General features: G+C 63.8%; 2 protein-coding genes across 4 annotated transcripts in view; both read left to right on the top strand.

Annotated features, from left to right (window-relative positions):
- Nucleotides 1-5,196, top strand: part of NUDT14 (nudix hydrolase 14) — a 7,460-nt gene extending 2,264 nt beyond the window's left edge. The window contains exons 2-5 of the mRNA XM_032624684.1: nt 917-960; nt 1,543-1,607; nt 1,809-2,046; nt 4,881-5,196. Of these exons, the coding sequence (XP_032480575.1) occupies nt 917-960; nt 1,543-1,607; nt 1,809-2,046; nt 4,881-5,121 (588 nt within the window). The 3' untranslated portion in view covers nt 5,122-5,196. The remainder of the gene's footprint in view (nt 1-916; nt 961-1,542; nt 1,608-1,808; nt 2,047-4,880) is intronic.
- A 5,402-nt stretch (nt 5,197-10,598) lies between these two features.
- Nucleotides 10,599-33,787, top strand: JAG2 (jagged canonical Notch ligand 2). 3 transcript variants are annotated; one of them, XM_032624464.1, is made up of 26 exons: nt 10,599-10,681; nt 10,854-11,204; nt 18,557-18,614; nt 20,380-20,631; nt 20,777-20,837; nt 24,188-24,318; nt 24,429-24,548; nt 24,698-24,811; nt 24,988-25,101; nt 25,218-25,331; nt 25,413-25,459; nt 25,566-25,736; nt 26,487-26,637; nt 26,745-26,897; nt 26,972-27,085; nt 27,386-27,499; nt 27,593-27,706; nt 27,859-27,975; nt 28,428-28,455; nt 28,537-28,622; nt 28,952-29,065; nt 29,158-29,273; nt 29,623-29,871; nt 30,445-30,576; nt 31,984-32,143; nt 32,418-33,787. In XM_032624464.1, exons 1-26 carry the CDS (start codon nt 10,616-10,618, stop codon nt 32,873-32,875), a joined length of 3,705 nt encoding a protein of 1,234 aa, XP_032480355.1. In that variant the 5' UTR covers nt 10,599-10,615; the 3' UTR covers nt 32,876-33,787. The 3 variants fall into 3 exon arrangements, with proteins under 3 accessions (XP_032480355.1, XP_032480356.1, XP_032480357.1); XM_032624465.1 differs by lacking the exon at nt 25,218-25,331; XM_032624466.1 differs by lacking the exons at nt 10,599-10,681; nt 18,557-18,614 and having other exon boundaries at nt 11,117-11,204.
- Nucleotides 33,788-67,000: the final 33,213 nt, after the last annotated feature.

Raw genomic sequence — 67,000 nt, 5'->3', positions numbered from 1 at the left:
AGGGCGAGGCGGAACAGCCCGGAGGACGGGAGCCTACCTCACTTAGCGGTGTCCCGCTGGCAGGGTTCTGGCCCCTCATGCCCCCTGCCGGCTGGAGCCCCGTAAGCATCGGTTCTGGCCGCCCCCGGTGGTGCTGGCCCAGGCCCCGGCCCCCCGCACTGCCTTTTGTTCACTGAATGCTGCTCAGAGTCCTGGGAGCTGCTGGGACGGGGCGTCCAGGGTCGGGGAGCAGGGGGGTGGAAGGAAGTGACAGAACAGCAGGACCACAGGACACAGGACAGACAGCCCGAGACAGAAACCGGGCTGGGGAGAGGGTCATCCACTGCCCAGTCATCATCATTGAATCGTCACGTCCTGCGGGCTGAGCTCCTGCCCGGCGCGGGCACACCCTTCCCCAGCTGCTCCCGGGGCTGCTGCGCTCTCCGGAGGCCCGCCTGCCCCTCCTGCCCTCCTGTCGCCCTTTGTCCAGTGGCCCAGGGGAGCTTCAGCAACGAAAACCTGATCTCTGCTCTACCCGCGTGGGACCCCTCCTGCCCCTCGCCTGACTGTGAGGACATGTCGCGCCCGCCTCTCCCCACAGCCCCGTGGCCCTTCCCGCACGTGGCGGCAGTGTCGTCCCTCTGCAGCTTCAGCTCACCTTGTGCTGCGTGCTGGCTCATTCTGTGCCTGGGACGCCTTCCCGCCCTTTGGCTCGGCTTTCTGCCTCACCCCTTGAGAGCACCAGGCTGTCCTGGACTTCCCTGCCCACCCTGGCGGCTACGCCCTGCCCCACCCGCTGCAGCTCGTCGCTCCCGATGGGCCCGGGCCATGACTGGCCGGGTACGGTGGGTCTGTGTGGCCCTCTCGCTCCCTGGAGCACCTCCACCCGCGCTGCCGGCCCTTCAGCCCTCCCTGACCGCTGCCCTGCCTCTTGCAGAATGGTACCCAGAAGTCGTGGGACTTCATGAAGACCCATGACAGGTGAGGGCCCAGGCTGGCTGGCCGCCGGGGAAGCCCCAGGCTGATGTCTGCAGGGGCACAGAGCCCCACCCGCCTCTGCGTGTCTGAAGTCCCCACTTTCCCTGTCGTCTCACTGAGGGGTCAGCCTGAGGCCTGGAGCCCGAGCTGGGTCCCAGCTCAGGCCACCTGGACCACCTCTTGGACTTGAGAGAAGCTGCCCAGGTGCCCTTGCCCCCGAGCGTCAGAAGTATGGGCTGGATGGCAGCGTGGCTTCAGGAGTGTGGCTGGCGGCAGCTGGCCAGCAGGGGCCACGTGTCCCGTCAGTCACCCGTCCTCAGCTGCTGCCACCCCCGGCCTGCCCAGCTGCCCAGCATGTCCTTCCCACCCCCCGGCCCCCGTCCTGCCAGCTGGGATACAGGAGGCCTGGGTCCTGGCCTGACTGTGTGACCCTGGCAAGCTGTGGCCCGTCCTGGGCCTCAGTCTGCCCATCTGAGCAAGGGACACCACCTTCCTGGGTTGTGGAGGAGAGGAGGTGGGCTGGGCCCCCAGGGGGGTGAGGTGAGGGGGCTGTTTCTGTGCTGAGCTGGGCCCCTCCCCCTGCAGTGTGACCATTCTCGTGTTCAACTCTTCTCGAAGGAGCCTGGTGTTGGTGAAGCAGTTCCGGCCAGGTGAGGCGGCCCGAGTGGGGTATGGGGGGAGGGGAGGCCTGCAGGCTCACGTTCAGGCCCCTGGTGTCCTAGGGTCAGAGTGCAGACGTGGGGAGAGGGCTCTAGAGGAAACTGAGGCCCGGCAAGGGGGTCTGGCCAGAGCGGGTCACGTGGAGCTGGCCACCACAGGGCGGTGACTGCGGTCTGCCTTCCCCCAACCAGCTGTGTACGCTGGCGAGGTGGAGCGCCTCTTCCCGGGGTCCCTGGCCGCCGTGGACCAGGACAGGCCCCAGGAGCTGCAGCCGGCACTGCCTGGCTCGGCAGGGGTGACATACGAGCTGTGCGCCGGCCTCGTGGACCAGCCCGGGCTCTCGCTGGAGGAGGTGGCCTGCAAGGAAGTGTGGGAGGAGTGCGGCTACCACCTGGCCCCCTCCGGCCTGCGCCGGGTCGCCACGTACAAGTGAGTGGGGCTGGGCCCGTGGGCCTGCGGGGCTGGGGAAGGGCCGTCTGTTGCCAGCACAGCCCAGGGGATGGGACGAGCTGCCTGGGGGAAGGTTGGACGGAACGCACCTCAGGGCGTGATCTGGGCCGGAACCCGGGGCCCTCGGGGCTAGTCCTGCAGCCTGCTTGGCCCCGTGCCCTCCACCGCGGCGGGGCCGGCCAGGCTCTGGCTCCGGGTGGCAGCTGATGCTGACAGATGCCTCTACTTCCTGTGGGATTAAGCGCCGGGCGCTGGGGGTGGGGTGAGTCACAGGTCTGCTCTGACAGCGGCTCAGGGGCGAGGGAAAGGCCAAGTCCTGGGCCGGGGTTGGGGGGCGAAGTGCGGCCCGCCCCCACCAAAGCCCGCCCCTCATTCCCCCGTCCCAGGACAGGATGTTGGGGTGCAGCCCACCCTCGGCCTGAGGATGTCACAGTGGGTCCCTGACCTTGGTGAAATCCGGGGGCAGCAGGAGAGTCTCACGGTGTGGCCCTGATGCCGAGCACCTGGCGGCCTTCCCCAGAGGCGGAGCCGCCCTCCTCAGCCCAGCAAGGGGCCGCTCAGTGTTGGGCCTGGGCCCCCCTCGGCGACACCCAGGGCCTCGTCCAGGCGCCCCTGGCCTGGGGGTGGGGGTGGAGTTTTAGTCCCGGGAACTCAGGCGTGGGATTTCTACACCAAAGAGCCAGACATCTTGGTGTGCGGGGCCTCAGTTACCTGCAGCGTCCTCCGCGTGGCTGGCCAGTGGCCACGTAGCCTCTGAGCCTTTGGGCTGGCGGTCCGGGGGGTCAGGAGGATCCAAGGGGCCTGACCTCGGTTAGGGGTGAGCCAGCGGGCAGGCCAGGAGGAAGGCAGGTGGAGGTGCCTTGGAGGATTGGGGTCCCCCGAGCTGGTGAGTCTGGGGGAAGTCCTGGCAGAGGTGCTGCACGGCAAAGGCTCAGGGGCAAGGGGACAAGTGGCCCAGGCCTCTGGGCTACGGCCTGATCCTGAGGGTGCTGGGTGCCAAGGAGGGCTCTGGACAGCGAGTGGCCAGCTCAGGCTGCACTTTCGAGGTGAGGGTGGCTGGCTGTGCGGAGGCAGGGCCGGACGGGGCTGGCGTGGAGGCCAGGGCAGCTCTCCCTGGGAGCCCGACGGCGGGCTGCGTGAGCGGGAACTTGCGCTGCCCTGGGGTGGGGCCCACGGCTTCCTTCCGTGGCCCCGGGGCGGGGGGAGCCAGGCCACTCATCTGCCCGGCCCAGGTGACAAGGCCCAGTGCTTGTCTGAGATCCCCCAGCTGAGGACGTGATTGAGTGAGCAGGGAGAGGCAGTGCCCGGCCTGGCCGGGTACATTCTTCTCGGCGCCGGTGTCCGTCACACGCCGGCGGAAGCTGGGACTGGAAACCCCACAGGCCGCTGCTTCCATCAAAGGCGCAGGCTGTAGCTGCCGCCGGAAATGGGCTGTCAGGAAGGGTCCGAGGGAGATGAGGGGCGGGAGGGTGGAGGAAGCAGCTGGGTGAGGTCAGTCTGGGTGGGGCCCCCGCCTGGGGGTGGGGAGCTTGGGGAGTGGGAGGGAAGGTCCTCCGGCTCTGCTCCCTGCCCCATGTGCGGGGCGCGCCTCGGCGCTGCGTCCACCCTGCAGGCCCCGGCTGGCCTCAGCTAACCTCCTGGGGTGGCCTGGGGTCTCCCTGATCCCCTGGACGTCTCCCCAGACACCCTCTGCCTCCCCTCTCCCCCAGCAGACCATGCTCAGCCCTCCCCTCCTGTCTGTCACCCCATCCTCACGGCCAGCCGTCACCATGGCTGCCCACGCGTTACCTTCCCCGGCACTGGTCTGGGCCCCTGCCCTCTGCCTGGGTGCCTGTCCCCCTCCTGGTGGCCAGAAGCCCCCTCCTGGCCACCACCTAGGGAGGGGGGGGACTCCTTGACAGTCCTCTCCAGCCTGTGAACCCTGGTCCCGGCCCTGGGGACCGCGCCCCAACCCGCCATGAGCCCCAGCTCCCCACCCAGCCCAGAACAGGCGTCCTGCGGGTGCCCACATGGGAGTGCTCGCAGACCCAGGCTGCGCCGGCCAGAGCCCCGGCTGCGAACCGGGGCCCGCCGTGCGGGGAGAGGCCTGGCTGAGGCCGAGCGTGTGCAGAGTGTCAGTGCGCAGAACCACCCGCCAGACTCAACGGCTTTCAGCGACGCCCATTTACAACCTCGCGGTTGCTGGGGGTCGGCAGTCTGCTTGCTGCGGACTTGGCCCACCGCTCAGGGTCTCGCAGCCTGACCGCCAAGCTGCGGTCAGGCGTTGGCCAGGCCGAGGTCTAATCTGGGGCTGAGGTCGTCTTCCCAGCTCCTCGTGGCTGTGACTGAGGGCGCTGTCTCCCGCTGGCTGTCAGCCGGGGGCCCGTGGTCGGCTCCTAGCCCATAGGCCCTGGCACGCGGCCCTCTTACAGCATGGTGGCTTGCCTCGTCTTCAGGTGTCTCTCTGACTCTTTCCACCTCTGACCCCTAAAACCGGCAATGAAGAGCTTGCCTGACTACGTCAGGCCCACCCAGGATCACCTCCCTTTTTGATGAACTTAAAGTCACCTGACGAGGGCCCTTAATTACATCTGCAGAATTTCTCCTTCATCACCTGACCCAACCTCAACACATGGGAGCCTAATCACGGTGGGAGGTCACATCCAACATGTTCCTAGGTTTCCCCCACACTTGAAGGGGGAGATTACATGGAGTGTGTACACCACAGGGGGGAATCTGGGGGGCCAGGGGGCATCCTGGAGCACTGCCTACCAGGGGCTGGAAGGGCTGTGGAAGGGGCAGGGGTGGCCAGCAGATGCCGTCTCCACCCGTAGGTCCGGTGTGGGACTGACCGGCTCCAGCCAGACCATGTTCTACGCAGAGGTGACAGATGCCCAGCAGGGAGGCCCAGGCGGGGGCCTGGCGGAGGAGGGCGAGCTCATTGAGGTTGTACACCTGCCCCTGGATGGCGCCCAGGCCTTCGCAGATGACCCGGATGTTCCCAAGACCCTCGGCGTCATCTTTGGTATCTCATGGTTCCTTAGCCACGTGGCCCCTGGCCTGGGTCCCCAGTGAAACTCCAGGCGGTCTGGACGAGCCCAGTTCTGGACACCTGCTCCGCAAACCTAATAAAGGCTGGTGTAGCTCTAGCCTGTGTCTACCGACTCCGAGCTGTGACCGTGGTGGGCTGGGGGGCGGGGGGGGGGGGGCGGTCTCCATGAAAGCCCCTCAGCTCCACCGGGGCAGAAGCCTGCAGGTTGTGCAGGGGGCAACTGGGAGTTGGCGGCTGGCAGAGGGCTAGGCCAGGCCCCGGGTAGTGCCCCAGGTTGAGTGGGGGGCAGGGAGGATGGTGCCGTGCAGTGCCACTTCTGGGGGTAGGAGAGGTTGGGGACAGGGGCTCAGCCATGTCAAGTGCTCAGGGTCCACTGAGCACTGGGCAGTGGATGGAGCTGTGGCCTTCGGAGTGGCGGCCGCGCCAGCCGCGTCAGGAGGGTGTGGACTAACCCACAAGGCATGTGCTCCCTGCTTCTGGGGCCAGTGACGGGTCCCCTCCGTGACTGGGGCTCTCAGTAGCCCTGTGTCCCCTGTGTTGGTGATGAGGTCTCACTCCACCTGCCAACCTGTGTGTGGTGTAGCCTGAAAGCCCCGTAGGACCCCTGCCTTGCACACTGGCTCGCACTTGGGGCCGCAGGAGGGCTGGATGTCTGCTCAGCCAGGCACCGAGTAAGACCTCTGTACATAACGGGTGGGCTGGAGCCCACCATGAAGAACGTGTGCTGGTCACCATGGTCATGGGCGTGTGTGGGCGTGGCTGGGCCATCAGTTGGGGATGAGGGCCCAGCCTGAGGGCCAGGCAGGCTTCTTGGAGGGAAGGCTGGCCTGACCTCTTCTGAGGGTGGCGACCTGGCCCGGCCTTTTCCCAGAGGCCCCCAAATCCTCTGGTCAGCCCCTTGGGCAGTGCCCTAGGGGATGGGATGGGGGCAGCCTGGGTCATGGTCCACTGACCCTGGAGAGGGCAAGGTGTCCAGGGGATGCTGCCCGGCAGGCAGGTGGGGACTGGGGAGCTGGAGTGACCGGGAGCTTTGCCGTGAACCTGACTTCGTGCCCTGTGCCCAGCGTCCCCTGGGACTGGACCCTGGGCTGGAATGGTAGAGGATGCCAAGGCAGGACATGCTGCCCTGGCTTCCGCTGAGACCCTGCTGTCAGGTGGGGGCACTTCCCCGGGGCTGAGGTCACCCTGCCCTCCTGTGCCCCCTGCCCCGCCCCAGGCCCAGCCCAGGCAGGCGGGCACTTTCCTTCCTGCTGGCCTTCGGAGTGTGTGTGGCTGAGCCCCGCCGGGAGTGGCTCAGTGCCAACAGCCCCCGAGCCTGGCATTCGAGGCTGCCTTGGGACAGCTGCGCCCAAGGGGCCCACTCAAGCAGCATCACCTGTATGCAAATGCCGGCTGTGACCCAGGTGGGGCCACCCAGGTGGGGCCTCCTGGGAGCCCAGCCAGGCAGTGACACGCTGCTGGGGAGGGGCACTCAGGCATGGGTGTGCGTCCAGGGGGCCGGCAGGGTCGCGCTGCACTGGGGTCTCGAGCAGCCCAGCTCCGCCCCGTCCAGAGGAGGCCTAGTGGGCCGCCCCGGGCCCCAGGACACCTGGAGAATTCCCAGGGCAGCACGCCCCACCCTGCCTGTGTCTTGCGGACTGCCTGATACTCACCTGAGCTCCGCTGGCCTTCTGAGCTGGGCTGCAGGCGCTGCCCACCATCTCAGAGGGGCCCCTAGTGGGTACTGGCTGGGGCTGGGGGCTCTCTGTGCCCTGGGGAGCATGCCAGGCTCCAGCCTGGCGGGGCGGGGGCTGGGGGCAGGGCCGCGGACTTGGGTGCAGTCCAGCCCCGCACTCTGCTTGGCAGCCCGATGGGGCGGGTCAGCAGGCACCAGTGCCGGACCTAATGGAGCTGGCATTGATTTCCCGGCACAGGGGTGGGGGGGCTGTAACCGGAAACTCCCCTCCCTGGCCGCTATATTTAGCACCGTAGAACACGGGCGGAAGCGCAGCTCGCTCCCGAGCCCAGCCGGCTCTGTCCAGACGCCCAGCAGCTTGTACCCCGGCCTGGTCCTGAAGCCCCCTGGCCAGGCGGAGAGGCCTCCACCTCGTCTCTGCCTTGTCCGGCACAAGTTGAGACCCATCCCAGAACTTGCCTGGTGTGAGGCGCTTGGAGAGGGAGCCCTTGGGTTAGGGGGCAGGTGGGGCGGGGAGACTGAGGGGTGTTGTGGCCCAGTGGGCCCCAGAACGATGCTGGGGGTCCTCCTGGAAGAGGCAGGGCAGCCTGGCCCAGCAAGGGAAGAGGCAGGAGCCTGGCTGCCTCTGGATCTCCAGCCCTCTGGCCCAAGGGGTGCAGAAATCCCTGTAGGAGGGGACCCCAGGAGGGAGGATCCCCTCTGCCAGCAGCCCCAATGCCTTCCCTCAAGAGGCCAGCTTCCTGTCTTGAACCTCTCCTGGGTCCCTTAGGTCTGGGCTGTGGCTTCTAGGGGGCAGGAGGGGGAAGGGGACCATGAGCGCGCGGGGGTTTCTGTTCCCTGGGCCGGGAGGCAGGGAGCCCATCCCATTCCCAGAGGGCCTGGCTGGAGGCAGATGGGGCCGGACCACTGTCTCCCCAGGGTTGCAGGGCGGGCGGGGGCTCCCTGTATCCCTGAGGCAGGGTTGGCCAGTGGGAAGGGCTCCAGGGTGGCCACGTCCCCTGGCAGGTGGAGCTGGAACCTTGAGACGGGTGAGCATCCCTCACTGGTGCCTTCATGCCGAAGACGGCCCTGAGCGGGGGAAGAGCCTCCGCTGAAATGCCAGCTTCTGGAACCGGCCGCACAGCAAGCCCAGCGTCAGCCCCGCCACCCGCCCTGTGAGCTAGTCCAGGCCATCGTCTCCTCCCACAGCTGGCCAGGAGCAGGAAGCGTCGGACAAGGGAGGGGCGCACGGCGGGGGGCTCTTCTCCAGATTCCGCCTCTCACTTGCGCTGGAAGTCCCCCCTCCTCCACCTCTCCACGGAAAGGCCGGCCACCGGCCCCTCTCGTTTGCACTATGGCCGTGGCCGCCTATGGCCTCCCTGTCTGACCTCGCCCTGTGCTGCCCCTCCCCCCCCACCCAGGGATATTTGTGACAACGTAAATCACAAACGTGCAGCCCAACCCAGCTCAGCTGCTTTCTGTGACTTCCCGTCAGCCTTAGCAGGAAGACTCTAGCCAGGCAGGCCCAGCACAGCCGGCACTCACCACCACCTCCAGCCTCCCCCTCTGCCCCTCACCTGCTCTGCCCTGGCCATGTGTTCTCCTCAGCCCCAGGGCCTTTGCATGTGCTCTTCCCAGCCCCTCACCTGGCTGACCCTGGCCTGCCCTCTGGGTCTCAGCAGGCTTCTTCCCCATGTGCTGCTGCATGCCTCACCCTTACAGTTTGCTGTTCTGCATTGTTTGTCTATGTTCTCTGCCCACCCCACCCCCCAGCCCCCACTGGCTGTGTCAGCCTTGCTCACTGCTTGATGAGTGCAGGAGAGCGGTGGGTGTAGGACAGTGGGCATGGGCAGGGTTGGAGCCCTGGACCCCTGGGACAGAGCCTCCAGTACTCAGTACTGTCTCTGGGCCAGAGCAAAGAGGAGGAAGCCTCTCCCCGGGGAACCCCCGTCCCCACAGCAGTAACCGCTACCCACCCTCAGGAAGAAAGCAACTGGAAGGCTCTGAACACAGCTCACATTCCCTTATTTGGTGGGGGTCACTGTGCATGGCGGTGCCTGGCTTGTGTCCTGCCCCCTCCCAGCCTACAGAGGGGCTCAGGTAGGGATGGGCGCTTGGAGTGAGCAAAGCCAGGCCCATTTCTTTAGGCCCCTGAGGCCTGGACCCGCAGGCTGGGCGGTGAAACCAGGGCATTAGGCCCCTTAGGCTGCTGCCGCGCCGACATATCCTAGTGTGGGAGAGGGCAGTGTCTGTGCTCCTGAGTTCCTTCTGCCATTGCCCTTGCCCCTGAACCTGGCCTCCTGCAAAGCTCTCTTCCTCCAGGAAGGCTTCCAGCCCCGCCCCACCCCCCACATTGTAGCAGTGACTAGCTCCAGGCAGGGGTTGCACCCCCAGCATCCAGCCCAGGGCCGCAGGAGCCAGGGGAATGAAGAAAGCCCAGTTACTACGGAGGTTGAGCGGGAAGACCCCTTTGGACCGAAGCGGTATCCCTAACGGCAAAGGCGAGCTCCAGCCCTGAAAGGGACGCTGACTGGGGGAGAGGCTGGGATGTTTGGAGACAAGGAGCCTCGGCGGAGGCGAGGCGAGGTTACTCCGGTAGAGGGCAACAAGGTGATGACAGAGGGTGGGATATGGGGGCCTGGCGACCGGGACAGCAGCAGGAGCCTCTTTGGGCGGTCCTCACCTTGTCCTTTTGCGGGTGCACTACCGTCCTTTATTCGCCCCGCTCCGCCCCGCCCGGCCCAAGCCCCGACACCCATCCTGGGCGTTCCTCGAAAGTATGGCCTGGCGAGCCCCGCACCAGCACCGAACTGGGCACACAGTCTGCGCGGAGGAACATTCGTTCCCTGGCTTCCTGACCCCCCCCCGGCAGTGAGGCGGCGAGGGCCGGGGCGTGGGAGGGGAGCGCCGGGGGGTGGGAGGGGAGCAGCGCCCCCTGCGGCCGGAGTGGAGGTGGTAGGAGCGGCACGGATGGGGGCACTCACAGGGGAAGGGGGTCGCGCAGTAGGGCCGGGCAGGCTCGGGTCCCAGGCCGCGCCTGCCCCGCGTGGGGCCGAGCCCTGATTTGTGCAGGAGGCGGCATCTCCTTTGGGACCGCGAGCAGCGCGGCGGCGGCGGCGCACCGATAGGAGGGGACCACGGCGGTGACCTCAGGGGGCGCCCCACCTCCTGGCTCCTGACACCCGGCGGGGCTCGGGCGAGGGGAAGCCGCTTTGCGGCGCCCAGCACCGCTCTCTCGGCTCGGCGGAGGCTTTAGTAGATCCACCGCCGCCGCCCCGCCGCCCGAGGGCGCCGGGAAGCGTGCGCCGGCTCCAGGCGCTGGCAGAAGGAGTCCTCCGCCGCCTTTAAATCCTGGGCGCCCCCGGCACCCCCCCCCCGCAGCCCCACCCCGTGGCGCGGCCCCGCCCCCTCATGCATATGCAGGTACGCGGGTGACGAATGGGCGAGCGAGCTGTCAGTCTTGTCCCGAACTTGTTGGCTGCGGGCGCGGGGAGCGCGGGCGCGCAGAGCCGAGACCGGGACCCGCCGCCGCTGCCGCTGCCGCTGCCGCCGCCGCCGCCGCCGCCGCCGCCGCCCGCCGCCGCCGCCGCCGCCGCCGCCGCCGCCGCCGCCGCGAGGGAGCTGGGTCGGCGCGGCACCCTGCGAGTCCGAGCGCCGCCGCCCCCGCGCGCCCGCAGCCCCAGCGCGCCCGCCGCCCGGGCCCGCGCGGCGCCGCCTCGACCCCGCCCGCCGCCGCCTCCTCTGCCGCTGCCGCTGCCGTTGCTGCCGGCGCTTGGAGGGCGGGCGGGGGGGCACTGGGAGGCCGGAGCCGGGCGCGCAGGGGCGGCGGCGGCGGCGGGCCGGCGGGCGGGGTCGAGGAGGCGATGCGGGCGCGGAGCCGGGGGCGCCTGCCCCGGCAGCTGCTGCTGCTGTTGGCGCTCTGCGTGCAGGTGAGCGGGGGCGCGGACGGGGCGCACCGGGCCGTCCCTCGGGGTCGGCGGCACCGCTTGCGGGCGCCGCGGTTCGGAAGCCCTCGAGGCTGCGCGGCGGGTGGGGGCGGGGCGCCCCGGCTCGCGACCCCGGCCCGCGCTTCCCTGCGCTCTCCCTCTGCCTTATTTTTAGGCGGCGCGGCCCATGGGCTATTTCGAGCTGCAGCTGAGCGCGCTGCGGAACGTGAACGGGGAGCTGCTGAGCGGCGCCTGCTGTGACGGCGACGGCCGGACGACGCGCGCGGGGGGCTGCGGCCACGACGAGTGCGACACGTACGTGCGAGTGTGCCTCAAGGAGTACCAGGCCAAGGTGACGCCCACGGGGCCCTGCAGCTACGGCCACGGCGCCACGCCCGTGCTGGGCGGCAACTCCTTCTACCTGCCGCCGGTGGGCGCCGCGGGGGACCGGGCGCGGGCCCGGGCCCGGGCCGGAGGCGACCAGGAACCGGGTCTCGTCGTCATCCCCTTCCAGTTCGCCTGGCCGGTACGTGCGCCCCCCATCCCCCTCCCCCAGTCCTCCCCTCCCTCGGCGCCCGGCTCCCGGCCCCGCCCTGCCCGCCGCCCCTCGGCCCCTCGGCCTCCCGGCACCTGCGGCCCCGGCCGTAAGTGCGAGCCTCGCGCGCCCGGACCCTGCGGGTGGGGCCGGCAGGGGGCGCCGCGCGGCGGGCGGACCCTGGGCGCCTGCTCCGTGGGGCCGGGTCCGCGCCCGGCCACGTGGGCGCGCGGGGGTCGCGGCCGGGCGGGGTGGCCTCGGCCCGCGTGCACGGCCGCCCGCGGCGTGTGCCTGCGTCGCCCTGCGCGTGTCTGTCTGGGTGGGGAGGCGCGGCCAGGCGCCTCGGGCCTGGGCAGGCCGGGGAGGCATGTGCGCCGCGCGTGCTGGGGCTGGTCTGGGGCAGGCCCCGGCGGAGCCGCCTGGGCCCTTGGCCAGCCTGCGCCTGCCCTGCAGTTTCCTGGATGCCCGGGGGCGGGGGTGGGGGGTGGCAGCTCCGGCGGGCACCGGGGGACCTGGGCCCGGGCAGACCTCGGGCACGTGTGCTGGTGGCAGCCTTTGCTCCTGGCCCAGATCCAGGGGGAAGGTTCAGTGGGCCCTGGTGCAGTGATTCTTTGTCAGGCTCCTTACACCTTGCAGTCTTGGGTTTTTGGTTTTATTCTTTTGTGGGAGGGGGCTTGGAGCTGGCCCGTCAGGCGGGAGCCTTGGGCCTGAGAATGCTGGTAGGGATATGGCTCATCACCGTGGGCTGCAGGGAGCTGTGGTTGGGCAGGCGAAGGCTTCCTGCTGCCTGATGTGGCCCTCCCAGGTCTTTGTGGTGCATGCAGGGACCTGGGTGGGGGCAGGGATGAGAGAGGACCCTGTGAAGCAGGGCCTCTGTGTGCAGGAGCAGGTGCCCGCAGCTGGGGTGGGTCTGGCTGTAGCAGGACGCCAGGCTCCGACTGAGAGGCTGTCCTTCCGACTAAGGACCTTTGGCTGGACCAGCCAGTGGGAGCCGACAGGAGTATGTCCACCTGATGTCTCGGTTCTGGAAGAGACGAGAGGTTGAGGCCGGGCTGGTTGAAGTTGGGCCCGACGCCCTCCTCCCCGACCCGGCTCTGAGCCCTGTGCTGGCACCTTCTCCTCAGCCTGGGCCGGGGGCCTCCCCTGTCCTATTTACCACCTTCCTGACCCCTGGCTACACCCCTCTGGGGCCACAGCTCTACCCCCACATACCTGGCTGGTCTCTGGGGTCTCCCTTGATCCTGGGGCCTCAGACGGGGAATGTGTCCCTGGGGTGGAAACGGCAGGGGCGGCCTGGGAGGCCCCGGGCGCCGGGATGAGCCCAGCCCCCTCGCCCCCGCAGCGGCGCAGCAGGCAGGTCTGAGCAGGGCCCGCAGCCTGTCATCTGCGCTTGGGCCGGAGCCAGCGCGGTTCGAAATCGCTACCTGAGGATGTGTTTTCGGCTCGAGTTGGCAGCAGTGGCCGTGGGGGCAGGGAGGCCTGGAGGAATGTGGCGGGCCAACGCGTGTCCCTCGGGTGCTCGGCCCCGCTGGCCGGCCAGGGGTGGAACGGGACGGGGCAGGCCCTGGTCTCCCCAGGCAGGAGCCTGCAGACTGGGCGCCGGGTCCTGGGCCAGCTCCCCTCCCTTCCTCCTGCCCCAAGCTGGGTCCTCTCGGAAGGAGCAGGTGGCCCGCCCTCCGGTCGGGGGTGAGGCTGGGGGGCAGCCGTGTGCCTGGGGGGCTGCGCTTGTCCTCTTCTCCCTGCTGCAGCCGGTGCGGCGATGCCAGCGCACTGGTATTTCCGCTCGGCCGGCAGCAGCCCTGGGGCCACACTGCCTCTGCCTGCTGCAAGTCCAGCTCCATCCCGTGAGCTGGGGTGAGTTGAGCTGGGGCGAGTTTGGAACCCAGTGTGCCCACTAGGGCCCTTGACCCTGACCGGAGAAAGTGAGGACTGCGTTTGGTGCCCTGGGGACCGAGGAGGGGGCCGGGCCTTGCCTCGGGGCTTCAGGTGGGAGGGCTCCCGTTCAGGACCCTGGAGTAGGGGTGTGAGCAGGGCCTTGAAGGTGGCTGCAGGTGCACGGGTGTGGGGAGCCGCCCTCCTGCACCCGACCCAGGCCCCTGGACGGGGAGGGCCGGCAGCTGGTCTGCGCCTGCCCCAGTGACCCTCAGCCAGTCCCGAACGCCCCCCTCCGCCGCTGCCCCAGGCCTGGTTGGGGCACCCTGACCTGGCCGCATGGGCCGGGGTCCCTGTGCTGTCTACCGCCTGTGGTTTCAGGTTGGTGTCGGGCTTAGCTTTCTGGAGAGGGGCGTGTCCAGGGTCTTGGAGGTGAGGAAGGTGGGGTCAGCCTGGGTGTGAGGCCTGCCTCTTCTCTCCTCATCCGGCCCCATGGATGTCTGTATGCGTCCCGCTGGTCCCCTGCAGGAGGTAGGTGATGCCGTGTCGGCCCCAGCGCCTGGCCTGTAGCTAGCAGGGCGGAGGCCACTTTTGGTCACGTGTGTGTGCAGGTGTGCACGCGTGAGTTCTCTCTGGGTGTGGTAGGTGGCCACTGGGGGTGTTGGAAGGGCCAGGTGGGGCTGGCCGATGGAGGTGCAGTGTGGCATTGGGGGCCCTGAGTGAGGGGTCCTGCTGCCTAGTTAGAGGCCACACCTGCCTACTTGGTTTACGTTCTGGTAGCTGGGACCCCAGGAGCTGGCCCACAGGTCGAGGGTCCCTCTCCTGGAGCGAGCCCTGTGGGTTCGAGGGGGTGGCTGTGTATGGTGGCACAGATGGGGTGTGGCTGCTCGTGAAGGCCAAGCTGGAGTCGTGAGGAAGACCGAGGTGGGCCTGGGCCTGATCCCGTTTCTGACGGTGTAGCCAACCTGAGCTCGTGGGCCAGAGCAGGTCCTGGGACCTGGCCGCGTGGTGCAACTGTGTGGGCTTGTGGACGGGGGACAGGGCTGCAGGGCTCAGTGCCCAGCCTGGCCTTCCGGCTGGCCTAGTCTCCCCGCTTCCTCGCTGGCTGCCCAGCAGGAGGCCGGAGTCCCTTGCGGGGTCTGTGACGTGCTCAGGGGTGGGCAGGGGACTTGGGCCAGTCGGGGGCATGCACACCCAAGGGGGAGGTCTGCCGGGATGTGGACACAGGGCCCAGCCCCCCCACGTCCAACTGCCAAGGGGGCTTGTCAGCGGCACGAGCCCCCATCCCAAGGTGGGCCAGGCCAAGGTCTGCGCCTGGGAGCACCTAAGCTGCCCTGGGTGGTGTGTGGCACCACCCTCCGTGTGCTCCCGACCCCCAAGGAGCTGGGGACTGGGGTGGGAGCTAACGTGGACCCTGGCCCCTTCCCCACACTGCTCCCGGGGCCTCCTCTGCCCCCTTCCTCTCCATACCTTCCCACTGGGACCCTGGGGTCCTGCCCAGGTGGGGCTTGGCAGGCTGCACCTGCTCCGTGCCGTCACCTGCCCTGTACTTCAGGGGTCTTGGTCAAGGCTTTGATGCTGGGGCAGCAGGGCGGGGCTCTCGGGCAAAGTGGGGACACCGGGAGGGCTGCACCGGCCAGTGGAGCGCTTGGATATGGGCGGGGGTTTTGTCCCTGGGCATGAGAGGTGGGTTGGGGAGCAAGGCTGCAGTGTGGCAAGGAGGAGCTTGCTGGGGGGTGTAGGCAGCGGCTCCTTGGAGGGATTGTGGCTTTCAGGGAGCCTCTCAGGGGTAGTGTCTGGCTGAGGGCAGGCTGGGCCAGCGAGGGGTTTCTTGGTGGAGACAGGCATCTCTAATCCTCAGGCCTGAGCCAGGTACACTGGCGTCCTCATCCCCCAGGCTACCATGAGCCTGGTGTGACCAGGGTCGACCTGACTGTGGGCTTTGCAGCCCTGCAACGTGCGTGTGATGAGGTGTCGTGAGACCGTGGGCTGCTGCCGGCCCGCAGGGGGGTGGGAGGGGCACGCCCAGGCAAGGCCCTGTCTGGTCCCTGGTGCGGAGTGTGGGTGTCTGGCTTTCCTTGTGGGGAGGCCTGCGGTCCGCTCCTCCTGCGGGGGTGCCGGGGCCCAGCGCCTTGAGGGGAGGCGGCCCCCTCTCCTCCCTGTCGGGTGACAATGGAGGCAGAGGCTTGGGCCTTTCTGAAGCTCGGGTTTCAGGAAACGTATCTGTGCTTAGAGCTCCTGGCGCCGGCGTGAAGCTCTGCTCCGTGGGGGGCCGGGCGCTGATGCAGGGTGCTGTGGGAGAGGAGCCAGGGCAGCAGGTCCAGGGTCTGTGCTAGGCCTTCTTGGCCTGGGGTGTCCTGGGCCGTGGGGTGTGGCACATCCGGCCCCACGTCTGCCCTGTGCCATTTCTATGTCTGTGGGCGGCTGCCCCATCATCCTTTCTGGGGGGTCAGACAAAGGGTTTGGACCTAGCCTTGGGGGTGGGCCAGGAAGAAGGCCGTGGTCGGGCTGGGATTCTGGTGTGGGTAGGTCAGGGCGGGCTTCCTGGAAGAGGTGTGGCTGGGTCTTCAGGGACTAATGCCAGCCGGCTGGGTGGGCCTCTCGAGGTTGGGCAGGCTGGTGGCCCAACTGTGCCTGGCCAGGGGTGTTCTCCTGCCTGCTTCCTAAGGAACCCGCCCCCGGCCCCTAGCTGTCATCAACCCTGCCCAGGCACCCACCCCCCAGCCCGGTCCCTGGGATGCAGTGTGCCCTCCGAGGCCTCCCGTCCAGGCCTGTTGCCTTTTTCCTGTTCTGTAGAGACCTGGGGTTGACAAAGCCCTGCCGGGCCCATGACCCACAAGGCAGCAGCAGTGGAACGAAAGGTTGCCATTTGCAGGAGGGAAACTGAGTCCTAGAGGCCAGTCGGGAGGAGGAGAGGAGGTGCCGCCCCACCCAGTGGCTCAGGTTCTCTCTGGATGACTTCCTGCCGTCCAGGTGTAGGGAACCCAGCTGGCGGGCGGTGGGGCCCTTGCGGGTGGGCGGGCAGCACATGTCCCCGCGGGAGCAGGTAACCGGAGCCCTGGGCTCTGGCGAAGGTGGCGGTAATCCTACCTGAGTGGCTGGCGTGGGGTTTCCTGGGAGCCAGGAGGCGCTCCCTACTCCCCGAAGCCCAGGTGTGGGGAGGTGGACTCCGGCTGCCCCAAGGGGTGAGCGCCCTGTGGGATGGGCAGCCCGGCCTGGGGCGTTCCTCCCCCTGCCCTACTGGGGGCCTTGACCGCCATGGTCCCGCCCTCTTGGGCGCAGCCCGTGTCAACTCCTTGCTTCCTCCTGTGTCCTTTATAGCCCGTTCTGCCAGGTGGCCAGCACGACTGCTGAAGCCCCGTTGGTCTCTGGCCTCATTCAGACCCACCTGGCAGCCACCCACTTTGCTCCAAAGCGTTAGCACCAAGACTGGCACAGGGGCTGGCAGCCCCACCGTCTGACTCTGAGACCCCTGTTCCCACATCCCTGCTCTTCCAGCCTGAGGCCCTGCCACAGGGCTCCTTCCCGTACTCTGCAGCCTCAAGCCCAGAGGCACCCTCTCCGCGGCCTGCCCTGACCCCCTTTTAGAACAGCAGCTCCGTGCCCCGCTGACTCACCCGTCTGCCGGGAGCATTCCAGGCAGTGGGATGGAGCCGTGTGTGGAAAGGCCCAGGGGCAGGGTGGGCATGCTGGGTACCTGTGAGGAGGGTGCACGCCACAGGGAGCCCCAAGAGGGATGAGCAGTGGGGGACATGTGGACAGAGCCCTGGGGGTCACTGGGGCTCCTGTGAACGGGGGTGTGGAGGCCCCAGTGTCTGCCGGGAGCCCTTCTGGTAGAGATGGGCATCCTGGGCACGGATCCTGATGGCCTGGCAGAGGGCAGTGGCAGGAGTGAGGGAATGGGTTTCAGGGAGACTGAAGAGGTGGGATTGAGAGCCTGGGGACAGCTCCACGGGGGCGGGGGGCGGGCTTCTAGAAGGATGGAGGGTGGTTTCCTGCTTCCCGCCCATGCTTCCTGGGTGGGTGTGGGTCCTAGGGTGGCGGCTGTGAGCATGAACTCCTGCGGGTCGTCCAGGGGTGTCTGGGAGACAGCTGCTGGGGGGCTGGGCTCAGGGCAGGGGCAGCGGCGTAGGTGAGCTGAGCGAAGTTGAGGGTGGGCACGTGTGTCCTGGGCCCTGAGGCCGTGTCGTGGGAGGGGCGGGAAGAGGAAGGGCAGCTGGAGGCACGGGGTAGGGGACAAGAGGAGGGTCTCTGAGGGAGGACCGCGCTTGGGTGTCCAGGGGCTGTGCGTGCGATTGGATGTGGCAGGCAGCCCGCGGGGAGCTGCCTGGGGCCGGGATGTGGGGGACGGCAGAGCCAGGGCTGAGTGGAGTGGGGTGCCGGCAGGCAGCTGCAGGGGCGAAGAAGCCAGCCTGCAGGGGCTGGGAGATGGGGGTGCCGAGGGTGGGGAGGCGTCTGGCCTCCCCAGGGCAGTAGCCCTCGGGCAGGAAGCCGGCCAGCCCGTGTCCCAGACATGGCCCTGTCCTGTGAGCCCCCAGCCCGGGTAGGGCTAGGGCAGGGTGGGTGGTAGTCGGCACCTTTGTGGCTGGCCCGAGAGGGGGCCGAGCAGCATGGAGTGGGGAGCCACGGAGGGTCCCGGCCGGGGAAGAGCTGGGCAGGGAGGGGTGAGGCGAGGCGCGAGTTTGTGCCGGGAGCGTCTGGCTGTCTTCACGGCAGGCGGGGCGGTGGTGTCCTGGGGCTGCTCAGTGATGTCAGCCCATCATTCACCCCATCACTTGCCTGGTGCCCGAGGGCCGGATGGTCTTGGGGGCAGGGAGGGGGAGAGAGCATAGGCTGAGGCTGCCTTGGACAGTCCCTGGGCCTCAGTTTCCCTATCTGTGCAGCAGGGGCTGCTTTCTGGGTCTTGGGTGAGGCAGGCTAGTGGGGCAGACGTTTACTGTGTCCCGGGGTGGGGGGTGGGGGGGCGGCACCAGCGTTTGGGCCTGCCCCTGCCGTCCCGTGGCCTGGTGACGGGGCATCGTCCCTCCCGGGCAGGCTGGGGGTGGGACCTGCTGTTCCCCACGGTGGGTTGGGCCCCTGTGAGCTGCCGAGGGGCCTCCCGCTCAACCCCCTCTGGTCCCCGGCCACCTGGCACCCCTGTCTGCAGCTGCTCCAGCTGTGCCCACCTTCTGCCCGCTGCTCTGTCTGGGTCACTCTCCCTTCTCTCCGTCCTGACCCAAGCCGGTCAGGCTCGCTGGTGGGCCACGAAGCTGCGGGAGCCGCGAGCTCACACCCCCTGAGCCTTCATGACCCGGAGGGGCAGTCCTCCTCCAGGGGGTCATCTCGGGGTCTGCTGAGGAGACCCCTCCTCAGAGCCGAGGGATAAAGTGGGGGTGTGGCCGAGGCATGGTGGTGGTGGTGGTGGTGGTGGTGGGAGGATTGGGCTGGGGCAGGGCCTCGGGTACCTGACGGGCCCCTCCCTGTGTCCGCAGCGCTCCTTCACCCTCATCGTGGAGGCCTGGGACTGGGACAATGACACCACCCCAGATGGTGAGTTAGCCCCGGCTGGGTGGACCGCTGCCTGCAGGGCCTCCCTCAGGGCACTGGGAGGCTGACCCCCTCGTTCACGGAGATGCACCTAGCCAGGTTCCTGGTCCTTTGCCTGCTGGGGACAAAGGCCCACGTGGCAGGAAAGACCCTGAGGATCTTTGTGCTGTTTCCCTTTTTGCCCTGGCTGCGAGGAAGCTCTGCCACCCTTGTGATTTGCTGAGCTGCGCGTGCACTGCCCTCCTCCCCAGCCTCAGCTTCCTCTGTGTTGTTCTGATGGGCGTGTGTCCTCACTGAGGGCCGAGGGCCGCACCTGGGCCTCCCCAGCGCTCCCGTAGCCTCCTGCTGAAGACCCAAGCCTGTTCTTTTGAGGCCGGGTCAGTGGCGCAGCGGAGTGGTTCGCTGCCGAGAGCTCTCTCTGGCTTTCTGAGCCCCCCTCTGCCCACCTGCCCTGGAACTTGGGGCTTGGTGACCCTCCCCCGCAGGCTCACCTGGTGGCTGGCCGACCTTGCAGGGCGTCTGCGGGGCCCTGTGGTGGTGGGGCAGAGAGGTTTTCCTTGGACAAACAAGGAAGAGCATTTGCGTGCACGGCCCTGAGGCAGGAGTGAGCCCGATGCATCTGGAGAAGAGCATGGGGCCCTCGTGGCAGGGGTGGAGGCAGCGATTAGGCCAGCAAGGCCGGGGTCAGGTCGCGGAGGCTTCGTGGGCTGGCTTTCTCCCGGAGCGGGGTCGCTCAGGCTGCTGCTGGAGGGCGGGTTGCAGGACCGGCGTGGAGATGGCTGAGGAGGCGGTTGTGTGAACGCAGGTGGCGGTTGGGGGTGCTGGGACCAGGAGCAGCCTGCGGGGTGAGAGGGGCTCCGGTCGCTCTGAAGGCCAAGGCATGGGGCTTGCTGGTGGGTTGGACGTGGTGAGAGCGGGCGGGGGTGGCCTGAGCAGCCGCAGGGCCGAGAAGCCGTCTTGCGGACGGGCCGGAGCGCAGTTTGGACATGCTGCGTTTGGGGGCAGTGTCACGCGGGCAGTTGAATGCCGAGGCAGACCGAGCCCCTGGGTCCCACAGGTGACGACGCTGTGGGGACGCAGAGGGGCCGCTGGAAGCGGCGGTCAGCGGGGCTGGGCGGGCGTGGGGACAGGCTGCCCAAGGCAGGAGTGTTCCCCGGAGGAGGGCGGGGATGGGTCGGCCCAGGGAGAGACGCTTCAGGGAGGGGCCTGGCCTCTCCTGTAGCTCGGGGGTGGGGGGGTGCACGGGATCCTTAGCCTCTTATTGCAGACTTCCCCGAACTGGTACGAGCGTATAGGGAGACGTACCACGAGCCCGGCGCCTGTGGTTGCCAGCTCAGGGCGCTTCCGCCCACGCGGCAGCTTGGTTTGAAGGGAGGCCCAGCCATCGGGTCGCTGGATCCGTGCGTGCTCGGGGCCGAGAGAGGCTTGTTTTCAGATGAGCGGTAGTGAGCGGTGCGGTTGCTGCAGGGAAGGCCCTCAGAGAGAAGGGGTCCCGGCAGGGGCGGGAGGGTGGCCAGCGACGTCCACTGGTGAGGGGTGGGCGTGGTGCCCGGTGGGGGTGCCGGTGGGAGCAGGGCCGCGGGCTGCGGGGCACAGGCGGGGTCGCCTGCGTTAGCGGGGCAGGAGGCCCCTCTAGCCCCGCGCTTCCTGCGGTGGCCCTGCTGTCCCGGCTCTGTGGCCTGAGGCCGCTGGCCGCGTGGTTTGGCAGGCTGTGCGCCTCCGAGGGGGGTGTGGTGGCTGAGCCGGCTGACTCTGCCGCCCCCCCAAGAGGAACTGCTGATCGAGCGGGTGTCACACGCGGGCATGATCAACCCGGAGGACCGCTGGAAGAGCCTGCATTTCAGCGGCCACGTGGCACACCTGGAGCTGAAGATCCGCGTACGCTGCGACGAGAACTACTACAGCGCCACCTGCAACAAGTTCTGCCGGCCTCGCAACGACTTCTTCGGCCACTACACCTGCGACCAGTACGGCAACAAGGCCTGCATGGACGGCTGGATGGGCAAGGAGTGCAAGGAGGGTGAGCGGGCTGTGCAGGGCCGCGTGGAGGGCTGTGCGGGGAGCCACCCGGAGGCCCCCCACCCCCACCCTGTGCCTGCCTCAGGGCTGTGGGGGCCCGTGCATGGCTGGCAGCAGCGGCGCCTTTCTGATCTCTCTCTTTGCAGCCGTGTGTAAGCAAGGATGTAACCTGCTCCACGGGGGATGCTCCGTGCCTGGGGAGTGCAGGTGAGTGGGTGCCGGGCGCTGCCCCTTCTTTGTTCTCCAGGCACACTTGCTCCCTCAGCAGGGTTTGGCTGAGCGCCTGCTGTGGACGCGGTGCTGGGGAGCTGGGTGTTGGGGCCGCAGTGAGTGGGGACACGGGCCCTGCTCCCACGCAGCTTATAATCGGCACAGGGACGCACGTGGCCTCAGAGCCTGGGCGTGCCCAACAGTGATAGCCCCACGAGGACAGGGGTGCGGGGGCCTGGGGAGGGGGCGGCCAGGGCCGTTTCACGTAACTTGGTTGGGACGGTCTTACACGGGAGGCAGAGAGCCACCCGAGGGCAGGTGGCTGCAGCACAGGAGGTGCAGAGGGCACAGCGGCTTGTGCTTGTGGGTGGAGGACAGGGAGGGTGGTGAGTGTGGGGGGGACCTAGAAAAGAAGGGGGTGCTGCTGCAGGGTTTGGAGCTGAGCGAGGTGGGATGGAAGGACCAGAGCAGCTGCTGTGTGGGAGGGGCCAGGCTGGGGAGGGGGTGTGTGATGGTGACGGTCCAGTGGGAGGTGGAAGGGTGGGCAGTCCTGCAGACGTCCTGGAGTGGAAGCGGGGAGGATCGGGGAGGACCCCAAGCCTTCTATACCCTGTGCCACTGGACACAGGGATGGGCTCAGGTGCAGCAGGCAGGGGTGAGAGCAGCAGGTGCCCCGCCCTGCCCTGCCCCGGGTTTGTGGGGAGAGGCCTGGCCCGAGACACAGGTGGGCCCCTGAGGCACACGGGCGGTGCTGACAGCCGCCGGGGGGCAGTTGGAGAGGAGAAGAGGTCCAGGAGCCGGTCCCAGCCTCCTGCTGGTGACAGTGTACGATGAGCTGGCAGAGGCCACCGGGCAGTGACACAGGGTTGGCCGGGGGTCAGAGGGAACCAGAGAGCGAGGGTTCCCCGCAGCCTCATGCAGACAGGGGAGGCCATCGGAGACCTTGATTGGGGGGAAGGTAGAGTTGCCGGCTTGGGCAGGGTCTGGTGGCTGTGGGAAGGGAGGAGTAGTCCTGCCAGGTAGTGGGCAGAGAAGCGGGGGTTGGGACAGCTGGAGGGGCGGGGCCAGGCTTCGGAGCCGGGAGGGCTTAGAGCAGGGCTCTCTAGGGTGTGTGAGCAAGGGTGGGCTCCGCGGGTGCGTGAGGATGGCCCGGGAGCTGGGCCTGGGGGACCAGGTGGGTGCTCAGGGGCGAGCCCCTGGGAGGGGCCTGCACGTTGGCAGAGATGCGCAGGTGCGGGGAGTGACGCCTGTGCCCCAGCCTGGGGTCTCACTCATCCCCGGAACCCCTGGAGGGCGGCTTTGCTCCCAGGTGTGTTTTTCAGGTAAGGGCGCTAAGCAGAGAAATGTAGTAACTCCCCTGTTGAGCGTGGACGGGGAGGGCAGTGTTTGGGATCCGGGGCCGGGACGGGAGGGTGACCCTCCGCTCGTCCCGTGGTGGCTTTGGCCTGGGAAGTGGCATGTGGAGCAGACCCGCCAGTCCCAGGGCAGGGAGGCGGGCAGGCTGCCCAGGGATAGGCAGGGGGCTAGGGCTGTACCCACCCGGCCACTCACTAGGCCAGGTTTCAGACAAGTTGAGTGGATCTCCAAGTGGCGTGGGGAGCACAGTGCCGGTGAGAGGGCACCTGGGGCCTGGCCCAGGGTGGGTTCATGTCTTGAGGGACAGGTACCTCCAGGAACCAGATCCTGGGTGGGAGACGGAGTGCAGCACTGCTCCCTGCCCTGGGCAGGGCCCTCCCCTGAAGCCCTGCCCTGTGACCTGTGTGGTGGGCATGAGCCCTGGGACTCCGGGCAGACGGGTCCCCACCTGGGTCGTGAGCACAATGGAGCAGGGCCGTGCTAGCGGCTCTGGGTTGCCGGTAACGGAGCAGCCGGGTGGGAGGAGGGTGGGAGAGGTCCGCCCTCCACTGCAGTGTGGGCTGTGCAGGAAGGCGCGGAGGGGGCGGGGGGTGTGGCGTGGGACGCTTGGGACAGAGGCTCTAGGTGAGCCCTAGCCGCCTCTCTCCTTGGCCTGCGGGTGAGGCCCAGCTGCCGCCCGTGGCTCAGGGCTCAGGTTTCAGCGCAGGACAAACCCCCACCGGATGCTGCGGAGATGGCCGTGCCTTCCTGCCGTCTCCTCCCTGGGCTTCTGGGGCCAGGAAACCTGGGGTAGGGGGGGCGTGGAGAGGGCTGCCCCACCCAGGGCCGAGAGCGCGCCCGAGGGACCCTCGTGCTCCCTGGCAGGGGTCACCCGGAGGGAGGGTGGTGGATGGGGGCGTGTGGCCCAGGCCGGCACACACACCGCGCACGCCGCCCCCGGGTACGGGGGGCCGGAGGAGCCCCTTCTCACCGGCCTTGGTTTCCCTGTCCTGCATTGGCTGAGCTGGCCAGCGTCCCTGCTGGGTGCCGTGGGCCACGGGGGCAGCCCGGGAAGGGCCGTGGCTCTTTCCTTTTCCAAAAATAAATCCACGTGGTGGGTGATGGCACGGACGTCACTCCATCCTGCAGGACGAAGTTCTAGGGAGGGTCCCCTGGGGGTCACATCCAGGGCCTGAAGGGCAGCCCGCCGGGCCCCGGGGCGTCTAGCACAGGGTGCTGGTCTCTCTCCCCCGAGAGCAGTGCCCCCGGCTGGCTGAGCTCCGGCCCTCGCTGATGGCCTGGGCGTCTTTCTGCCCCTCCTCCTGAAGGACTTCCCACAGAGGACGTTGGCCCACAGCTCAGGCAGGGCCAGGCCTCAGGGTCGTGGCCTTGCAGCCAACAGGCCTTTTGAGGCCATTTGCCGGGGAGCGGGTGACTCTAGCCCAAGGGCTGCCCTGAACCTGGCTTCTCTCAGGGCTGGACTGGGGCGGCCTGTGGGCCTCAGTGTCCCCATCTGTGAGATGCGCCCGTGATTGGGCCTCGTGGAGAGAGAAGTTACTGCCCTTGAGTCCCAGGTGAGGTCACGTGCTGCGCCCACGGTTACCGGCTGGGGCCAGGCCAGGAGTCCTTTCCTGACGCCCCGCTGGCCCGCGCGGGCCTGGCAGCACCTGGCCCTCTCATTCCTGGGGTCCCGACAGTGCCTTCCTTTCCTGGCGCTTGCTCTCGGGGCCCTGCTTGGGGTGAGTCCCAAAATAGCTCCGGGAGGAGTGACTGGACAGCTGCGGCCAACTGTGCGAGGCCAGCGGCCGGGAGTGCCGTGACGGTGCGGGCTGGCCGGCGGGACCGTAACCCCCGCCTGGCCCGGGGCCCTTTTCAGTTCAAAGGCTGAGGCTGCCGGCCCTGGGCGGCCCATGTGACTCTGCGCCCGTGTCCCCAAGCCACCCTGGGAGCGGCCAAAGCTCCTGGGGTCCACTGTTAACACACGTGGCCTCACGGCCCTCGGCTTTCCCCAGGTGCAGCTATGGCTGGCAGGGGAGATTCTGTGACGAGTGCGTCCCGTACCCGGGCTGCGTGCACGGCAGCTGTGTGGAGCCCTGGCAGTGCAGCTGCGAGACCAACTGGGGCGGCCTGCTCTGCAACAAAGGTGTGCCTGGTGGGCGAGGGGCGGGGGTGGTGAGGCCCCAGGTAGGCGCCTCGGGGAGGTAGGGAGCGAGGCGCTCGGTCTACTCCCTGAGCGCCCACCCCTGGCCCTAGACCTGAACTACTGCGGCAGCCACCACCCCTGTACCAACGGGGGCACGTGCATCAACGCGGAGCCTGACCAGTACCGCTGTGCCTGCCCCGACGGCTACTCGGGCAAGAACTGCGAGCGGGGTACGTCGGGGCCGGGAGCTGGCTGGGCCCACCACTCTGGCCTTTTGTGTGGCAGGCACCCCCCCGCTCCCACCTCGGGGCCTTGGGGGCTTGGGGAGGAAGGAGGGGCCCTGGGCCGCCACACCCACTTCCCGTGGTTCTCAACACAGCCGAGCACGCCTGTGCCTCGAACCCGTGTGCCAACGGGGGCTCCTGCCACGAGGTGCCCTCAGGCTTCGAGTGCCACTGCCCATCCGGCTGGAGCGGGCCCACCTGTGCGCTTGGTGAGTGCCCACTCCAGTGCCTCTGGGGCACTCAGCCTGGCATCTGAGGGGTCTGGAGGGTAGGGGTGGAGTGGCCGCGTCCATGTGGGCGGCAGTGGTCAGGGGAGGGGTGACAGGAAGAGCCAGGCCCGTGTCCCTCCTTCCCGCCCCACACCTCTTCTTCTGATCCTCTGCAGACATTGACGAGTGCACCTCCAACCCGTGTGCGGCAGGGGGCACCTGCGTGGACCAGGTGGACGGCTTCGAGTGCATCTGTCCTGAGCAGTGGGCGGGAGCCACCTGCCAGCTGGGTGAGGGGCCCGCGGGGCGCGTGTGTGCGTGGGCTGTGCACTGGGCATGCGCGGCTGCTGCGGGCGCGGGGGGGGGTGGGGCCTGGGCCCCATCGCTGCCCTTGTCTCGTTCACAGACGCCAATGAGTGTGAAGGGAAGCCGTGCCTTAATGCTTTTTCTTGCAAAAACCTGATTGGTGGCTATTACTGTGATTGCATCCCGGGCTGGAAGGGCACCGACTGTCACATCAGTCAGTATGGGTGGGCGGGCGCAGGTGGGCGGGGCTGGGGGGAGAGGGAATCCCAGCCGTAACAGTGCCTCTGCCCCGCAGACGTCAACGACTGTGGGGGCCAGTGTCAGCACGGCGGCACCTGCAAGGTGAGGGCCGGTCCGTGCCGTGCGCGCACGTGGAGGGAGCGTCGGGGGAGCCGCCTGCGGGGGCGGCTGCGGGAGGTTCACCCCCCGCTCCCCCCACTCCCCCCAGGACCTGGTGAACGGCTACCTGTGCGTGTGCCCACGGGGCTTCGGGGGCCGGCACTGTGAGCGCCGGCTGGACGGATGTGCCAGCAGCCCCTGCCACATCGGCCTCTGCGAGGACCTGGTCGACGGCTTCCGCTGCCACTGCCCCCAGGGCTTCTCGGGGCCGCTCTGCGAGGTGAGGCCTGCGTGTGCTACCTGCCTCCCCCTCCTCCAGCTGCTGCCCGGGTGGCCCGTCCGAGTGGCCAAGAGGGGCCACAGTTGTCGCTCGGCCCTGCAGAGAGTCCGGGCTGCCTTTCTGGGCAGGGGCAGAGCGGGGCCGCAGGGTCACTGCTTGTCACGATGAGCCCCTCCTGGTGGGGTGGGCCGGGAGCCCTGGCCGGTCAGCCGGCTGCCCCAAGCCCTGTCTGTCTGATTCCCACAGTGGCTGGAGCACCTGGGCCCCTGAAAGAGGGGCACTAGGGTGGGGTGGGGGTGCCACACGCGGGTCTGAGGAGAGGCTCGCGCACCCCCGCCCTCTGACCTGCCCTGGCCGTTGCAGGGGAGACTAGTGGGGCTGCAGGGGTGCAAGGGGCGGGTCTCCTGGCCAGCAGCAGGCTTCCTGGGGCCCAGGATAGAGGTCCTGTCCAGCGCCGTGGAGCCTGGCGGTGATGCTTCTGGGAAGGACCCGCGGACAGGGCTCAGGGTGGCCCTGGTGGCTGGGGAGGGGGGCCCGATAGCTGGCCTTCCTGCCAGTAAGAGGGGCGAAGGCCGGATGCAGCGGAAGAGGGCTGCCCTGAGGCGAGGGTGGTGGGAGGGGCCTGGCCTGGCTGTCTAGTCCAGGTGGGGCCTGGACCTTGGGGTTCCTTGTATGGACGCCAGCGAGGCCTGGCTCATTGTCCAGCGCCAACAGTAGGGCCTGGGCTCTCGTGGGTGCCCCGCCTCCCAGGTGGATGTTGACTTCTGCCAGCCAAGCCCCTGCCAGAACGGGGCCCGCTGCTATAACCTGGAGGGCGACTACTACTGTGCGTGCCCCGAAGATGTGGGCGGCAAGAACTGCTCTGAGCCCCGGGAGCCGTGCCCTGGGGGGGCCTGCAGAGGTGGGTGCAGTGTGGGCGGGGCCTGAGGGCGTGGGGTGGGGTGGGGTGAGGTGAGAGGTGGGTGGGGTCTGCAGAGGTGGGGCTGACCCCTCCCATCTCTGTGGCAGTGGTCGATGGCTGCGGGTTCGAGGCGGGGACCAGGGTGGCCCGCGTGGCCCCCTCCGGCGTGTGTGGCCCCCATGGACACTGCGTCAGCCAGCCCGGGGGCAACTTTTCCTGTGTCTGTGACAGCGGCTTCACAGGCACCTACTGCCATGAGAGTGAGTGGCTGTGGACCGGGGGCTGGGAGGGGGCCGGGAGGCCTGGGGACCTGGCTTACGCCCGCCTCCTGCAGACATCGACGACTGCCTCGGCCAGCCGTGCCGCAATGGGGGCACCTGCATCGACGAGGTGGACACCTTCCGCTGCTTCTGCCCCAGCGGCTGGGAGGGCGAGCTCTGCGACACCAGTGAGTGGGCCGTGCTGCCCCTCCCTCGGGCCCCACGTGGCCTGTCACCGGGCACCTCAGCCTCAGCGGCCCCAGGTGGTCACCAGCTCCATGTGGCGAGCTGGTGACCGGAAGCCGGGTGGTGTGTGTGTGTGTGTGTGTGTGTGTGTGTGTGTGTGTGTGTGTGTGTGTGGCGGAGGGGCACACGCTTGCCCTCCCCACGCCCTCTGTCTCTCCCTGGCCCAGCTCCGGCGCCTCCTCCCCCGGGCAGCCCTCCCTGAGCGCCGGTGACCCCCTGCTGACCGGCGTCCTCACCCCCAGATCCCAACGACTGCCTTCCCGATCCCTGCCACAGCCGCGGCCGTTGCTACGACCTGGTCAACGACTTCTACTGCGCGTGTGACGATGGTTGGAAGGGCAAGACCTGCCACTCGCGTGAGTGCCCGTGAGCCCCTGCTGCGCTGGGGGCTGCCCACCGGGATGCCACCCACTGCTCCAGGCACCCCCTGAGCGGCCGTGTGCCCGCAGGTGAGTTCCAGTGTGACGCCTACACCTGCAGCAACGGTGGCACGTGCTACGACAGCGGCGATACCTTCCGCTGCGCCTGCCCCCCGGGCTGGAAGGGCAGCACCTGCACGGTCGGTGAGGCGCCCCGAGGGCACGCTGGCCCTGCCTGCCCCTTGCTGTCTGGGTTGGAGGCGTGGGGTGGAACACCTGGTCTGCCCAGCCCAGGTGAAAGCCCCCCCCCCCCCCCCCCCCCCCCGCCTCCTTCCTCTCTTCCTCCGCCCTTGCAGCCAAGAACAGCAGCTGCCTGCCCAACCCCTGCGTGAATGGGGGCACCTGTGTGGGCAGCGGGGACTCCTTCTCCTGCATCTGCCGGGACGGCTGGGAGGGCCGTACCTGCACACACAGTGAGCCCTTGGGCGTGGGTGGGACCCACTCCTCTCTCCCACAGCTTCCGGGTCCTGTTCCCCCTCGAACCTGCCTCACAGACCTGCCCCTTGCACTTGGCCACCAAAGTCCCGTTGAACCCCAAGATCTGCCGTGCCACCTCCAACACCCCCCGAGCCCCGCAGCCCAGCCCCCTCCCGTGTTCTGCCCTCTGTCCGTCTCCCGCCAGCCACTCGCCCTGTGGCCTGGGCGTCCTGCTCGCGCACCCCACCCTCCTAGGCCAGTCCCCTCCAGGACGGGCTCTCCTCCCAGAGCGGCCCTGGCCCCCCAGCCTCCAGCCTGGTCACGGTGGGCTGGCTGGGGAGCTCGGTATCCTCCCGCCCTGCATGCCTGGGGTGCCCCAGGCTCGGCACGGATGGGTGCCAGGCGGGTGGATGCCGTGCCTACTGTCTTCTTTTTTCCGCAAACACAGATACCAACGACTGCAATCCCCTGCCTTGGTGAGTGGCAGCCCCTGAGGCGGGCTGGCCGGGGAGCTCAGCCTGTCCTGGGCCCCCTGACACCCACCCTCTCCCCTGCAGCTACAACGGCGGTGTCTGCGTGGACGGCGTCAACTGGTTCCGCTGCGAGTGTGCGCCGGGCTTCGCAGGCCCTGACTGCCGCATCAGTGAGGGGCCGGGGGGCACCGGGCGGGCAGTGCTGTGGGACCCCAGCCTTCGGAGCTGCTCCCACCTCACCCTGAGCCGTAGTTTCCTTTGTCTGTGCCCTGCCACCCGGCAAGGGGCAGACCCTAGTTTGGGTCGAGGTCTCAGTACCCAGAGGCCGCCCCCCTCCACCCGTCCCAGAGGCAGATGGGGGTGGTGCTTAAGCCTCGGGCTGGTGACAGTGACGGTGCCAGGCCCAGCCCAGAGGGCCCCCCAGGGCAACCCGAGGCCCCAGCTGGCCGGGAGCTGCTCCTCCCACTTGCTGCCCGATGAGCCGCCGCTTTCCCCGCAGACATTGACGAGTGCCAGTCCTCACCCTGCGCCTACGGGGCCACGTGTGTGGACGAGGTCAACGGCTACCGCTGTAGTTGCCCTCCTGGCCGGGCCGGCCCGCGGTGCCAGGAGGGTAGGTGGGGGCACGTCATGGGCGAGGGCCGTGCCTGGGGGGGCAGGGCGAGACCCGGCCGTCACGGCTGCCCCCACCTCTCCTCCCCGCAGTGACTGTGTCCGGGAGGTCCTGCTGGTCCCAGGGAGTGCCCTTCCCTCACGGGGGCTCCTGGGTGGAGGACTGTAACAGCTGCCGCTGCCTGGACGGCCGCCGGGCTTGCAGCAAGGTACAGGGGGCTCCTGCCCCAGAGCCTCTCCAGCCGGCCCTGCTGGGTGTCCAGTGCCCTGGGGTCCCCGTCATTCATCCGTGACCCTGTTGCTCACCCTGTGAGGGTGCTGGGAGAGGGGGACGGGTGAGTCAGGCTCCAGAAGACCTGGGCCTGCCCTGCCCTGCTCTGGTGGTGTCCTTCTGGTGCCACATTCAACCTGGGAGCGCTGGGGGTCCCCCGGGTGGGCCCCGCCCTGCCCCGCCCCGCCCCGCCCCGCCCCGCCCCGGGACTCACTGACCCGACCGTGTCTTTCCCCCTCCCCCGCGTGGTGCCGGTGTGTTTGCGGGTCCCATCTGCGTGTGCCCAGGTGTGGTGCGGCCGGAAGCCCTGCCTGCTGGCTGGCCGACCTGACGCCCTGAGCACCCAGTGCCCACCTGGGCAGCGGTGCCAGGAGAGGGCCGCGGGCCAGTGCCTGCAGCCGCCCTGCCTGGCCTGGGGGGAGTGTGGCGCGGAGGAGCCCTTGCTGCCCAGCACCCCTTGCCGGCCGCGCTCCGGCCACCTGGACAACAACTGCGCCCGCCTCACCCTGCACTTCGACCGCGACCAGGTGCCCCAGGTGAGCGGCGCCGTCCACCGCGCACCGCGAAGGTCTGCGGAGCCCCGGTGCTGCATCCTTCCTCCAGTGGCCACTGAGGTGGCCCGAGACCCCTGCTGGCCGCCTGGCGCCTGTGGGGTCAGGGAGGCTGGGGAGCCTGGCCGAGTGCGCTCAGATGAGGTGAAGTGTTGGTCCCAGGGGAGTGGCCAGGAGTGGCCAGTCTGGGCCGAGGTGCCTGTTCCTCCAGTTGTCCAGGGACCTGGGCTGAAGGTGGCCTTCCAGGGAGGCTGGGGCAGCCCACAGCTCCGCGGGCACTTCTCACTCAGGCCGCATCCCCGTCCTTACGTCTTTGTGGCCTGAGCACCGGGTGAGACCCCACCCAGCCCTGACCGTGGTGGTGGTTTGTGTCGTGGGTGAGGGGGCACAGGACCGCTGTGGGAGCCAGTACCCCCCCACTCCCCCCGCATCCCTGCTCTGCTCCCTCAGACAGCCTGTAAGGCGTGTCCCACCACCGGCCCGAGGTGCCAGCTGGGGGTGGACACCTCAGATTCTCGGTCCCTGGGCCGTGCTCACGTGCAGCCCGTCTTTGCTCAGGGCACCACCGTGGGTGCTGTCTGCTCAGGGATCCGCGCTCTACCAGCCACGCGGGCGGTGGCCCGGGACCACCTTCTTGTGCTGCTCTGTGACCGGCCGTCCTCAGAGGCCAGCGCGGTGGAGGTGGCTATGGTGGGTACCGGCAGGCGGGGTGGGCACCCTTGTTCAGCGCTCCCCTTTCCAGGGCCCTCCTCTGCACGTGTGCCTGGCGGGGACTGGGGCAGAGGGCCCAGGCCAGGCTGGCTCCCAGGTACTTGGGGACACGGGGTGACCACAGACCTGGGAGTCCGCTCCGGCACAGTTGTGCGGCGTAGGGCTGTGGCCGCTCCCCGTGCCCTTGCTGGAGGCCGGCGGAGCCGGGGTGGGCCTGCAGGAGAGGCACTGTCAGCCCGGCGAGGGGAGGAAGAGGGGCCGGGCAGGGCGCATGCGCAGCTCCGCGGGGCCGGCGCGCACAGCTGGGACTCTGGGCAGGGGAGGCACCGGGTGACGGCAGGAGTCGGGGTACAGAGGCAGCACCCAGAGAGGGAAGGAGAGTGGCCAGGGTGGACAGCGACGGGGTATAGCTGGAGGATCCCTTGAGAGCAGGGTAGGGAGCGTGAGGAAGCTCCTGAGCCCGGGGCCCCCGGATGGGGAGCCCTCAGGTGGGACTCTGGCTCGAGACCATGGGGGTCAGTTGTGGCCTGGGTGCGGCGCTAAGGCCAGGGCCTGCCCGACTGGACGGGGCGGGCGGGACTGTGGGTGGAAGCTTCATTTTTCTGTCGCCTCGGCTGCACCCGGCTCCCTACTTCACCTGTGCTGTGTTCCCTGGTGTCTATGGCAGCAGGGGTGCCCGTGGGATCAGGCCGCCTTGGGATGTGTGGTCAGGGCCTGGCCACCTGCCCGGGCCCTCGGCTGAGTGGGTGTCCTTGGGGCCCTGCTCGGGGGCCCAGGTGGCTACCCAGTGTAAACGGGCACCATGGGGTCTGGGGAGGCTGTGGCTGGGGGCGTGCGGGGAGAGACAAGGGGGTAGGGGCAGGGCAGCTTCTCAGGGTGCTGGCTGGGTGCCGGTGTTGGGGCAGCAGGGCCGCACGGTGCCGGCAGGGCTCGGGGGAGCCCCGGCATCGGGGGCCAGTGCTGGGTTTGTGGCACCCTCTGGACTCTAGGCGTGGCTGGCTGGGGCTGGGAGCCTATCCGCAGGGACAGCCGTCCTAGCCCCAGGTGCAGGGGATCCAGACCAGGAAAGTGCAGACCAAGCCTCACCCACCTCCCCGTGAACTGCCCAGCGTGGGGCGACCCCCTGCCCTTCGATGAGCCTCCCTCCAGGAAGCCTTGGGGCCGCAGGTTCCCAAGCCCCTCACTCTGCTCCAGGGACGGCCCTGCTCGTGGGACCACAGCCACCCGCATCCCTCCTTGCCGCTGATCGAGAGCCGCTGGCCTGGACGGGAAGCTCAGTGTGCCCTGGGGCTGCACACGGGGCCAGGCACGCTGTCCCACTGGGGGTGGGGGTCCCAGGCCTCCGGACGCGGGCGCGCTGCCCCTCAGCTCTGTCCTCTGCCTCAGTCCTTCAGCCCGGCACGCCGCGACCTGCCGGACAGCAGCCTGATCCAGAGTGCAGCTCGAGCCATCGTGGCGGCCATCACCCGACAGGGGAACAGCTCGCTGCTGCTGGCTGTCACCGAGGTCAAGGTGGAGACGGTCGTCGTGGGCAGCTCCTCCACGGGTGAGAAGGAGGAAGGGGGCCGCCTCTCGGCCCCCGGGCCGTGGGAATCTTTCAGGCACGTGGGGCTTGGAGGGGAGGGCCTGCGAATTGTCCTGGCCCTGCCGGGGGGCCGTGCCACCCAATCCACAAAATGCTGCAACTGCTCTGCACCTGCCAGCGAAGGGCCCCCAGCCCCCCATGCACCCCCTCCCCGGCCCTGCTCCTGGGACCCTCCCCACCACCGGGAGCCAGAGGACCCCCGCCCGACGGTCCCCTCGCGGCGTCCCCGCCCCAGGTCTGCTGGTGTCGGTGCTGTGCGGCGTGTTCAGCATGCTGTGTCTGGTGTGCGTGGCTATCTGCGTGTGGTGGACCCGCAAGCGCAGGAAAGAGCGAGAGAGGAGCCGGCTGCCGCGGGAGGAGGGCGCCAACAACCAGTGGGCCCCGCTCAACCCCATCCGCAACCCCATCGAGCGGCCGGGCGGCCCCAAGGACGTGCTGTTCCCCTGCAAGAACTTCACGCCAGCCCCGCGCAGGGTGGGTGAGGCGCTGCCCGGGCCGGCGGGCAGCAGGGAGGACGAGGAGCCCGGCCGCGGCGAGGACGACGCTCCGGAGGCCGAGAAGTTCCTCTCACGCAAGTTCACCAAAGACCCCGGCTGCTCGCCTGGGAGGCCGGCCCGCTGGGCCTCAGGCCCTAAGGTGGACAACCGCGCCGTTGGGAGCCGCGGCGCCATGTGCCGTGCCGTCCGGGAGTAGGGCTGCGGCCGCCAGCTGGGCCGGGACCCAGGGCCCCTCGCCGGGTGCCACGCCACCCGCCGGACCACCGGAGGCCGAGGCCGTGTGCATAGTTCCTTTATTTTGTGTAAAAAAAAAACACCAAAAACAAAAAACAGATGTTTATTTTCTATGTTTCTTTAAGCTTGTATAAATTATTGGGTAACTGTCAGGCGGAAAACAACGCAGTATTCTCGGGTAGTTGCTATTTTTGTAACGTTTCTGTGTGTCGCACTCGCCGCGTGGCAGGAGAAAGCAAGGATGTCTGTGTTCTCACCAAATCGTTGAGCGTTTGTTCCCAGAGGTGGTGCGCTGTTTACAGAATCTTCCTTTATTCCTCACTTGGGGTTCTCAGTGGCTCCAGGCCAAAGAGCCAGTGGGACCCATGGCTGTCGGTGGGACCACCCGAGGCTGACAGCGGGACCCGTGGCTCTCAGTGGGACCTGTGATGTTCGGCGTGGCCCATGGCTGTTGGTGGCACCTGCGGTTGCAGTGGGGCTTGAGGTCATTGGTGGGGCCCGTGGCGGTCGGCGTGGCCTGAGGCCCGTGGGCAGACCCTCGCCAGCTCGCCAGTCCATCCGCCCCAGTCTGCCGTCCTCGCTCGCTCCTGCCCAGAGCGCTCGCTCCAGAGATCTCTCAACTGTGCTTTCAGAAGTGCCCTTCCTGACTGCTCTGTTCTCCCCGGGACGGTGGCAGTATTGAAGCTTGTGACAAGTGCCTTCACACAGACTCTCCCCTCGCAACTGTCAACGTCTGCCGTGGGCACCAGGCCGCTGCCCACCTGCTGGCCCCGGCCGCCCCTCCTCGTGAAAGTGCATTTTTGTAAATATGTACATATTAAATGAATCACTGTATATTTGATTTAATAACTTAAACGTTTTGTCCTCCCTTGTTCTTCGGGTGCTGTTCCTTTGTTACTTAGAGTCTGGGCGGGAGGGGGGCGTCCACGGCGCAGAGCCAGGCGCGGGGGCGCGGGTGTGGGCTGTGTGCGAGCAGTGGGAGCGTCCTGCCGCCGCAGGGCCCCTGCGGGCGGGGAACACGTTCGCATCCGTGTGGTTGACACAAGCTTTCCTGGAAATGAGGCGAGGGAGGCGCTTTGCATCCGCTCCGTACTGAAAACAGGTGAGCAGAGCTTTGTAGATTGTGTCAAGGCGCTTAGCAATGAAGAGCCCTCGAGGTTCCGAGGAATTAGGTCAAAACTTGAGAGTGTGAGACGCTGCGCCGTGAGTGCCTCTTGGCTCCCGCGGGTCGGGCACACTGGGGCTCGGGGCGGCCGTTCAAGGCCCTGGCACCTGTAAGTTTGTGCACAGGTCGCCGAGAAGACCAGGTGGTCGCTAACCAGGTCACGGTTTACGCCAGCCTGGTGCACGTGTGGAGCTCAGCCAGAAAGATCCTGAGCTTCCGGTTTCCTTTTAAGCCATGTGTACCGAACTTGGGCCCCCAGGTGCCTGCGGGAAACAAACGCCAACGCCCTTTGTCCTGGAACTGTCTCTGCCTCGTGATTTTCCGAAGTCAGTGAACAGACCACAGTCCAGACCCAGCACGACGGGAACCCCGGCACCAGGGGCAGCAGCCGGCAGAGCGCCCAGCACGACGGGAACCCCGGCACCAGGGGCAGCAGCCGGCAGAACGCTGCCAGGCTGCAGGTGCCCATCGGGTGCTCGGACCCAGAGTATGAAATGTGTTTGCTGGGGCTACCCTGGTGTCCAGTGGCTAAGACTCCACGCTCCCAATGCAGGGGGCCCGGGTTCGATCCCTGGTCTGAGAACTAGGTCCCTCATGCTGCAACTAAAGATCCCGCACACAGCAACGAAGATCCCGTGTGCCCCAACCAAGACCTGGCGCAGCCAAATAAATAAATGCTAAAAAAAAAAAAAAGCGTTTGCTGGCCGCGCTCAAACAGGACAGCTGAGCAATGCCAACAGGCCGGATGGGAGTTGGAAAATAACCAAGTGGATTTGAAAAAAAAACGCGTGGAATTTCTAGAGATGACAAAGCGTCATCCCCTAAACTGAAAACCCAACAGTCACCTTGAGATGCTGCTGAAGAAAGAATTAGTGAAAAAGAGGGCAGAAGAAAGTGGTCCCGAGGCAGCCCAGAGGCAGAAGGTGGGAAGAGTGTAAGCGGCTGGTGTGGCTGGGGGGGCCCGTGGGGTGTCCCGAGGCGAGCGGAGCCTGGCGGGTGTGGCGCGAGCAGAGAGGTGGCAGAGGCAGCAGCGGCTGGGCCGCTTGAGTCCCTTCCTCGGGACGTGTGCCACAGGCGATGCCAGTCGGTCCGCCGCATTCTGGGCAAGACCCCGTGACCTCGAGGGGCTGGGTCTGGCCTGGGCCTGGAGGGCTCACCGGACACTTCCTGCTCGGGGGGTGTGCCCCTTCCTGTGCAGCCTGGCCCTCCCTCCCAGCCTGCCGCCAGCACCCTAAGCCCAGCTCAGGCCTGGCCTGGGTGACCCGGTGCCCGGCAGGGGTGGGCACAGGGCCGTCCACGTGCCTCCCCAGGCCCAGCTCACACTGCGGCCGCACGGGTGCGTCCCATCCTCCGCCCTCTCCTGCTGGTGTGGCCCTGGCTGGTGGGGCTCGTTCCCACTTTCAGCACGGCACCTCCCCCGCTCTTGGTGAGGCCACGAAGGGTGGGTGGGATTGCAGCCCCTCAGCCCCCGGGGCGCCGCTCGCCCTGCCAGCCTCTGCCCTCTCTTAGGCTGGCTACACAGAGGCCGGCCCCTACGGCAAGGGTCAGGCACCTCTGTCCCACCCCTGCCAGCACCTTGTCCCCTCCTGGGTGGGTAGGTGGGCAGTTGGCCCCCAGAGGGACAGCCGCCTAATTAGGAAGTTCAGACAAAGGAAAGCACGCTCGCGGGCGCCTGTGCTGTCCCCGAGGCTGCCCCGCGTCTCCCCGAGGCTGGTGCGGGCCTCCTACGACTCCCCCGGCAGAGCAAGAAGCTGTGGCCGAGGGACAGCTGGGCCCCCAGACTGAGGCTCCTCCGTTTGCCTGTGTGATACAGCAGCGTCAAGCTGTGGCAGCTGGGAGTGGACGTGAAGTCCAGGAGCAGTGAGGGGTCCCCGGGGCCCCCCTGCAGCCGCCTTGCTCTGGGCACCTGAGGGCCTCCTCCCAGCGGCCCCACCTCTTCCCCTTCCTGGTCGACGGGTCTGGGGAAACCAGACGGGAGGGGCTGAGGGGGCCTCTTCACTGTCCTTGAGGCGCATGGCACCACAGTAGGGTCTGGTGGGCAGTGGGCTTTGGGGCAGCGCGCGGCTCAGGGGTGTAGGCCTCGGGTGCCCGGGGCTCCCTGAGAGGACAGCCCGGCCAGGACCTTTGGTTTGCTCCCAGCTGGGGTCTGGGGAGGCTGAGTGGGCCCAGCAGGGTCTCCATGTACCCCTCATTTGCGTCTATGACCCCAGTGCTGTCCAGTGGAGAGAGGATGCTGGTGGGGTCAGGGCAGCCGTCGGGAGAGAGGGAGGTGGGCTTCAGCCGCGCGCTGAGGCGCTGGCCTGGGGATGAGGCGGGTCCAGGCGGAGTCCGAGGCCTCAGGTGGGAGCCCGGCCAGGCTGTGCTGGGAGCTGCCCTGGGCAGCGGGCACTCTCTCCACAGGCAGGGGCCCCAGGCCAGGGAGCCTCGGCCTGCCCACCGGGTAAAGAGAGGCCAGTGCACAGTGGTCATCATGGCACGCTCCACGGCACGGGCGGAGCGGCACCGGTGCACCCCCCCGTGGCGACACTGGCTCCTTCAGGCTGGCATCGGATCAGCCTCTCCCACCCCCTCATCTGCATGTGGTCAGAGCAGGGAGCAGTGCCCCATCACTGCCGGGCCCGGGCCGAGGGCCGTGTCACGACCCAGCCTCCACTGCAGGCGTGGAGCAACTCCGAGGCCAGGATCGGGGCCTCTCGTACCCGCCACCCCAGGGCCGCCCGCTGCTTCCTCAGTGCTCAGCCCCAGGGACTGCGCCAGCCGGCTCTGCTTGGTGACGGCTCTGCCTGCTGAGTCTCGGAAGAAAATGGGCCCTGGGGAGCAGGGAGGAGATTCCACACTCGTCCCCAGGGCGGCTGGGCCCATTAACCCCTGCGGGCTGGGCTGGTGTTGGCCTCATGGTGGCCCAGCTCCAGCTATCCTGGGACCCAGCCCGACCTGCCCCTCCCTCATCAGACCCCAGACCCAGATCTTCCAAGGCGCTGGGTCGTCAGGGACCTGTGAGGGTCTCCAGCTGCCAGCATCTGGGTGCCAGGGGCATGGAGACCACTATACGAAAGGGAAACTGAGGCCTGAGAGGAAGGACCTGGCTGCAGCAGTCTGTGGCCTCCCTGGCCCCGGCAGGTTCTGGAAGCCCGCCATGGGGCCACGGAGGGCTCGTCGGAACCCTGCTGCCATCCGGCCAGGCTCAGGGCCAGCAAGAGGCCAGGGTGGCAGCTGGGCGGTGCCTGAGCGTGAGAGCTGTGTCAAGGACGGTGCTGGCGATGCTCAGACAAGGTCAGGAACGGGCTCTGCGTTGGGGCCGTGGGGGGCGGGTGTCTGCTCAGGTGGGAGAGACCGCTCATCAGGCAGAGGTGCGCCACGTGGGGGTCCTGCAGAGACAGCCTCCCCGCCCCAAGCTCCCGAACGCCGTCCTCTTCACGCTTAGGCCGCCCCCGCCCCTGCACCTGCACCTGGGAGAAAACCTCCGAGAGGCCCTGTGGCGGCTACACCTCACATCCCAGCCCTCCCTGCATCCTCCCAGGTCCCCATGGCGCTGGGGGCTGTTGCACCCTCCCCTCCACCTGTGGGTAGAGCTGCTGCACCGTCCACTCCCACGGGCCCCCCAGGCCCCCAGAACCAGTCACAAAAGTAGCCCTCAGGGGGGCTTGGTATCTAGAGGGAGGCCCCGTCAGGACCCCCAGCACCTGCCCCATGAGACAACGGCTGCAGGAGAAGCTGGCCACAGAGCTAATTATCAAAGCCAGAGACAGAGACAGAGTGAGAGAGAGAGAGAGAGAGAAAGCATCGCAGGAGATCAAAGGATGGCTCTAAATGGCTCTGCAGCTAAAACATGAGGTCCCAGCGACAGATTCAACAGCAGAATTGAAAGAACAGGTGGTCAGTGCTGAGACGCAAAGTAGCGCCTTGAAGATCACAAGGGAAAAGATGAAATTCTTGGGAAGAGATTCAGGGGAGGTGACGTGAGTAACAGGAGCTCCAGGAAGAGAGAAAGGAGCAGACGGGAGAAGCAGACACATCGTGAGATCCCTGGCTCCAAGGGAAGGGCCCTGGCCCCAGGCCGTGCCTCAGCAGGCACCAGGGAAGTTCTCTGGGAAGCGAAGGAGGCTCCGGTGGATCCAGGGAGGTGAGCCCAACCCACGAAATGACAAGAGGCATTCGGCCTGTGCAGCAGGCAGCACTGCCGCCCCCGGCGTTTCCAGCACTTTCCCTCCCCGGGCAGGTGACATGCATGGGTGACCTGTCGCCCTGGTTCTCTGCCCTCCAACACCCCCCCGCCCAAGGCCCGTGGTGACTGGGACCCGCCACCAGTTGAGACCTGGGCGCCGAGCACGCCCGCAGCCGGCCTCAGTGGGAGCAAGAAGCCCACGTGTGTGTTAAGCCCCGAGACTGGGGGCTGCTGCTTCCAGCTGCACCTCCTCTCCCAGCCCGACATGCACAGGGCCCTGGACTTCCTGTCCGTGCAGGCACCCTGGCCTCACTGCACTTCGCAGACACCGCGTTTTTGCAGATTGAAGGTCTGTGGCACGCCTGTGTCGAGCAAGGCCATCAGCGCCATTCATCCAACAGCATTATTTTATTTTATTATTTTTTTGAGTTTAATTAATTAATTTATTTTTGGCTGTGTTGGGTCTCATTGCTACGTGAGAGCTTTCTCTGGTTGCGGCGAGCGGGGGCTACTCTTTCCTTGCGGTGCGCAGGCTTCTCCTTGCAGTGGCTTCTCTTGTTGCGGAGCATTGGGCTCTAGGCACGCAGGCTTCAGTAGTTGCGGCGCGTGGGCTCGGTAGTTGTGGCTTGTGGGCTCTAGAGCGCAGGCCCAGTACATCCAACAGCATTATTTTAAAATGAAGGTCTGTACACATTTTTTTAGACGTCATGCTATTGCACACTTAATAGACTACAGCATAGCGTAAAGATAACTTCCGTATGCACTTGGAAACCAAAAAAATTCATGTGACTCACTTTCTTGCAATATTTGCTTTATCAGGGTCGTCTGGACCTGAACTGCAACGTCTCCAGGGTCTGTTTGTGCTGGGACTGGTTATCTGCTGTTGCGTGAGAAGTTACCCCAAGCGTAGTGGCTTCAAATGACAAACTTATCATCTCACAGTTTCTGTGGGTCAGGGCTCTGGGAGAGGCTTCACGGGACAGTTCTGGCCCGGGGTCTCCCGAGGTCACGGCCAAAGTGTCGGCCAGGGCCGTGTCCTCTGAAGGCTTGGCTGGAACCAGGGGCTCTGCCTCCAAGCTCCCTCACGTGGCTCCTGGTGGGGCCTGAGCGCCTCACCCGGCGGCCCCCACAGCATCCTCACAGGGGCGCTGGGGGCCGGGACCCACAGGACAGGAGCTGCGAGGCTTGGCTGACCGACCCGCCAGTGCCGTCGCTGCACCAGCTCCACCTGGGCGTCCTGCCCACACCCGAGGGGGGAGGACCCGGAACATGTTTAAAAGCGCCACCGGCCGCCCCCCTGACCCGACCTGACACACACACGGGGCACCAGATGTCCAGCGCCACCCTGGGCGCCCAGGCTTCCGAGGGAGGGGAACCAGCGCGGGGACCCCACTGCAGCCGGCGCGGGAGAGACCTGGGGTCCGGGAGCCCCGAGAGTGCCTCGCGACCCACACAGAGGAGAGAAGTGTCCAGAACAGAGAGCCAGGCCAGCCCCGGACGAGCAGATGTGGAGGATGCTGGACGGCTGTCTCCCTCCCGCACCTGTCACCCGATAGAGGGAAGGAGGAGAGGCTGCCCGGGCGTGGGGCAGGGCTCCCCAGCCAGCTGGGCCCCAAGTCAGAGCAGTGGGCTCCCAGGCCCCACCTGGAGCAGCAGGCTGGAGGGCGCCTCCCTCCCAAGGCCGAGGTGCAGACTGCAGGCTGGGGGGTGGGGGTGGGGGCGGGGGCTGGAGAGACACCTGCCTGCCTTGCAGGGTGTCCTGGGGGCAGGTTGCTTTTCTCCTCCCCATCCCTCGGGAAGAGGAGTGGGGGTCGACCCCAGGGTCTTGTGAGGAGAGATGGGGGCGCCTGGAGGAGGGAGCCCGCCCCTCGCCCTGGCTGGGGACCTGCCCAGCTGCAGGAATCCTCGGTGTGGACGCCCGAGGTGGGGATATGAGAGGGTGTGGGGGGCTTGACGAGTGTAGAGTGCACGAGGGACCCTGCAGCCTGACCGCTGCCCTCGGTGGTGGGACGCAGGTGGGAGCAGCTGGGCGGCTGGAGAGGGGACAGGGCCCCGCGGGAGTGGCCACGCTGCCGGCAACCACATGGTGAGGAGGGGGAAGATGTCATGAAGGGAAGCTCGGCCAGAGTCAGGGCGAGGACGTCATGGGGAGGAGAGGGGTGGTGGACGTTTGCATATCTCATCCCTTGGAGGGGTGGGGGAGGGGCGGGCGGTGGGCGTGTCCACCTCTCATCCCATGGAGGGGTGGGGGAGGGGCGGGCGGTGGGCGTGTCCACCTCTCATCCCATGGAGGGGTTGGGGGAGTGTGACCCCACAGGCTCATCCTTGCTGTGTGGGGTGGCGGTAAGCAGGTCAGGGCACAGGTGTTTGGCTGCCCAGCTGCTAACAGCAGGAGAGTCATGTTTGAACAGAAAAGCAGGTAAGTCTCCACTCACGGGGGGGATGAGAGGGATGGGAGGGCAGAACTTCCTGTGAACAGGGAGATACGGAGTGACCAGCAGGGGCATCAAAGCCTCGGAATGCAGAGCAGGAAGAAGAGGAGCCAGGGAGGGGCAGAGCACAGGTGGAGAGATGCAGTGAGTCCTGCCCTTCCGGCTCCCGGCCCAGCAAACCCAGCAGTGCTCCCTCGGAGGGGCCGGTGTTCGACTTGGTCAGGAACCAAGACCCCACTTGTGTGTGCTCATCGGGCTCACAGGCACTCACATTGACTCCTCAGCGGAAGAGAGTCTAAAATTAGACGCGGAGGGGCTTCCCTGGTGGCGCAGTGGTTGAGAGTCCGCCTGCCGATGCAGGGGACGCGGGTTCGTGCCCCGGTCCAGGAAGATCCCACGTGCCGCGGAGCGGCTGGGCCCGTGAGCCATGGCCGCTGAGCCTGCGCGTCCGGAGCTTGTGCTCCGCAACGGGAGAGGCCACGACAGTGAGAGGCCCGCGTACCGCAAAAAAAAAAAAAAATAAATAAATAATAAAATAAAATAAAATAAAATTAGACGCTGATATAAAGAGAACCCACGTGACAAAGTGGGATTTGATGGATCCATCGTTTAGTAAGTGGAGTTCGCACACATGGCTCCACCTTCTATACAACAAAATTCATAAGGACTTAAATATAACGCTGACAAAGCGGTAATATCTATTATATTCAAAGAGCTTCTACAGACGAGCAGGAAGACAAATATGCCCAATAGAAAACTAGGTGAGGAATGCGAGGAAAGAATTCTTGGAAGAGAAAATCAAACGGCAACAAAGGAAATAGTGTGGTGGGCAGTTCCGTGTCCTGGTCCCTGGAACCTGTGAAGATGGGACCGTACCTGAGCAAAGGGGCTTTGTGGATGCGACTAAGTGGGGATCTGAGACGGGGAGATGGTCCTGGGAGATGCGGGAGGGGCCGAGGCCTTCTCATGAGTCCTTAGAAAACCTTGGTGGCTGGGGAGAGAGACCATACCCCGGGAAAGGGCAGAGACACGTCCACTGAGAGCTGCCGAAGACAGAGGAGGGGTGACGAGCTGAGGAAACTCAGCGCCTCCAGAAGCTGGCAAAGGTGAGGAACAGATTCTCCCCTGGAGGCTCCGGGAGGAACAAAGCCCTGCTGACACCCTGATCCTAGCCCAGCGAGACCCAGGTTGGAATTCTGACCTCCAGGACTGCGCGATCATCAATTTGTCTTGTTTTAAGTTGTGAAAGTTTGTGGTGATTTGTTGTGTTAGGAAACCAACGTAGAAAAGCTGTTCCACTTTCATAACCGTCTGAGAAATGCGAGTTAAGTTCAGCATGAAATAGCACCTTGACCTCATCAGGATCGAGAACCCGGCTGGTGGAGGGAAGCTGGGAGTGGCAGGGGCCGACGGCTGGTGGCCGAGAAGGAGGAAGAGCTGCAGCCGTCGGGAAAGCACCCGGCGCTTGGACGAGCGTCCAGTGCTTGCAGCCTTTGGTGCAACCTGAGAGCACCAAGCATTAGGGTCCTAAGTCTGGGCTGTTTATAGCGCGTGGCCAGTAGTCACCAAGAGCCAGACCCCAAGCCACGCCACCCGTCGGGGAGGGCCACAGCCTACGCGGTGTGGGACGTGGCGAGGTTTACGAAGAGCGCACTGAAGCGCTATCCGCGGCCTTGGGAAGTTTGCCCCACTGGATGGTTGAGCTGGAAAGGAAAGATCCAGAAAAGGAGTCATGATATCTATTCTGTGTTCTTTCTTTAATTCCATTTTAAGAAATTGTGGTAAAATAGACATAAAATACGTTACCACCTTAGCCTTTAAAGCGTGCAGTTCTGTGGCATTAAGTACATTCACACTGTTGTGGAACCGTCACGATTTATTTAAAATTTTTTTCAATTGTGGCAAAGAACACAATGTAAAGCTTCCATACTAACCATTTTGGGGTGTGTGCTTCGGTAATGTTACGTATATTCACAGTGTCATGCAACAGCTCTCCAGAGCTTTTTCATCTTGCAAACCTGAAACTTGGTCCCCATTAAACAGCACCTCTGCATTTTCTCCTCCCTAGAGCCCCTGGCTTCAAATTCTAGGAATCTGACTACTTTAGGTACCTCATGCAAGCGGAATCATGCAGGATTTGTCTTTTGTGACTGGTTTATTTCACTCAGCACCATGTCCTCAAGGTGCATCCATGCTGTAGCCCGTGTCAGAACTTCCTTCCTCTGGAAGGCTGAACGGTATTCTGTTGTCTGAATGGACCACAACTTGTTCATCCTTTCATCTGTCCGTAGACCTCGGATTGCTTCTAGCTCTTGGCTGTTGTGATAACGCTGCTATGGGATCAACATGGGATCCCTCTTTGAGATCCTGCGTTCAGTTTGTCTGGATAAACACCCACACCGGGATTGCGGGATCATATGGTGATTCTATTTTTTATTTTTTCGAGGACCCATCATACTGTTCTCCACAGTGACTGCACCAGTTTACATTCCCATCCACAGTGCACAGGGTTCCAATTTCTCCACACCCTCGCCAACACTCAATATTTTCTGTCTTTTTTTTTTTAATAGTAGTCATCCTAATGGGTGTGATGTGGTGTCCCAGTGTGGTTTTTTTTTTTTTTTTTTTTTTTTTTTTTGCGGTATGCGGGCCTCTCACTGTTGTGGCCTCTCCCGTTGCGGAGCACAGGCTCCAGACGCGCAGGCTCAGCAGCCGTGGCTCACGAGCCCAGCTGCTCCGCGGCATGTGGGATCTTCCCGGACCGGGGCACGAACCCGTGTCCCCTGCATTGGCAGGCGGACTCTCAACCACTGCGCCACCAGGGAAGCCCCCCAGTGTGGTTTTGATTTGCGTTTATTTAATGATCAGTGATATTGAGATGATCTATGTGTGTTCTTTTAAAAGAAATCATGACGGGACTTCCCTGGTGGTCCAGTGGTTAAGAATGCAGGGGACGTGGGTTCGATCCCTGGTCGGGGAACTAAGATCCCCCATGCCTCTGGGCAAACTAAGCCCGCGCCTCAACTAGAGAGCCCACGTGCCGCAAACTACAGAGCCCACGCGCTCTGGAGCCCAAGCGCCACAGCTAGAGAGGAAGCCTGCATGCCGCCACGAAAGATCCCGCATGCCGCAGCTAAGACCCGACGCAGCCTAAGATTAAATAAATAAGTAAATAATTAAAAAAAATAAATCATGACTATCTGTGTCATACATGCATATCCATCCATGTGCATATAATATGACCTCACAGGCGTTCCCCAAGCTGGACGACAGTGACCTTAGGTTTCAGGGACATGAGCGCCCCAGATGCTTTCTACCTGCACACTCCTGCTGTAAGAACCATGGCTTCTCCCAAGGAAGAGAATGTGTGCTCAACTGTGAAGAGAAATTTACAGTTACCATCACACATTCCTTACTTTAAAACATAGCTTTATTGAAGTGTACTTGACACACAATAAATGGCACAGGCTTAAAGCACACACTTGATAAGTTCTCACGTGAGTATACACCTGCAACATCATGGTAACAATCGAGACTGAACTCGGCCATCGTCCTCAGAGTGGCCCTGTGCCCCTCTGTGCCGCCCCCCCCCAGCCCCAGGCAACATCTCATCAGCTCTCTTTCATGATGGATTAGCTTGCATTGCCTGGAATTTCACGCAAATGGAATCAAACAGGATGTACTCTTTTTTGACTTGGTTTCTTTCCCTCAGCTTAATTATTTTGAGGTCAGTCCCTGTCGTACGAGTCAGCAGCTTACTCCTTTTTATTACTGTGTAGTTTTCTATCGTATGGATGTACCACCATTGGTTAATCCATTCATACCCGTTGGTGGACATTTGGATTGTTTCCAGTCTGGGGATTCCTATAGCTTTATGATAGGTCTTGAAATCAGGTAGTGTTACTTCTCCAACCCTGTTTTCCTTTTTCCTTTTTTGGCTGTGCTGCGAAGCTCACAGCATCTTAGTTCCCCCACCAAGAACTGAACATGGGCCTGAGCAGTGAAAACGCTGAGTCCTAACCACTGGACCACCAGGGAAGTTCCTCCAACTCTGTTCTTCTTTTTCATAGTTCTTTTGGCCATTCTAGGTCCTTTGCATTTCTATCTGAATTTTAGAATCACTTGGTCAATTTCTACCCCTCCCCCCAAAAAAACCTGCTGAGATTCTGTTTTGTTTTTTAACTTTTTACTTTGAAGTAATTATAAAATCACGAGACGTAGCAAAAAATAGTGCAGAGGGGTCCTGCATACCCATCACCCTGCATCCCCCTCTGGCAGCATCTTCCGTAACTGTGGTGAGTTACCAAATGCAGCACGCTGACCGACACGATATGATGAACCTGCCCACAGACCTTCCTCAGACATTGCCAGTTTCTGCAGACGCTCCTTTTTGTGTGTGTCTTTGTGTATCGCTCCTTGATACTTTATCATAAAAGTAGATTCCTGCAACCACTGCCGCAAGTTAGATACAACCAAGATCACCACCACCACAAAGACACCCACCCTGCTGCCCTTTCCCAGTCCCCCTCCGTCCCCACCCCTGACAGCCGCTGATCTGCTCTCCACCAATGCAATTTTGTCGTTTCAGGAATGTTGTGTGAGTTGAACTACACAACCTGCCACGCTTGAGACGAGCTTTCTTCCCGCAGCATCATCTCCTCTGTATCCATCGAGCTGTTGATGGACAGTCTGTTCCCATGTATCGTTGAGCTCTGTTCCAGTGCATGGACGCCCCAAGATTTGTCCAGCTGTTTACCTGCTGAAGGACATTTGGGCTGTTTCCACACAGAGAGCTCCATAGACATTAGTGTTCAGGCACTGGTGTGAATGGTGGCTTTTGCTTCTCTGGGATAAATGCCCAAGAGTGCGAGTGCCGGGTTGTAGGGTAAGTGTGTATGTTTAGCTTTTTAAGAAACTGTCTGACTGGTTTAAGGAATGGCCCTACCACTCCTGCTGGGATTTTGATTGGAGCTGTGTTGAATTTGGAGAGATTCCACGTCTTAACAAAATTGGGTCTTCTCACCCGTCCCTGTAGTGTACCTTTCCGTTGATTTAGGTCTTGGTGAATTTCTTTATATTTATTTATTTATTTTTGGCTCCTCTGGGTCTGTGTTGCTGAGTGCAGGCTTTCTCTAGTTGCAGTGAGAGGGGGCTACTCTTCATTGCGGTGCACGGGCTTCACATTGCGGTGGCTCCTCTTGTTGTGGAGCACGAGCTCTCGGTGCGCAGGCTTCAGTAGTTGTGACACGCGGGCTCAGTAGTTGTGGCACACGGGCTTAGTTGCTCCGCGGCATGTGGGATCTTCCCGGACCAGGGCTTGAACCCGTGTCCCCTGAATTGGCAGGCGGATTCTTAACCACTGTGCCACCAGGAAATTCCCTTCGTGAATTTCTCTCGGCAATGCTCTGTAGTTTTTTTAAAATTTAATTTTACTTTTCTCCGAGTATAAGTGATACTCGTTGATTAGAGAGAATGTGGACAATATAGAAAAACATAGAAATGAGGGGAAAACTTTCACAATCTCACTACCCAGAAAACAACCGCTGTTAATATTTTGGGACTTTTTTTGATTTTCTGTCCTTTTATTATATGTAATTGTAAAATACACATAACATGTAATTTACCATCTTAACTGTTTTTAAGTGTGTAGTTCACACTTTGTGGTTTTCCATTTACAGCTCTGGCACATCTTTTGTCAGATTTATCCTAAGTATTTCCTATTAGGTGATGCCTTTGTAAATGGTATTTTTTTCAATATCTGATTGTTTCTTGCTAGAATATAAAAATATAATTGAGATTTGTTTAAGGATCGTGTGTCCTGCAGCCTTGACACATTTGCTTCTCTGTTCTAGCCCTACCTCTTTACCACTTAGGATCTGACACAGCTCTGTTGGCGAGGAGGCGCTGAGTCATCCCCGAGGATCCACCGTTAAATTTCCAGATGTTAAGCGAAGGGGTCCCAGGGTGGGTGGGGTTCTGAAGAAGAGATGCTGATGGTCACAGGTGCGCAGGGTGGGAGCGGGCAGAGCCGCTGCTTGGAGGGGGCTGGGGGAGGGAAGCGGCCCTTGCCCTGGACGCGCTGCCCGCTCCCTGTGGGCGTCCTCGGCTGCAGGCACCAAGCTCCGTTCTTTTGGTTTTTTAAAAAATTTATTTATTTTTGGCTGCGTTGGGTTTTGGTTGCTGCGCGCGGGCTTTCTCTAGTTGCAGGGAGCGGGGCTACTCTTCATTGCGGTGCATAGGTTTCTCATTGCGGTGGCTTCTCTTTTTGCGGAGCACGGGCTCTAGGCACACGGGCTTCAGTAGCTGTGGCCCAAGGGCTTAGTTGCTCCGCGGCATGTGGGATCTTCCCAGACCAGAGCTCGAACGCGTGTCCCCGGCATTGGCAGGTGGATTCTTAACCACTGCGCCACCAGGGAAGCCCTTGAAGCTCCATTTTTAAATGGGTCTCTAAACCCGAGCACTGGAGCGGTGTGATTGCTGGTGGCGGGGGCTGCAGTGAGAGACTGAGGGGCAGCCCCCCCCGCCCCCACCCCCGTGTCTTCACCCGCTGTGGGTGGCACATCTATCCTTGCCCTGCCGAGCTCCATCCCATGCGCACTCCGCGCCACGCGGCCTTTTTCCCGTTAGATTGAACCCTGTGAAATTGCCTTTTTTAGGTGAAACCAGACGCTTAACAATGATTTCATGCTGGTCAACCTGACTATTTCAGTGCAGCCACGCGGCAACAATTTTCTCAGGGCAGAACTTCCCAGGTCCCAGGACCAGTCAGCCTCTAGGGGCGCGGAACGCGGGAGGGAGAGCGGAGTCCCTCACAGCAGCAGTTCAAAGCCAAGTGCCCTCTGATCTGGAAAAGGAGGGGAGCGAGGACGTCCAGCAAGGTCTGTCCTCCTGTGCTGTGCACCTCGGCTTGGTGGGCCTTCTCTCCCTCCCCCTCCCCCCTCCCCCTATTCCCTTCTCCTCCCATAATATGTTATGTTATGTTTTAAAATAACATTTGGATTAAAGAGGAATTCATAAGGTAAATTACAAAATACTTAGAATTTAACAATAATGGAACCTTTACAAGTTAACATTTGTGGGACACGTTTAAAACAGTATTAGAGACAATTGTATACCTTTGAATATGTTTATCTGAAAATAAAAAAGTCAAGGATCTATAAAAATAGCACAGAATAAATCCAAAGAAATTAAGAAGAAGGAAGGAAATAATAAAAACATAAACCAAGAGGGAACAAGAATGAAGAGTAGAAATGATGACAAAATCAAAGTTGGCTCTCTAAATAGTTTATTTCAAGAGTGATTAAGGGAGGGACTTCCTTGGTGGTCCAGTGGCTAAGATTCCACGCTCCCAATGTAGCGGGCCCAGGTTCCATCCTTGGTCAGGGAACTGGATCCCACATGCTGCAACTAAGAGTTCCCATGCTGCAACGAAGATCCTGCACAGCCAAATAAATAACTAAATATTTAGAAAAAAGAGTGATTAAGGGAAAAAAAGAGGTAAAACAAAATATAGGACAAAGGGGGTAAATAACTCTTGCCTATGGCCATTATTCTAAATACAGGAGGTGTTTTTTTAAGTACACACCCATAAGTTTGAAAACCTAGGCAAAATGCGTAGATGCATAGAAAATTGAAAATACTGAAATCCAAACAAGAAGGATGAGAAAACCACAAGAGCTTAATAATTGTTTAAAAAATTAAAGTAGTAACCAAATCTCTCTCCCAGCTTGCACATGCACACACACTCCCCCAAGCTCCTAACCCAGCAGTTATTACAGGTTATATCTACCAAACCCTCAGGGAACAGATAACCCATGTGATGTATACGTCGTTCCGGAAAAAGAGAAATGGAGGGAAAACGGTCCAATCCATTTTATGAAGCTACTACAGAGATTAAAAAAAAAAAAAAAAAGCACATGGTAAGTAAATTCTAAACCAGTTTTATTTATGATCGTGAATTTTTAAAATCTTAAAGTATTAGCTAACTAAAATCTAACCATATTTAAAGTCACATAAAGTTTCTCTCAGTAATATAAGGATAGTTCATATCAGAAAATTTAACACAGCAATTCACCAGGTTAAAGAAGAAAAGAAATAAAATCATTACACTGAGGCAGAATAAAGCATTTGATGAAGTTTAACACATACCCATGATTTAAAACAAACAAACAAACAAAAACTTAGGAAATAGAAGCTAGAGGGATTTTTCCTAACTAATAAGGACTATTTCCCTCAAATCTGTGGCAAACTTAACAGAGACACTTTGCATGCATTCCCTTTGGGGTTGGTAATAATGTAAGAATGTTCATTCTCACACTTACTGTTCAATATTATTCTGGAAGTCCTGGCCAATGTAATAAGACAAGAAAAAGGAATCGGTAGTTTGGAAACTAGATGAAGGGAGATAAAATTGTATCATCATGTCTTTTCAAATAACATGTTAACTTACACTGAAATGCCAAAATAGTCAACAGATTAACTATTAGTACTAATAAGAGTTTAACAGAGCTGCCCAATACAAAAGTCAGTGGTATTCCTTTAAGTCACTGAAAAATACATATATAACAGGAAAGGTGTTATTTTCAAAAAGAACAAAAATTGGGGCTTCCCTGGTGGCACAGTGGTTGAGAGTCCGCCTGCCGAGGCAGGGGACACGGGTTCGTGCCCCGGTCCGGGAAGATCCCACATGCCGCGGAGCGGCTGGGCCCGTGAGCCATGGCCGCTGAGCCTGCGCGTCCAGAGCCTGTGCTCCGCAACGGGAGAGGCCACAACAGTGAGAGGCCCGTGTACGGCAAAAACAAAACAAAACAAAACAAGAACAAAATTTGTAAAATATTCAGGAGTTAATCTTGAAATCCGCAAGTCCTTTATGGGGGAAAAAGCCCTGAAATATCTTTCCAAGCTTTAGCAGAAAACTGGAATAGGTGACACTTTTCTGCCATGCTTGTGGGTTGGGGCCAGTCTGTGCGGGTGATACTGCTGCCCTCAGGCTGCTGTTGCCTTGGCCACACTTGCTGGTTCTGGTGCCCAAATTTCTGTGGGTTTGGAGACCTGCAGGAGGCTCTGAGCAGTGGGGTGGGTCTCTGCTCTGTAGGCATTGTGGCCCCTCTGGGTCTGCCTTTGATCCCAGCTGGCCCATGGCTGGATGGAGCTGCCCTGGCCCCCAGCACTTGCATCCATGGGCTGAACTCTAGTCTCCTAATCCATGGTGCTGGGACCTGGCCTTCCCCAAGGCTGCCCATCCCATGCTGGGCTTTGTGGCTCCTGGGACAGGACGTCCTGGCCCCTCTGCCCCACACAGTTGGTCACAGGTCAGTGGGCCATGTTGGTGTTTTCTGCTCAGCTCTCCATGGTCCGAGTTCCTGAGAGAGACATTGTGGTGTGACCAGGCCTGACTGCTTCTTCCCAGACCATCTGGCCAGGAATGCCAGGGCGTGCTGGAGCATGCCCGTCTGCCATCTGGCTCAGCAGAGCTGCTTCCTGTGTGTGTGTGCATGTTGGGCGTGGGGCCTGGGCCTGGACCCTGCAGGAGATCTGGAGTCAGCTCCTCCCTGAGCCTGGAGGGGGCAGGCCAGGGGATCTCCCCTCTGCTCAGCCACCTGGACCCTGGGCTGGCTGCATGACACCAAGCCAGTCACCTGATCTCTCTGGGATGTGAGTCCCAGCCACGGCCTTGGCCTTGGTTGAGGGTCCCATTCTGCGGACCCTTGGTGAGGGCTTCCCCTGCCACAGCTGGGGACACAGGGTCTGACTCAGGCTCAGGAGTGACATGTGAAGAGGTTTGGGGCCCTGGGAAGGCCAGAGGCGAGGGCCGGGGGCAGGGAGGAGGTATGGGGCTGTGGGCGGAGCGTGCCATGGCTACGTGAGTCTGGAGCGGGGGAGGAGAGGGGCAGCGTCAGGACAGGGTCTGCAGAATTGGCCGTGTTTGAGCCCTGGCCTCTTTGAGCTTTTTCCTCACTTTGGCCCCAGGGCCCTCAACATCTTCACAGCCACCCCCAAGTCTAGGTCAGACTGTGTCCCCCAGCATGGAGGATGGACATAGGAGGGGTGTGTGCACACAGATGAGCAGGGGCTTGACGGGAGCGCAGGTTTGCTCCTGTGGGCACTGGAGAGCCATGGTGGGCTTTAAAGCAGGGGAGGGTTCTGTCACATGCGCGCCGGTGTTGGCAGCTGGAATAGGGCAGGGAGGGGGCAGGTGAGGAAGGACTACCTGGGGTGTGCTGGAGTGGATGGAGGTTTAGGAGGCTGGACAGGAAGGAATGACTCCCACCAGGCTCTGGCCTGAGCAGCCAGGGGAGGGGTGCCTCTGAAGTTGGGGGGCGGGATCAGGGAGTGTCCCAAGGCCAGCTGGCACCCCCATCAGTGCTCAGAAGGAGGCTGGGCTGGGGACAGAGGACAGGGTCCCTGGCACACGAGGGAGATCGGAGCTGGGGTTTCCTGAAAGTCACCCAGGAGGCTGTGTCAGGTCCTAGTGACGGAGAAGAGGCTTGGGGGAAGGATCGAGGCGTGGCGGGCAGAGAGGCAGGGGAAGCCCTACGGCACGCCACTGGAGGGGTGTGAAGCTGGCGCAGCTTCACCAGCCAGCAGGTGACCACCATCAGGAATCCTCACTTATTTCTAGAAAAATCTGTCCTCCTGAGTCAAATCGCAACAGTGATGAATGGAAAGTGATGCTCCACGCAGAACTACCATTAACTGGAAATCTGGAAACCATCGTAATTCACATCCAATATTAGGGCATTTATTCAATAAACATGGGTCCAGCCTGAGAGATGGATTATTCTACAACCCTGTACATCGTGCTTTCACGGTGTCTGTCGGGGTGATCTCTCCAAAACTCGCATCTGACCACATCTCTCCCCTGCCCAAGCACCTCCCGTGGCCCCCGCTGCCCTCACGACCGTGCTGCAGCCCAGGCTTCTCCATCCAGCCTCACCTGCAAGCTGGCATTCAACCTTTGCCCTGGGCACCACATCAGGCACTTAAGGGTCGACCTTCACTCCTTGGGGCCCCTGCCTGTACCTCCCAAGACTCACCCCAACTCTCCTGCCCTCTCAGCACTTCTGGCCTCTCTCTCCTCTGTGCCACCATCCTCATGCTCTCCCCCAACCCCTCTTCTGTTATCCCCTCCCTCTGGGGCCTGCGGGTGTGTCCAATGCCCAACCAGGGCCGGGGGTGGGGGGCGGTGGTCATTGCAGGTGAGCTGAGCACATGGGAGTGACAAAGGACCTGGGCGCTTGGGGGAAGCAGCCTTGCAGCCCAGCCGGCCCTCCAGCTGGTCCCCAGGGCCCAGCCCTCCCTAGTGGGCCCCCCCTTCCATCAGGGCCCCGGCACGCCCTGCCGCACTCCGCACCCGGCTATTGGCGGCCCCTGCAGACCTCGTGGAGATTCCCCCTCCCTTGAAGGCAGAGAGGATGCGCATATCCTCCCTGGCCGTGGAGGATGTTTTGGCCCGGTTCACAGCAGGACGCTGGCGCCCAGCAGGTGCGTGTTGAGTGAACGGACGGAGGCGTGGAGGCACGGCTGAAGGGATGGACACCAGCTGCATCAAGCCTCCCAGCTCCTGCTCGGACTTCCCACCCCGGCCACTCCCTGCGCGTCCACTCAGGCCGCCGGCGCTTCGGCCTCTGCTCTAGCTTCGCTCCTTGCCCGAGCCCCGCCGGTTGGGAAGCGTCGAGACAGGCTCCCCGGGCTCAGCAGCGCCCGTCCCACCGGCTGCCACCTGGTGCCGTCACTCCACCCCTCTGGGGCCCACCCCTCGGCCCCGTCACCACCCCCAGCGTGCCCGGGGCCCAGGCCTGAGGTGGACACGGCCTCGGGTCCCCGCTGTTGGAGGAGGAATTCACCTCTTCCCGGGGGGTGCCCTCCGCCCTCCCGCCGGTGGCGCCTGGCCTCGCCAGGAATGCGCGCGGGGCCGGGGCGCGGGCTGAGGGCGTGCGCTGGAGTGCGGCCGTGTGCCGGGCCCGCCGCGACACGCTAGGGGATGCTGCGTTGTGCCGCCGCCAGGCGCCCCGAGCCGCCCTGTCTGGCCAGGGGGCCGTGCTGTCCCCGGGCCCGGTCAGGTGTGGGGGGATCGGGGTTCAGTCCTCCCGCCCCTCCCCTGCGCCGGCCAAGTGCCCGACGGTGGCGCAGGAATCCGCAGGCCCAGCCGGCCCGGCCGCTGTGCTGGGATGAGGTGCGTGGCCGCGTGGAAGGCCCTGGCCTGTCCGTGGGCCCCGCCGCGCTCCATCTTTCCACCTTGGTTTTGCTCAAGAATGAGTTCCTGCACCTAAGGGGCCTTGCCGTGCCCCCTCCTCCAGGAAGCGTCCCTGGCTGCTCCGGTCGCAGGATGCCTCCCCCAGCCCCTGCGTGCAGACCCTGAGGGCCTGGCCCCGTCCTCTCCGTGTCCCCAGCGGGCTGCACCCGGCTGGGAAAGGACACCCCAAGTCTCTGGCAGTCCTGTGGCTGGGTAGGGGTCGGGGGCAAGGCCTGACCGGGTGGAGAGCGTGTGCGCACACCAGGTGGGCAGGAGAGTGACTGACACCGAAGGTTCCCTGTGAGCCCTGCGGCGTGGCTCTGAGGCCGGGCCCTCCGCGTCCTCCGCGGAGCCCTCCTCGATTCCCTTCTCCTTGGCTGGGGGCACGTGGCTGAGGCTGAAGGGGCAGGTCCCAGGCCAGCTCCAAGGCCCGCTGGCCTCTGGGAGGGGTGCTAATTATGGTAATTAGCATCCGCAGGTGCGGAAACCCAGGGACGGCTGGCTGAGGAGGCAGAGCCGAGGCGCGCGCCCGCCCGCCCCAGCCCCACGCCGCTCCCGGCTCCCGGCGAGACCCCTCCGCCAGCCCTCCCGCTTGGGGCTTTGAGATTCTGTCCCCCAACCCGGGCTCAGAGGGCGCCCCTCGTCCCAGGGTTGAGGGTGCTCAGTGGCGCCGGAACATGGCATGGGTGAGCCACTGCACTGAGTAGCAACTGTCAGCGCTCAGAGGATGTGGGGGAGGGGCAGGAAACGAGCACCTCTGGGGGTGACGAGCCCAGGATCAGCGCGGGCTCCGCTGTGGTCCAGGGTGAGGCCAGGGCGTCCTGCGGGGGCGTGAGGGTGGAGGTGAGCAGCTGGCAGGGGGGATGGGGCTCCGGACATCCCGGAGTGGGCTGGGGGAGGGGCAAGGCTGGTGTTGGAGATTCACAGGCTGAAGGCGGGGAGCAGATCTGGGCCCCCAGGTGAGAGGCAGGGACCACCTCCCGGCGGGCAGCAATTCCCTGGGGCGTCCGGGGAGCAGGGCTGGGCCCTGGGAGCTGGGGTTCAGAGCCTGGGGGAGCAGGGGTTTGAGACCTGCCCCCTGCCCCCCTCCCAGCCTCCCCTGTGGCCTGGCTGGCAAGGCCTGGGCGTGCCCAGCTCCCTGGAATTGGCAAGGATCAAAGGGTGGAAAGCCGTCCTCCACCCTCGCCCACTGAGACAGGAATTTGTGGCCCCGGGGGACGGAATCCACAGCCACATTCCGGGTGCCCTGGTCACCACAAGGCAAGGGTGGGGCAGGGCTGGAGTGCCAAGGCTGGCACCAGGGAGCATGGGAACCCTGCCGCTGCCAGCACCTGGGCAGGCGGCACCCTCTGCCAGCCTGGGGTCAGGGCCTCTGCGGGGCCAAAGTGGGGTCCAGGGTGCAAGGCAGTGGGTGGGGCCTGGGTCTCTTCTGCTCATGGCAGGGTCACTCTCACCACCCAGGGGAGGCGCAGAGCCTGCCCCGTCTGGGCAAACAGGGGCCTCGGAAGGCAGAGGGTGTTGGTGGGCCGCCCCGGTAGGAGTCGCACTGAGGGCCAGGATCCTGGCACACTCAGATGTGCTCACACACGTACGCACTCAGCCTGCGGTGACTCGCTCGCTGGCAGGAAGGTGACCTCGCTTGTCCTGGTTGCAGCCCCAGAAGCACCCTGGAAGAGTCTGCTCCCTGCTGGCTGGAGCGGAGCTGAACTGCCCTGCAGACCCCCACCCTACGGGCACAAGGCCTGGCCTGCTGAGGTGGCAGCCTTCAGAGGCACCCGTGCTGGGAGTGGCGGGTGGAGCCCTGCTCCAGAGGAGGGGGACAGAGACCAGCCAGCACGGGCAGGAGGCAGAGCCCCGTGCTCTGACTAGTAGCTGGCCCTGCCCAGCCAAGGCAATGCCTCCCCACCCCCACTTTACAGGTGGAGGAACTGAGCACCAGAGAGGTCAGGTGACTTTCCCAAAGTCACACAGCAAGGTGGAGGCAACACAGCAGATACAAGGTGGACTTGGAGAACGCTTAGAGACCCGAATCTTACTTTCCCAAGAGCCTGGCTAGGTGGCATCCCCGTCTCCGGCCTCAGTTTCCTCACCTGGGGAGTGGGCTCACAGTAACCACCTGGCAGAGCCGTCAAGAAGCCCAGAAGGCGGCAGCCAACGGACAGTCTCTTCTGACCCCAGTCCCCACTCCCAGCTCCCAGGTAAGAGGCTCTGATGCACCCCAACGCCACATCCAAGACATGGCGCCCCCTGGTGGCCACTGGTGGTATGAAGCCACCTGCCCTCTGCCCTTGGGTGAGGGAAGAGCCTTTGCCAGGTGGGTGAGGAAAGACCTGAAGAGGGGATGGGGAGAGGGGCAGGGGAGTGGGCAGGCCCTGGGGACTGAGCTGTGGGGGCCACAGGCAGTGGGGCTGCTGGGCCGGAGCAGCGTCCCTGGGGGCTGGTCTGTGCAGGGGAGGCTGCAAACAACCGGCCAGGAGTTTGGAGCGGATCCTGTGGGTAGCTGAAGGCCATTAGGGCCGAGGCACACTGTCCCCTGGAGGATGCCCGCAGGGGAAGCAGGGACTAGGGCTGGGTCTGCACATGAGAGGAGGGCAGCCCCAGCTATGCGGGGTGCAGATGCCCTGCGGGTGCTCAGCTGTGGGATGTGGTCAGTCTGAGGCCTCTGCCAGTCCAGGCTGGGAGAAGCGCTGGCCAGGCTCCCGAGGTCTTCGGGAGATTGCAGCGCCCACTCCCTTTCAGACCCGAGTGCGTGTCACCTCAGGGGGCCTTTCCCACTCCCCCAGCCTCAGAGGCCCACCCTGACTCTAACTTGTCCCTGGGCAGCCACCAGCGTGCTGGCCTGGGAGGCCCCCAGTGCTTTTTGAACGAGGCTTTGGTGAGTGAATGGATGGTGGGGCTCCCTGTCCGCCCGGGCTCCCCCCTTGCCTCCCCCCTTGCCTCCCCGCCCCCGCCTGGGGTCCTGCCACAGGCACCATGCTGCCTGTCTGGTCAGAGCCAGCAGACTGATGGTCGGGGCAGGAGGGATGAGGCTGGGGTGGACGGAACCCAGGGTCATCCACCGGCCCCCAAAACCACGGGGGGGGAGCACAGAGCGGAGCCTGGAAGGGCGGGGCTCACAGGCCGAAGAGGGGCCGGGCCAGTCCATGGGGCCGCGCTGGCCTTTGGGTAAAGGGCTGGGCTGGGGTTCAGGGACACCTGCCTGGCCTCTGGGCACAGGGCAAAAGCACAAGCCTTGGCTTGTAGCCTGAGACCCCCGCTCCTCCCACTGCCAGTGGGTGCGGGGCACATCCTCCAGGGAGGGGGCTTCATGCACCACAGTTATTCTGGTTCTGGTGCCAGTCTCCCTGAAGGCCACCAGCTCCCCAGCATTTCTGCCCAGAGGACCCTTCCTCCCTGGGACCAGTCAGTCCTGGCCTTCGGTGAGTGCCCCCCATCCTTGGTGCCAGTGGCCAGTGCGTCAGGAGTGGGGTCTTCCTGTGCTGGCTCCCCTTCCTGGGCTCTGTTGTCACCTGAGCCCAGGGGATCCCTTGGCCTGGAGGATGAGCTGGGCTGAATATCTGTGGCTGGGGCACAGGCCTGCCCTCCCCAGGAGCCGGGCCCACCACACACGCCTGGACCCCCAGATGGCAAAGTGCTCCTTGGTGAGGGCTGACAGGGTGTGTGTGTGTGTGTGTGTGTGTGTGTGTGTGTGTGTGTGTGTGTGGCACCCATGACCCCCCAGTGCATTGCACAACTCCCCATGGAAGTGGCCAACGTGTGTGTGTGTACACACTCACTCCTGTGGGCACATGGACACACGTGAGCATACATTCACACCAGCACGCACTCACAGGCCCACACCGTCACACACAAAGGAGCACAGGGCACACACCCTTGTATGACCCCTCCCCACACACGCACGTGTGAGCCGACCCAAAGGGGTGTGCACGGGGCTCTGTCGCTGGGTCCCGCGGCCTGTCTCTCCTCCACGGCAGCTGTAACAAGCCCCCCTCACTGGGGGTTCACCAGACACCGTTCCAGACACCGTCCATGTATCAACTCCCAGACCCTGGTGACCCCTGCAGTGATGGAAGGAACGCCCCTGGCACAGAGCGGGCAACCGAGGCAGTGCGATGCGCACCAGTGGCGCGGTGGCTGTGAGGCGCGGGCGGGAACGCGCAGGGCGGCAGGGCTGCAGCACTTGGAGGCACCGCGCCTGGCGGCCCTGAGGGGAGGAGACGCTCGCTGCGCGCCCCGCCCTGTCGGGGAGCCGGCCTCCTCTTGTCCCCGCGGGCTGGGGCCGGCCCAGTTCGGAGGGGTCGCGGAGGCCGGCGGCCCCCCCGCCCCCCGGTAATTCCAGGCGCGTGTGTCAGCGCGCTCGGCTTCGCCACCTCCTCGGCCCCCTCGGCCCCCGCGGAGAGCTGGATTCCCGAGGGGGCGGGGGAGGCCCCCGGGCCTAGGGCGGGGTCGGTCTCCCCTCCGCCGCCTCCCAGTTTCCGCGCCCCGAGGAGTTGCCGCTCCCCCGGGGAGGGGCGGGGAGGGCAGGCACAGGAGGACTCTGACTGCGGAAGTGGACGCCCCTGGCCCTGGGTGCCGGCATATGCGCCGGAATTCTCACCACCTTGGAAGGGGTGGGGGGCGGGTCCTGCCCGACATACAGGTGAGACCCTGGGGCTCGGTGACGATCCCCCAGGTCATGACCCACCAACTGTTTCTGTGCAAACCTCTACGTGAGTTGGGGGCGGCGTCTGGATCTTGGGTGCGAATCCCAGTTGTGCCTCGATTTTCGCATCTGGAATATGGGAACCATAGCAGTACCTACCTCGCAGAGTATTGTGCAAATAAAAGACACCCCGGGGAACCCCGTCTGTGCCCGGGATGGGGTCCTGCCTGGGAACCCGGTCGCGGTCCTCTCCGGCGCGCGTTCGCGCGGGGACCCAGGACGCTCGCTTGCCCCGCGCCTCCTCTCTGTCCGCCCTGGCTCCCTCGGGGGCTGCCTGGAGCCCCCTCCGGGCCGCCAAGACTGAAATCTCCTCGCTCGCCCCAGGCCCGCCCCGGCGCTGCTTTGCCGGCGGCCTCAACAGGCCCCGGCGCGCTCAGGCCCGCCGCCGGGCGAGGGTAGGTGCGCGCCGCAGCCTGGCTGCCCCGCCGGCGGGCTCGGGGCGAGCCGCGGATCGGAGGGGGCAGCGGCGGCTCTAGGTCGGGGGAGGGATGGAAGGGGGTAGGGGTGGAGGGGTCGGGGGTGCAAGGGGCAGGGAGTTGGGGGTAGGGGCTGGGAGGGTCCGGGCGGGGGCCGGGGTAGAGGGGGCAAGGAAGCTCAGGGCGACGGGGGCCTGGGGAGAAGCGAGGAGGCTCAGGGTCTAGACGGGGTGAGGGGAGGAGGGGAGGGAGAAGGGAATCTCGGGATCCCCCATGGGGGAGGGGCTGCGGGACGGCTGAGAACCCGGAACCCTCAACTCCCGCCGGTGGATGCCCCGCCCCTCCCCGTGCCCCTGGGCGCCGCACGTCCGTTTCACTGCGGGGGAAACGAAGGGTCCAGGTCTGCAGCGCATCTGGCAGGGGTGGGGTTTTGTGTCCCTGTGCCCGGGGTGTGTGTGTGTGTGTGTGTGTGTGTGTGTGTGTGTGTGTGTGCTGAGGGGTACCCCCTGGGTTGCTGATGGGAACGCTGGCGGCCCTGGGGGGGAGAGGCAAGCCCTGAGCACTGGCTGAGTCGGTGGTCTTGGACCTCACCTCCGCCTTCCTCTGCCCTCACCGACGCCTCCCGGACAGGGGCTCTGGGCCGCGAGGCCAGGGAGGCGCCCGCGCCCGCCGGCGGCCGAGAGGCAGCTCGGGAGCGAGGCCCGGAGGGCGCAGTGTCTTCCATGTCCACCAGGCGGCGCGATGGGGCCGGCGGAGGGGAGCCGATACGGTTTCCCAGGCCGGCCCGCGGCTTCCCGAGATGCGGACTCCTCGCCTCATTTTGGAGTTTCTGTGCGAGAGGGGAACAGGGAGGCGGCTATTTGGGGCATTAGGTGGATGAAACTTGGGGTCCCCAGCTGTGTCCCTGTGAGGTGACCTTAAGCACCTGGCCCAGGCTATGCCTTTGTCTCCCCTATGAAAATGGAGGTGGGGGCGGGGAGAGAAGAGAATTCCCTGGTTGCTGGTCCACCTTGTCCCGAAGAGAAACAGGCTGCGGGGTAGCTGGGCCTCTGGAGGGCGGAGAGGGCTGGCAGCTGGCCCAGCTGGAGGAGGGGAAGGTGGGCCCCAGGCTCACTGGGGAAGTGGCTGAGCCAGGAGAGGTCATCCGGGACCAGAGCCTGGGGGCCGTGGGGGCCTGGGCCTGGGGCTGGACAGCTGGGAGGGCACGTCTGTCAGCAGGGCCTGGCCACTCTGGGGAGCAGCGGGGGAGGAGGTGGGGGGAGCCCAGCCTAGAGTAGTGCCCCCCACCCTGAACCAAAGCTCAGCTGCAGGAACCAGCCCTGCATTCAAAGCAGGCTTCTCCCCCTGGTGGGCGCTGCCAACCTCCAGCCCTGGGACCCCTCCCCAGACACCTGCCTTCCCAGGGTCCAGCCCCACGGAGGGAGGAGCAAGTCGGCTGGATAGCCCACTTCTAGCTGTGGCATTGCCCGAGCCCGGCCATCACTCCCTGCAATGCCCAGGGCCTGCTCACCTGCCCCTCCCCTGCCCACCTCACTCCCACCCCGTGTCCCAGTCGCCGAGGGTTCAGCCTTTCCTGAGCCCTTCCCTGAACTCACCCTGCAAGGCTTGGCTTCACTGTCACCCTCAGAGGACCCTTTTCAGGGCCTGTGCAGTACAGGATTAACCCCGCAGGCCAGGGTTGTCCACACCCTGCACAGTCCAGAGAAAGGTTCAGCCTTTGCCTGCTCCTAGGAGGCAACCTCTGAGGCCCTGGAATGTCTGAGACCCCTGTCCTGAGCCCACAGTAGGCCCTCGGGTGGGTGGTGGGCAGGCAGCAGCCCCAAGGATCCAGCCATCAGGTCTTTGTCCTTGGTTTCCCATTTACCAGGGCACGGGGTGTGGAAGCAGCACCCCCAGTTGTAGTCAGGCTCTCAAGATAAGAAAGTGGGAAAAGGGAGGGGCCACAGTGGATGGATAGAGAGGTGGGCAGATGGATGGATGGAGGAAGGAGGGAGGAACAGAGGGATGGATGGGTGGATGGATGGATGGAGACAGGAATGAAAGAGACAGTGAGTTGTGCCCTATAAAACGTAGGTGGTGGGTATGTGGGGTTTCCCTGTACAATTCTTTTAGCTGTGCCGTGTGTTTGAAAATATAATACAATGTAGGGGATATGTTTATAGACAAACACTGTAACGCACATACACATGCGGCTCAAAGCTCGTGAGCTGAGGAAGAGATCACAATAGAAACTTTTAAATACCTAGCACTGAGTGAGAATAAAGAGCACTACGTGTCCAGCTGCGTGTGTGGAAGAGAAGGAAGCCGCAGGGTCTGTGAGCCGCATCCCCGTCTTAGGAAGTTCAGGAGGCGTGGGGTGGGGGAGGCAAAGGGGCAGGAGGGGAGATTTTATACCGCATGCGAAGGTGTCCCTGAATTTTGTAAATCAAATAAAAAGAAGATGTTGGGGGGAAAAAAGAAGATTTTGCAGGGCAGGACAGAATAAGCCCAAAGAAAGTTTGCAAACAGAAATAAAAATAAGCTTGGGAACGGATGAAATAGGAAGCAAAGGTGTGATGGAGAAGGTCCGTGGAGACAAAGTTAGTTCTTTGAAAAGAATCAACCAACGAAACAGACCAACTTCTGAGAAAAATAAACACACAAAAAAAGGAAAGAAAAAACACAAATTAAACAATGTGAATCAAAAAGAAGATACGGGGGCTTCCCTGGTGGCGCAGTGGTTGAGAGTCCGCCTGCCGATGCAGGGGACACGGGTTCGTGCCCCGGTCTGGGAAGATCCCACATGCCGCGGAGCGGCTGGGCCCGTGAGCCATGGCCGCTGGGCCTGTGCGTCCGAAGCCTGTGCTCCGCAACGGGAGAGGCCACAGCGGTGGGAGGCCCGCGAACCGGAAAAAAAAAGAAGAAGAAGAAGGTACAATTTTAGATTTAAAAGGAAATGAGAAGCCACAGACTGCTGGAGAATGGTTGCAGACCGTGTATCAGTCATAAAGGACTTGTATTCGGAATATACAAAGAACTTCCAGAGCTCAACGGTAAAGGAACAAGCAACCCGATTTAAAAATGGACCAGGGGCTTCCCTGGTGGCGCAGTGGTTGAGAATCCGCCTGCCAATGCAGGGGACACGGGCTCGAGCCCCCGTCCGGGAAGATCCCACATGCCGCGGAGCAACTAAGCCCGCGAGCCACAACTGCTGAGCCTGCGCTCTAGAGCCCGCGAGCCACGACTACTGAAGCCCACGAGCCTAGAGCCCATGCGCTACAAGAGAAACCTCCTCAATGAGAAGCCCGCACACCACAACGAAGAGTAGTCCCCGCTCGCCGCAACTGGAGAAAGCCCACCCGCAGTAATGGAGACCCAATGCAGCACCCCCCCCCAAAAAAAAATGCACCAAAGATCTGAACACAGCACAGATGACGGCAAATAAGTACATGGAAAGATGCTCCCCGTCCTTTGTCATTAGGGGAATGCAAATTAAAATCACAGTGCAATGCCACCGCATACCCATGAGAGTGGTGGAAACTAGTGACATGAGTAAAATGGTAACACCACATGCTGACAAAATTGTGAAGCAAACATTTCTTACGTATCACAGGTGAGAATGCAAAGTGGTGCGGCCCCGTGGAAGAGCGCGGTTGCTGCTCACCATCTGGTGACCCAGGATTTCTACTCTCAGTATTTCCTCAAGAGAAAGGAAAACTTATGTTCACACAAAAGCCTATGCATGAATCTTTGTAGCAGCTTTATTTATGATCACCCCAAACTGGAAACAAACCAGGTGTCCTCCAGCTGGTGAGGAGGTGACCCCTGAGGTCCGTCCACGAGATGCCGTAAGAGGAAGGGGCTATCCGTGTGCCCAGCAGGGGTGAAATTCCAGTGCCTTTTCTGTGGGAAAGACACCAGACCCAAAAGGCTGTATAATTCCCTTCACGTGACATTCTGGAAGAGACAGATTGAGAGGGAGGGAGCTAGATCAGTGGTTGCTAGGGGTTGGGGGTCAGGGAGGGATTGCCTCCCAAGGGCAGCAGGAGGGAATTGGGGGTGATGGAGCTCTTCTGTAGCATCTGGTGGGTACACAACCGTGTGCATTTGTCAAAACCTACAGGCCCGAACGCTGCAGAGTGAATCTTACTGTATATACATTTAAATTTTCTGAAGTGCAAACATCAATTTAAAAAGAGAGGAAATTAGAGAGTACTGTAAACAGCCATATGTCAACACTTCTGAAAACATAGATGAAATGGACAAATCGTTAGAAAAATAGAATGGGCTAGAAGAAATTAAAATATTGAACGGCCCTATGACTAGCAAATCCATTGAAGCAGTATTCAAAAGTCTTCACATGCGGACACTTGGGGCTGGAAGTGAAGACACAAAGGGTGGAGGACGGTAACCCAAAGCCAGGGTCAGCTCTCCTGACCACGTTGACAGGCGACTCTTGGCTCCGACGGGCAGGGAGGGGCTGGGGGGGCGGGGAGCCTGGCATGCAGGCCGAAGCGGTAGCTCTTAGCTGCAGCGGGGGACGGAAGTGTGCCCACTGTCTCCCCGACGCTGATCGGGGTTTCTGGGGCTCTGCCTGGGACCACAGATGCCCCTGTGGCACCTGAAGGCACGATAGGACACGTGAAGAAGGCTGATGGTAGCAGTAGCGCTTGCATTTCTAGAAGGGCCCCATCACTTCTGCCCGCAGGGAGGCCTCGGGGGCCAGCACACAGCCGCCTGCGATAACGGGAAGTTCACGGTGGGGCCCGGGGCCTTTCTGCAGAGTAAAGTAGGAACTGGCCCCAAAGGCATCCAGCTGGGAAAGGAAGACGTAAAATGACCTCTGCTGGGGCTTCCCTAGTGGCGCAGCGGCTGGCAGTCCGCCTGCCAATGCAGGGCACACGGGTTCGTGCCCCGGTCCGGGAAGATCCCACATGCCGCGGAGCGGCTGGGCCCGTGAGCCATGGCCGCTGAGCCTGCGCGTCCGGAGCCTGTGCTCCGCAATGGGAGAGGCCACAACAGTGAGAGGCCCGCGTACCGCAAAAAAAAAAAAAAAAAAAAAGACCTCTGTTGGTAGGTGGTGTGATCTGAGATGTAGAAAATCCTAAAGATTCCACAAAAAAACCTGTTAGGGCAAAGAGATGATGTCAGCTTAGTAGCAGGATACAAAGTGAACCTGGAAATCAGCTGTGTTTCTATTCACTAACAGCAAAGAAACTGGAGAGGAAATAAAGAGATCAGTTCCATTTCCTTTTCTTTCTTTCCGACCGTGCGTCCGGAGAATTTACATTTCTACCAAGTTCCCTAGGGAGGCTGATGTAGCTGGTCTGGGGTAGAAACCAGTTCCATTTTCAGTGGCATCAAAAATAATAAAATACTTAGGAATGAACTGACCCAAGGAGAGAAAAGTCTTGTACAATGGAAGCCACAGAGAAGTAAGTGAAGCGGGAGAAGTGAAGAAAGACACAAGTGAAGGGCCCACATCCCCCGCGCAGGGATTGGAGGGCTCACCGTTCTTACAAAGACCACAAACCCTACCCGAATCCCAATGATGTGCATTTTTTCCCCCAGAAATATCCATCCTAAAACTCATATGGAGCCTAAGGGACCCCAAACAGCCCGGGGAATTAACCCTCCTGGGGCAGAGATGGATGCCTCCCCACCTCCCCGGAGCCTGGCTGGCAGAGACCTAGGGAGAGGGCACAGGGACAAGGGGGCGGATGCAGGAGGGACGGGGCCGCGCGGGGAAGGAAGCCGGACGGGGAGCCAAGTCTGCGGCCGAGGCCTGACGTCCACTGACGTCAGCTCAGCCGGGGGGGCGGCTCTGCCCCACACCTTGCAGGTGCTAACGCCCCCCGCCCCGGGGTCCTGCCCGCACCCCATCCTAACCGGGGGAGCCAGGCCACCTGACCCGCACAAGGAGGAAGATGGGCCGGGGTCGGGGGGGGGCGGGCAGGGGGGTGACTCCAAGCGCTCCCCGCTCCTCCCGCTCGCCTGGGCCCCTTACGAGGGTTCCTGCACGTCCGTGTGCGACAGCGTGTGCGTGCGTGTGCGTGAGTGCATATGAGCCTACGCGCCGCACGCGCGTGCCCGGGTTCACTCGCGTGTGGGTAAACCAGCGAGCCTTGGTGTCCCAGGTGGTGAGGAAGCTGATGGGGTGCCAGCAGGGCTGGGGTGGAAGAGGCCCATCCGGGTGGGTGAGGGCAGTGCCAGGTCAAGGGTGCAGAGCTTTGGGTGAGGAGCAGGAAGTGGGAGCGGCTCTGCCACTGACCTGAATTTTCTGCGGTGGGAGGAGCCCGTGCGATTGGAGTGGAAGAGACAGCTGCACACGCCCCTCTCCCACCTGGGCTCTCCCCAGCCCTGAGCAAAGCCCCTTCAGCGGGTGGGCTGCACCCCGGACATGGTTACCCCGGGAGACCAGCCGCAGGCCCGGCCCTCCCCGCACGCCTGACCCTCGCGCTCCCCCGCGCCCCGCCCCCCCGTGGGTTCCTGGAGGGCCGTGATCCCTGCCTTCCAGGACCTTCCGCGGGGCAGTGCACGCAGCAGGTGCTCAGTAAATGCTCGCTGGGTTGAGCTGATGACCAGACCAGCCCTAGTTCCCCCAGCCCAGCAGCCCCCCAGGGTGCTACCTAAACTGCTGTTAAGGAGGTTGGCCGGAGCCCCTGCAGAGGAAACCGACTGCTTCCGGCGTGAGCAGGTGTGTCTTCCACGTGGGGCTGCTGCCTCGGCCTCCTCTGTCTGGGGAGGGGGGCGGAGGGAGAGGGGAGCGAGGGGGGAGGGGAGCCTCACCCCACACCCTCGACAGCCCCACCCCGGCAGTTTTCCTCCCCAGGTCACTTCTGCTTTTTTACTCAGTGGCAGCGGATGAGGGGGAGGGCACAGCGCCTCAGACCCTGCTGTGCAGCTACAGACCTGGAAGCACCTTCTCGCCCCGCCCTCCTGGCACCTGGGCGGCTTCCCGGGTCTGGGCTGGTGGTGGGTCAGGGGCAGCCCCTCTTGGCAGGGCTACCAGGCAGCCTGTGTCCCCGCCCACCCTCCTCCCATGGGGACATCAGAGCAATTCCTAACAGGGGCCTGCTTTAGACCCGCCCACAGGCCCTCGGGGCTCCCTACCCCGAAGGCAGTGCCGATATTTGGGGCTGGAAAATTCCTTGTGGTGGAAGAGGGCTATCCTGGGCATTAGGGGCTGTCTGGCATCAAGTCTAGCCTCCCACACCCGATGCTAGCAGCACCTCCACCCCAGCTGTGAAACCCAAAACCGTCTCCAGAAAGGCTCAATGTCCCCCGGGAAAGAAATCGACCCATCTGGGGACCCCGGGCAAGGTCCTGGGCCTGGATGGGCTGCAGGGAAGTGAGGCCCTCGGGGCCTCAGAGGCAGGGGATCCCGTGGGAAGGCTTGTGCTTTCACTCCTGACCTGCCATCTGCGGCCGACCTTGGACAGCTGAGCCGGGAGGCAGACTGGAAAGAAGGCAGACGCTCGGACACGACGTCCGTGAGCCGCCACCCTGCCACGCGGGCTGCTCCGCGCTGCCTCTCCGCTTCCGCCTCAGCTCTCGCTGGACAGAGCTTTCCAAAGCGCCTGGGGCGGGGCAGGTGAAGGGCTGCACACACCTGCACTTCTGCTGGGCAGAGGCTGTTCTGCCGTCCCTCTGGGGGCGGCCTGGGGGTGGCCCTGGTCTTTGGGACCCTTCCTGTGTCATGGGATCCGTAGGACAAAACAAGCAGCTCCCAAAGGCCGCTGAGGCTGGACCGCAAGGGCCCGAGGGCCACACTCCTGGGAGGGCAGCTGGGCTGAGGGAGGGCAGGGGTCCCTTACCTGGGACGGGGAGACTATCTTGCCCCTGCTTTGGGCCTGGCACACAGTAGGTGCTTAATAAAACAGCTGTTGGCCGAGTGAATGGCCTCCTTGTGTGGCCCTGTGCACATCCTGTCTTGCAGAGAGGCTCACTCACCCGGCGCCTTCCCGGGTCCTCCGGGAGGGGGTTGGTGGGTAGCCCTGGACAGGGTGAGCACCTGCCAGCCAGGCTGGCTTGGGGTCCCCGGCCAGGCGTGCTGAGAACCGTGGACACTGTCCACCGGGCATCTGCCTGCTGAGCCTCCCTCCCTGGGGAGGCCAGGGACCGCCCTGGGGGCTCGTGGACCAGCCATGGCTGGGGGCCTGTGGGCCGCGTCCACGCAGTTGCCGGCGCCTCTCCCCCGCACGTCTCTACCTGCAGAAGCTCCTCGTGCACCTTCAGTATTAATTCTTGTTAATTGTAGCACCCGTGCTCTCCTGTTCTGTCTTCGTGCGTTAACTTGGTCCAGGCATCCCCTCGGACTAGAGGGACAAACAGAGGGGGAGGCCCTGTCATACGAGCAGGATTCGGTGTGACGGTGACCCTGTCCTAATGTCTGGAACCCGCTGGTGCCCCCAACAGACACTGGTGATCGTGGCTCCCCAAAATATCACCGGGACAAAGTGTCACTTGACGCTTTCTTTTTTTTGCGGTACGCGGGCCTCTCACTGTTGTGGGCTCTCCCGTTGCGGAGCACAGGCTCCGGACGCGCAGGGTCAGCGGCCATGCCTCACGGGCCCAGCCGCTCCGCGGCACGTGGGATCCTCCCGGACCGGGGCACGAACCCGCGTCCCCTGCATCGGCAGGTGGACTCTCAACCACTGCGCCACCGGGGAAGCCCTCTTTTTTCTTTTTTAAAATTAATTAATTAATTTATTTTTGACTGAGTTGGGTCTTCGCTGCTGCGCGCGGGCTTTCTCTAGTTGCGGTGAGCGGGGGCTGCTCTTTATTGTGGTGCGTGGGCTTCTCTTTGTCGCGGAGCATGGGCTCTAGGCACGTGGGTTTCAGTAGTTGTGGCACGTGGGCTCAGGAGTTGTGGCTCACGGGCTCCAGAGCTCAGGCTCAGTAGTTGTGGTGCACGGGCTTAGCTGCTCCGTGGCATGTGGGATCTTCCCGGACCAGGACTTGAACCCATGTCCCCAGCATTGGCAGGTGGA

Source organism: Phocoena sinus, chromosome 2 (assembly GCF_008692025.1).
Source record: "Phocoena sinus isolate mPhoSin1 chromosome 2, mPhoSin1.pri, whole genome shotgun sequence".
In the NCBI taxonomy this organism is placed as follows: Eukaryota; Metazoa; Chordata; class Mammalia; order Artiodactyla; family Phocoenidae; genus Phocoena; species Phocoena sinus.
The sequence above is the reverse complement of the archived record's forward strand: the minus strand, read 5'-3'. Positions and strand labels throughout refer to the sequence as shown.

Coding starts and splice junctions, on each gene's coding strand:
- JAG2 (XM_032624464.1), top strand. CDS start 10,616: ATGCGGGCGCGGAGCCGGGGGCGCCTGCCCCGGCAGCTGCTGCTGCTG. Junction 24,319..24,428: donor CGGCCTGCTCTGCAACAAAG/GTGTGCCTGGTG, acceptor CCCTGGCCCTAG/ACCTGAACTACTGCGGCAGC. Junction 28,456..28,536: donor GACTGCAATCCCCTGCCTTG/GTGAGTGGCAGC, acceptor TCTCCCCTGCAG/CTACAACGGCGGTGTCTGCG.